The sequence below is a fragment of the Camellia sinensis genome, chromosome 15, assembly GCF_055761805.1.
Source record: "Camellia sinensis isolate YWXY chromosome 15, ASM5576180v1, whole genome shotgun sequence".
Taxonomy (NCBI): Eukaryota; Viridiplantae; Streptophyta; class Magnoliopsida; order Ericales; family Theaceae; genus Camellia; species Camellia sinensis.
The window spans coordinates 102940190-103001137 of record NC_138975.1 but is presented as its reverse complement, the minus strand read 5'-3'; the positions used below and the strand labels follow the sequence as shown (position 1 = coordinate 103001137).

At 35.3% G+C, this 60948-nt stretch overlaps 2 protein-coding genes and 2 long non-coding RNA genes across 9 annotated transcripts; 2 read left to right on the top strand and 2 right to left on the bottom strand.

Moving 5' to 3' along the window:
• Positions 1–11355: 11355 nt before the first annotated feature.
• LOC145812684 (uncharacterized) lies at positions 11356–11901 on the bottom strand. The gene is made up of 2 exons (XR_014356129.1): positions 11553–11901; positions 11356–11519 (listed from the first exon to the last, which is right to left on the bottom strand). It is a non-coding gene; the product is annotated as an uncharacterized LOC145812684 (long non-coding RNA).
• A 1403-nt stretch (positions 11902–13304) lies between these two features.
• On the top strand, positions 13305–15085 carry LOC114293025 (LOB domain-containing protein 27). The gene is made up of 2 exons (XM_028237041.2): positions 13305–14801; positions 14950–15085. The coding sequence occupies exons 1-2, from the start codon at positions 13882–13884 to the stop codon at positions 15050–15052; spliced, it is 1023 nt and encodes a 340-aa protein (XP_028092842.2). The 5' UTR covers positions 13305–13881; the 3' UTR covers positions 15053–15085.
• A 582-nt stretch (positions 15086–15667) lies between these two features.
• Positions 15668–42203, bottom strand: LOC114293024 (zinc finger protein BRUTUS-like At1g18910). 6 transcript variants are annotated; one of them, XR_014356126.1, is made up of 13 exons: positions 41696–42203; positions 33810–34028; positions 26033–26227; positions 25609–25958; positions 25258–25489; positions 23329–24998; positions 22826–22896; positions 22438–22575; positions 19569–19803; positions 19416–19475; positions 17508–17579; positions 17298–17411; positions 15668–15954 (listed from the first exon to the last, which is right to left on the bottom strand). XR_014356126.1 is itself a non-coding variant. In XM_028237038.2 (13 exons), exons 1-12 carry the CDS (start codon positions 41975–41977, stop codon positions 17310–17312), a joined length of 3774 nt encoding a protein of 1257 aa, XP_028092839.2. In that variant the 5' UTR covers positions 41978–42203; the 3' UTR covers positions 15668–15954; positions 17298–17309. The 6 variants fall into 6 exon arrangements, 4 of the variants coding, with proteins under 4 accessions (XP_028092839.2, XP_028092840.2, XP_082763796.1 ...); XM_028237038.2 differs by having other exon boundaries at positions 22678–22896; XR_014356127.1 differs by lacking the exon at positions 19416–19475.
• On the top strand, positions 35885–37413 carry LOC145812683 (uncharacterized). Its single transcript, XR_014356128.1, has 3 exons — positions 35885–36205; positions 36609–36693; positions 37201–37413. It is a non-coding gene; the product is annotated as an uncharacterized LOC145812683 (long non-coding RNA).
• Positions 42204–60948: the final 18745 nt, after the last annotated feature.

Sequence of the window (60948 nt, the reverse complement as noted above, 5' to 3'; positions counted from 1 at the left end):
CCAAATTTCAAGATGTGAATGATAATACATATCCAACTCCACTATCCTCATCAAAACCAATCCAATTTCATATTCCCAACACCAATTCCATAATTTATATAAAATCAGCATTTGACACAATTAGGGCAAAACCCTATTTTCTTCCAAAATCAATTCTACATATCAAAACCAACTATTTTATCATAACTCAATCTCATTTCCAACTCCACAACCATTTCTATGAAACCATCAGAAAACCCCTCTTGAGTTTTGACCAAAAACCCTAGGTTTGTTTCAAAAATTCCCAAAATCACAATATTGTTTAGAAATCGCAAATAACAAAGTCAAAACTCATAGAAAGTGCGAAGAATCCCTACCTCAAGCTTAGAAGACGAGAGAGAGAATGGAGATACTTCAAAGAAGTCGAAACCCAATTTTGTTCCGATCAAATGGAAGCCCACGGCGTGCTCTACCTTTTTAACAAAAGGACACGAGTGAAAAGATCGACGGATCTAGGTGTATTCGAGGAAAATATATGAGCTTTAGAGAGAGAGTGAGAAAAATTAAGGTTTTGAAATGTTTAGAGAGAGAGAAATAAAAAAGTGATTCAAAAGTGACTCCTCACGATCTGATATACGCATAGATCGCTCGAGCGCAAGAAGTGTCGCTTAAGCGACCAGACACAACAAGTTGCACCACTCGAGTGCAAGAAGCTTCACTTGAGCGAAGAATACCAACTCCCAAAAGTTTTACAAACAGAAGACCACCGCTCGAGCACAAGAAAGCTCGCTTGAGCAAACACCGCTCGAGCAAAAAATGCCAACTCCTAGTATCTCTACAGACCTGCAAAAGTACTGGAGGTTCATAAGGACCGCTCGAGCACAAGAAATGTCGCTCAAGCGAAGAAGCAAAATCCTAGACACTAACGCAACCAACACATCCCAATAACCAAACTCAAAGAGAAATAAGGGGAAACAAGACATGGACAACTGTATAAGACAATGAAACCTTGATCCAAAGAATTCAATGGGTTGGGTCTAAACCATAATCACTATACTGTTACTTATGTAGTATATTTGCTCAACCGCTTTCCAATCAAGAGATTATTAAACAAGACCCCTAAAGAATGGAGCTTGAGAAAGCCAAAAGCTGATCATTTAAGGATTTTTTGATGCACAACCTATGCAAAATTCTAAACGAGAAAAGAACGAAACTAGAAGATAAAGGCCAGAAATGTGTTTCATCGGCTATGGAGAAAAGTGAAGTTTTTTAAAAATTCAAGGAATTCAAATCCTTAGTTGAAAAACATAGTGGATATTTCATAAAGACAATGAGATCTGATTGTGGAAAAGAATATACCTCAAAGGAATTTGAAAGATTTTGCAAAGAAAATGGGATTATTCATTAACATACTATCCCATATACACCTCAACAAAATGGTGTCTCAGAAGGAAAGAATAGAACGATCCTAAATATGGTTCATTGCATGATTAAAGAAAGAGTTATGCCAAAAGAGCTCTGGGAAGAAGCTGTTGTTTGTGCAGTATATTTGCTCAACCGCTTTCCAACCAAGAGATTATTGAACAAGACCTTTGAAGAAGCATGGAGCTTAAGAAAGCCAAAAGCTAATCATTTGAGGATTTTTGGATGCATAGCCTATGAAAAAATTCTAGACGAGAAAAGAACGAAGCTAGAAGATAAAGGCCAGAAATTTGTTTTCATCGGCTATGGAGAGAGTGGATAAAAGCTTTATGATCTCATCACAAAGAAAGTATTCTATTCAAGAGATATTGAATTTGATGAAGCATCAAGCTGGAATTGGCAGAACCCAAGTTAAGAAATAGTTCTGATAATCAATAATGAAGATAATCTAGCCACTGGAATTGAAGTCTGTAGTCACCCACATTCACCTCAAGAGGGGGCAAGAACAAGAATGAGCACTCCACAACTTAGTACACAACAAGAAAATGCCAGCTCTTCATCAACAATAGAGAATATAGTAGGTAAGACTAGAACCATTCAAGATCTATATGATGTTACAAGAAGACTTGAAGATGATGAAGATTTCACAATGTTTTGTCTATTCTTTGGAAGTAATCTTATTCACTTTGAAACAGCACAAAAGGAAGACATATGAAGACAAGCCATGAATGCGAAAATCCAAGCCTTAGAAAGAAACAACACCTAGGAACTTACATCCTTACCAGAAGGACACAAAGTAATTGGTGTCAAATGGGTGTATAAGACAAAAAGAAACACTAAAGGAGATGTTGAAAAATACAAAGCAAGATTGGTCATGAAAGGCTACAAGCAACAATATGGTATAGACTATGATGAAGTTTTTTCTCCAGTAGCACGTCTTGAAACAGTACGACTTTTTTATCTCTTTAGCAGCCTAGAAAAAATGGAAGATATACCAAATGGATGTCAAATCAGCATTCTTAAATGGTTATCTTGAAGAAGAAGTGTACATTGAACAATCATTAGGCTATGTGAAACCAGATCAATAAGCTGAAGTATATAAGTTAAAACGAGCGCTTTATGGCTTGAAGGAAGAACCAAGGGCATTGTAACGACCCCAAAGTGCATATCGGAAATTATCTTTAACTAATTGTGAGCTAATGTACTTTAATTTAATGATATCTGTTCGAATTGAAGAATTATGTGTTGAGCTACGACTTTAAAACTGAAATTGACAACCTTTATGGGTTCAGGAATCGAAATTGGGTACATAGATATGTTAATGAGAATTTTTAGAGCTATTTGGGAAAATAAATTGGAAATTTTTTTCATCTGATTCGTTAAGGTACGTTGGGGTGGTTAACTTTGCACTACAAATTGAAGGCCTTAGAGGCTTCAGAAACTAGAACGGAGTACATAGTTATGATTAGAGTAATTTTTAGAATCATCTGTGAAGTTTAATTGAAAATCTATTTCGTCTGATTCGCTAAGTTAGGTTTGGTTGGCCATATAGGTATACAGACTTGTTTATATATATTTTGAGCCATATAGTTGCATAAAACTCAACCAAACACCAAAAAACATCTCCTGGAAAGAGAGAAAAGAGGAGAAAAGAGAGAGAATGAGAGAGCTCACCTTAAGCTTGTGGATTTGAGAAATTGGAAAGGGAAATCAAGAAGATAGCTTAAGTAAGTCCTAGATACTCTAAATCTTGTTTTAATTGGTTAGAATCAAACCTTAAAATGAAGTTTTCTAAGTGTATGGGAGTTAGGGTTTTGGGTTATGGTCTCAACTTAACCAATTTCATGAAATTGAAGAGATAGTCATTGGATTTGGCTAATTTAAGGGTTGATTCTTGTGTTTTGGGTTGTTTTGAGCTATATTTCTTTGGTTCTATACATTTTAAACTCACTCATACATATTAAAGTTTTAGAGGTATATTGTAATAAACCAAGCATGGTTGAAATATAAAGAATTTGAGATGTAATTATATGAATTTAAGAGGAGTGATTATGTTATGATTCATGTTCCTTGTGATAAAATACCATGATATTGAGCTAATTTACCCTATCTTGTATGTTACAATGGATTTGGTCAATTGAGTTTTTCTCTAGATTTTGGACTGCCAAAACAGAGCAAGCGACCGCACGTGTAAGGCCCATGGCCGCACGTGTGGGGCTCACAGCCGAACGTGCAGAAAACAGGGGAAAAGGGTTGATATGTACTGCTAAAAAGACATGTGCGGCTTGCACGTGCAACGCACCTGCTCGTACATACAGCGGGGACTCCCGCACGTGCGGTCCAAGTTTGAAAATTCTGTAATCTTCTTCCACCCTTCTCGACCCTCTAAATGTGTTGTTATGTCCGTTCAATGTTCTTGCAATGTATTTAATTATATGAAACGTAATGAATCAGATAATTGAGAAATAAGAAGAAACTAAGGAAAGATGATGTACTTACAAATCGTATGCCATGTGTAGGGCACATTCAGGAGGGGACTATCGTTTGCCGTATCACTGTGAGTAATAATAATATAATGATATACTTATTTCTGTAATTCTGAATATGAATTATAGTACTTACACTGTGCTTGGCATGGTCAAGTGGTTTATGTATTGTGATTGAGAATGGCATATTTTGGGGTAAGTGGTGCTATGATTCATGTATTTTAGCTTATGAGTGGCATGCGTTAAACAAATTATAAGTGAATGGAAATGATTGAGCAATGGTATAAGTATGAACAATGGCATATGAAATGGGCCTAAGGCCGTTTTGTTTATCCGTTCTGCTTAAGCTTTGGCATGATATGAATTAGTCGGTCTTTAAGACCTATTGACTTTGGTATGGAACAAAGTGTCGTACAGAAGTAAGTGTTACGGTGAGAGTCACCTCTAGAATCCGTACGAGACACCTCTTCGGTCCATACATATAGGATTGGGCCCGAGGCCGTTTTGATATATGATTGGGCCTGAGGCCGTTTAATAAATACTACTATGAATAATGTTGTGAATGACGTAAATATGGTAAAGTATGGCGTTATGCTTCTTTTGGACCTAGAGTATTTACTTGATTCATTTCACTTTATTATTACTCATTGAGCTTCGCTCAGTTCGTATTTTATCTGTGTGTAGGTGATCAATCCAGAGACCATCCTTAGGTCAACCTCAGGAGTTCTTTATGAACCTGCTAAGTCAAGCCACCCAGGATGCGCCTCTGTGTTGAGGCTTTAACCTTGTATTGTTAGAAATTTACATTTACTTAAGTATTATATATGTGTGTATAAGATGTATATATATATGTACATTAGTGTGCTTACATTGTTTTAATTAATTCAGTTATCATGCATGCACAAGCTCAATGGACATTACTATTTGATTTGTTTCCACTTTAAGCCCCGATGTCATTTAAATATTTTGAAGTTTTATCTTTGAGACCAAAGTACAGTCCGGTCATGGACCAAACTTTTAGGGACGGGTTTGGGTCGTGGCAAGCATGGAATGCAAGAATTGACAAATATTTTGTTGCAAATGGGTTTGATAAATGTCCTTATGAACATTCCCTATATCTCAAGACAAACAAGGGGAGAGATTTGTTATTTGTTTGTCTTTACGTCGATGATCTTATATTCACAGACAACAATCTCGACATGATCCGAGATTTCAAAGCATGCATGATACAAGAGTTTGAGATGACAGACATTGGACTCATGGCATATTTCTTGGGCATAGAAGTCAAACAAAGTAATGAAGGAATTTTAGTATCACAAGCTAAGTATGCCACATAAATCATAAAGAAGTTCGGCATGGAAAATTGTCAAGCCGTAGACACACCGACAGATGGAAGTAATAAGATGTCCAAGTTTGATAAAAGAGATACGGTTAATCCAACATATTTCAAAAGTCTAGTTGGAAGCCTAAGATATCTCACAGCCATGCTACCTGATATATTGTTCGCAGTAGGCTTAGTTAGTCGATATATGAAGGAACCAAAGACATCACATCTGAAAGCAGCCAAAAGAATCCTACGGTATGTAAAAGATACAATAGAGTACGGATTGTTTTACTCATCTACAAATGAATCTAAATTAGTAGGATACAGCAACAGTGACTGGGCAAGCAATATGGATGATTGTAAAAGTACAACCGGGTTTGTGTTTTATCTCAGAGATACTGCTTTTATGTGGTCCTCAAAGAAACAACCGATAGTAATTCTATCGACATGTGAAGCAGAGTATGTAACTATTGCTGTAGGAGCATTCATGCTACCTGGTTAAGAAATTTGCTAAAAGAACTTTAAGAACCACAACAAGAAGCCACAGAGATATACGTGGATAATAAGTCAGCAATCCAATTAGGAAAGAATCCAGTCTTGCATGATAGAAGCAAGCATATCAACACAAGATTTCATTTCATACGAGAATGCATATGAAAAGAAGAGATCCAGTTGATACACACGAAAAATGAAGATCAAGTTGCAGACATATTTATAAAGCCCCTCAAAACAACAACATTTGTGAAGCTACGAAAAATGTTCTGAGTTACCTTATTTGGTGATTCAAGTTTAAGGGGGGATGTTGGAGAATAAACTTGAACCTTCCACCCCTCTCCAAAAACTGCCTGAAGATGGAAGAAAAGAATGAAGAAAGTAGCCATAAAGCTTCCTTGAAGCTCACCAAGTCAGAAACTTAGAAGGTAAGAAACTGAATTCAAACCACAGCTGTGAATTCAATACACGTTTGATACACTGATTAGAAACCTATAAATAGATGGTTAGGTTGTTGTTATAGAAATCTATCGCACAATTAAAAAATCCGTAAGGGGTTTGAGAGATAGAGAGGTGGGAGACAAAAGCCACAGATTGTGATTGTTCCACAGATTGTAATTGTTCTTTTGTTTGAAAATAAATTCATTCAATTGTTTGTGTGTGAGACATCATAAATTCATACAAAATATATAGAAGCCCACCATCAAAGTTGGAAGTGTGAGAGGGTTAAAGAGAGGTTGGGGGTGTGGCTGGGGTTGAGGAGGAATGTGAAGGGTAATGAAGGGCTAGGAAGTGGCTGGAGGTTGTTATAGGTGGTGGCTAGGCGGGTCAGGATTAGGATTTAGGGTTTGAAAGATTATAAATGTGCTATGATTGAAAATTTATGATACAATAAAATAATAAAAAATTACGAATAAATGGAAGTTCAAAGAAGAAAGGTGATTACTATTAGCAGTACCATTTTTATCATATTTTGTTTATTATTTCATTTGTCAATATTGCTTTGGTAACAAATATAAGTGGTAAGATCTATTAAACTAATACCTTTTTGACGTATGAGATGATTGCTCACCAAAAGCAAATGAAATCAACAATTGATGTGGCAAGAGGTTTAAGTAGTATTTGCTTCATTAGAATAAAAATAGAATGGATTGATCATTCTATTAGAATATCTATTCTCATATCTGTTTCACTAAAAAAAATACATTATAAATAGAATCATTATTTATCATTATAAGGAAACAGTCGTAACAGGTTGTCGCACCATTTCAGGGATATAAAATCACCTAGAGCACTTCATCTTCTGTATTTGAGGGTTTCTTATTGTCTACTTCTTTCTTGTAAGAAATGGAGAATGTAACAAATGGGAAACATATTCTGCGAATGCATTTCTGTTCTTTTTTTAACATAAATTTTTTCATTCCATTAAAGGGAGATAGTATTATGGTTGTGAACCAGCCGAGTCAAACCAAGTAATAACTTGTTCAAGTTTGACTTGAAAACTTAACAAATTCAAAATGTATTTAAATTTGGTTTGTTTACATAATAAACCGATCTTGAACAAGTTTCTAACAAGCTACACATAAGTCGAGCTCGAGTAATTTGAATTTTTATAGTGTATATAAGTTTGAACCATGTAATAAGTTATTTAAACTTGGTTTGAAAACTTAACAAATTAAAATTGTATTCAAGCTTTAACTTGTTTAGGTAACAAATAGATCTTAAACGATTTTTTAACAAGTTAAATACAAGTCTAACTTAAGTAACTTTGTTCGTTTAATAACCAATCAAACAACCCATAATTTTAAACTCACAACTTTTGGGTGCCATGTAACCATCACATTACATATAATATGTTTAGTATCTTTTTCATTTGCCTTTGGGTGCCATGTAACCATCACATTAGATATAATATGTTTAGTATTTTTTTCATTTGCGCAAATTATGACGGTAATTTTTGTATTTTGGTTCTTATGTCATTTTGATTCCTCTAATTTCAATTAGCTTAATTTAGACCCTAAATTTATGATTTTGTCTCAATTTGATTCAATTGCTTCGGAGCCTCCATCGGAGAGATATCTCAGGCCTTCGGATGAGGGGTACTTGTCCCATCTTATTGCACCTATTCTTTGCAGATGATGCTATTCTTTTTCTTCAGGGCGAGCAAAGGGAATGCCAAGCTTTACTAGCCATTCTGCGAATCTACAGTGAGGCATCGGGACAAGTCTTGAATTTTGATAAATCTAGTATCATCTTCTCGGCAAATGCTAGCATAGAGGTGAGGGGGGCTATTTGTTTGACTTTAGGGATCTCTGAGGCAGACCCGAATGCAAAATATTTTTGTCTGCCTTCTCTTTGGGGCAGATCCAAGGCTGATGTGTTTGGGTTTTTGATTGAGAAGGTGCTATCCAAATTGCAAGGATGGAAGAGAAAGTTTCTTTCCCCTGCCGGGTGTGAAACTTTGATTAAGGCAATGGCACAGGCCATCCCTTCTTATGTCATGGCTTGTTTTTTTTTCCCTCAACGTTTCTGTAATAAGCTGAATGCCTACATTCGAAACTTTTGGTGGAAAGAAGACCCGGAGAGTAAAGGCATTCACTGGGCTCGTTGGGACTCCCTAACAACTTCCAAAGCTGATGAAGGTATAGGTTTTCGAGACTTTAAGGCTTTCAATCAAGCTATGTTGGCCCGCCAAGGATGGCGACTGCTTCAGAACCTTTCTTCCTATTGGGCCAGAATTTTCAAAGGTTTATATTTTCCTCAATCAAATTTCTTGACAACCACTAGAGGCACTCGGCCATCATGGGCATGGACAAGCTTGTTAAAAGGCAGAGACTTACTTCAGAGAGGCACCAGATGGCAAATTCACAATGGGCAATCTGTCAACTTTTGGGAGGATAAGTGGATTCTGTCGGCTCCTTGCTTCCAGATATCAACAATCAAACCCCTCCATACACCCATCAATGTTGTGGCAAATGCTATTGATCCAAATTGTAAGTGTTGGAAGATGGAGGTTCTACAATAGGTTGTTACCCCGGATGAAATACAAGCTATTTCTCATCCCTATTTCCATGGAAAACAAAAAGGACGTGGTGATGTGGTATCCATCCAAATCTGGTATTTTTTCAGTCAAATCGGGGTATGTTATGGCTCGTGCTTTACAGGACCCACAACAACAAAATCATCCTTCAACTTCCTTCCAACTCCCACACAATTTCTGTGTTAGAATTTACACTCACCTACTCCTCACCTACCACACACACTCACCTACCACACACACTCACCTACTCCCCAATCCTCTCCTATATAATGAGTACCTCACCATCTGTAATTTACACAACAATCAATCAATAATAATACATCAGTTATTTTACATGGTATCAAAGCAAGGTTAAGAACCTATTCATTCAGCTTCACCGGCGGGCGGCAGCCTCGCCTTGGCCGTCCGCCGGACCTCTACACATACCAGACTATAACTTCATCTTCCTCTCTCTTACCTCTCTCTTACCTCTCGGCTCTCATCAGTGCCCCTATGACATCCAAGAATTTCTTCCTATCAGGAGCGAGTTTCATGGCAACCGTAAAACTTGAGCTGGCTAGCCAGCCATGCCATTTCGTCAGTGTCTTTCCGTAAGAATCACTGCAAGCTTGTGACATAGTCCAGTCCTGATGCTCTAGTAAGTTGCGGAACAATTCCACAAGAAAGTCCATGGCCCTTGTTAACCAAAGAAGACCATTGGTGCAGCTAGATGAAGCTTTTGCTGTCTTTGCTTCAATCTCTGCTTGGACCATGCTGTACAAGTGATTGAATTCTGATGGGTTGGACAAATACTTGTTTCAGCATCATCAGGAGCAGCAATACATCTCTCCCGCCGATGGAGTTGTTCCGGTGCAGGTCATCAACAACCTCCTTCATTGGTGGAAGGTCTACCTTGCTACGACGTAGACTACTCTGGATCTAAGCCTTTTCTGTACAATTTCAACTCTCATCAGTCTCTCAGCCATCTACAGATCCACATCCGCAACTCCACCACCAACTTTCGTATGCATTCCAGGCTTTCTAGAGCAAATTAAGTTCCCTCTCGGTTGCTGAACAATTTCCATACACCTCACGTGGTGAACAATTTCCCAACACACCATTCACACACACACTGTTTAGAGAGAGCCCACTTAACTTTCTTTTTCTTTTTTTTTTTATTATTTTACTCTATCTTTTGAAAACCCACTTAACTTTCTTTTTCTTTTTTTATTATTTTACTTCCTCTTTTTGACATGCAACCGAAACACCATTGATTTGCACTTGTCTCCCCACTCCTTCTCTCTCCCACTACATGGGTATTCTCCTCCTTTGTCTACGACTCCAATTCCCCTTTCTTTTTTTTATTTTATTTTATTTCTTTCTTTATTTTATTTATTTATTAAAAAAAAAAAAAAGGCAGAAGACGAACTGCACACTAAACTCCTTTTATTCCTGTCGGGGCTCCCCCATCACCATTTTACACCAACAAACAAAAAAAAAAAAAAAAAAAAAAAAAAAAAAAAAAACAACATTCAACAACACACATCCACAGGCGGGATTTTTCTACTCTGCCGCCGGTCTCTTCTTCTTGCCTCCATCCTGGGCGGCCCTTGACGGTGTTGCCTCCGTGCTTCCTAGACCACCAAGCAAGTTGCCTCCTCCCTACTCCTCCACTGCAGCATATGGCGGCCCTCCAAATCGGAATATCACGGTGGCCTTCCGCTTCAGTTCCTTATTTTCTGCTTTCAACACACTTATCTCTGCTCGCGCATCCTTATACATGCGTTGGAGCAGAGCCAGTTGGCCGTTCAAATGCTGCACCTCATTTGTTCTACTCTGCAGCCGGTTCGACAAATTTGTAACCGCAGTCATGGTTTCCACACATGACTTCAGTGTATATTGATTGGCTTCAACATCTGACTGCCCTGCCATTCTTTGCTCCACAGCCCGCATCGGAAAGTTCAACGGAGCAAACTCCGGGGCGCTTGGTTGAGTTTCCAGTGCCACCGCACCAGTTCTCTCTCTCGTTGACTTGTTGAGGTCGGGAAAGAGGGTGAGCAGCCCGCGGGAAGACGATGAAGCCATTTTCTAGGCACTAGAGTGTTACACAGTATCTCTCTCAGAACTCTCTCTCAGAAAACAGAGTGTTACAGAATCTCTCTCCAAAATCTCTCTCAGAATTTCTCTCGCAGGTTTTTTGCCTCAGCCTCAGCCTCTGTCTTATAGCCGAGGCAGCCACGCGCATCGCGCGCCTCTTCCCACCAGCCGACAACACGGGCGCGCAAGCCAAGGCGCCCACGTGCCTCGCCATCATGTCCGGCACGTCTTTTGATGAATTGGGCACGCCTTTTGATGGCACGCCTTTTGACAAAATTAGGCACACCTTTTGAGGGTGCAACATTTTCAACGGTCCGACATGACCCCATAAACTGTCCCGACATTTGATTCCGGTTAGCTTTTCCAACGGTCCGACATGACCCCATAAACTGTCCCGACTTTTGATTCCGGTTAGCTTTTCCAACGGTCCGACAAGACCCCATAAACTGTCCCGACATTTGATTCCGGTTAGCTTTTCCAACGGTCCGACATGACCCCCATAAACTGTCCCGACATTTGATTCCGGTTAGCATCTCCACCGATCCGACATGACCCCATAAACTGTCCCGACATTTGATTCCGGTTAGCATCTCCAACGGTCCGACATGACCCCATAAACTGTCCCGACATTTGATTCCGGTTAGCATCTCCAACGGTCCGACATGACCCCATAAACTGTCCCGACATTGATTCCGGTTAGCTTACAGTGTCCTCTACAACGTTATGACACCACCATACAGTGTCCTCTACACCGTTATGACACCACCATCCAGTGTCCTCTACACCGTTATGGCACACCCATCTAGTGTCCTCTACCACGTTATGGCACCACCTTTCCGTATCTTCACCGACGGTCTGACACGACCATACAGTGTCTCCTATCTTTTTTTTATTTTTATGTATTTTCTTGTTTTGTTCCTCTCTTCAAACTCAAGTTGGTTAGTTTCTATCCTCCTTGAGTTTGCGGGGGGCTGTTAGAATTTACACTCACCTACTCCTCACCTACCACACACACTCACCTACCACACACACTCACCTACTCCCCAATCCTCTCCTATATAATGAGTACCTCACCATCTGTAATTTACACAACAATCAATCAATAATAATACATCAGTTATTTTACATTCTGGAAACAGATTTGGCATCTTGATGTACCTCCCAAGCTTAAACATTTTTGGTGGAAAGCTTGCGACAATTTTTTAGCTACCAAGGCCAACCTCCTCAAGCGCAAATGCTCTGCATCTGGGATGTGCCCAATCTGTCATTCAGATTTAGAAACAGTGAAACATTTGTTTTTTTACCGTCCTTGGACCCAAACGGTGTGGTTTGGAAATCAACTAAGCTTGCGCATTGGTAAGTGGTACAGTAAGCAACCTAATAGTTTGGCTGAGTCAACAGTTGGAATTATTTGCTTCCCCACCTAGTTGGCGCCTTTTTTTAAGTCAGTTCATCATGATTGCTTGGCAAATCTAGAAAACCCGAAATGCATTTGTCTTTACTCACACTCTAGTTAATCCAGTGGCAGCCATAGCTCGTGCGGCCCATGCTTGGCAGGAACATGTCCAGTTTCAGTAGAGGACTGTTCCTGAGCAAAATGGCTCTCCTTCTCAACAGATCAGGCCTAATAGTTGGCAACCTCCCCCACCTTGCTCTTTGAAAGCAAACTGTGATGTGGCCTTTTGCAAACAGTCCAACCAAGCTTCCTTAGCCGTCGTCTTCCGTGACTTAACAGGGCAAATTATTGATGGACACACTTTCAATTCCCATACTGCCTCACCCTTCCAAGCTGAAGCCCAAGCGATTCGACTGGCTTGCCTCATGGCCAAACAACAAAAATGGAGGAATGTGGTCATCGAGAGTGACAATTTACTAGCTATCAAGCTCTATGTTTCTGAAAATGTGCCCCCTTGGGACAGCATGGCAATCTTCTCTGACATTCGATGTATATCCCAGGCTTGGCCCTTATTTTTTTGCTAGACCAAGAGCAACTCTAACAAAGTGGCACACTGGGTTGCCCATGCAAGTGCAATGTCACAATTACCTGTAAATTGGGTTGCTTTACACACCCAGGAATTGAGTTGTTTGGCTCACCTAGATGTCTCTTCTTTTACTAATTAATATATAGTCCTTTTCTACTCAAAAAAAAGTAGCATGTCATATTTTAAAGAGCAAAATTATAAATTTACTCAGCTTAATTTAGTGATAATTTTTTTTTATCAAAAATACTAATGACATTATCAATTGGATCAAATTGACACAAAATTTAAAATTAAGAGTCAAAATTGAGCTAATTAAAACTGTGAAGACTAAAATGGTACAAGAAACAAATTATAAGGACTACCAATGTAAATTATCCTTTTCATTTTTCAATTTTTGTCTTGGAAAACAAAAATATATTCCGAAATATGTTCAAAAATGGTTTTGAATAAAAAAAAAATTATTTAAAAACTATCCACTTTTTACAAAACACAAAAAATTGCTTCAAATTTTCGAAAATTGTTATTATTATTATTGTTTTTTTGTCAATACAACCATATATGTGCCTATACATGTAAAAAGATAAATAAACTACTTCAAAAATATTATTATTATTATTAAAACTTATAAAAAGAACAAACCACATATTATTACGCGGGTTCAGTGAGACTTTGCTGTGACCACATAGTGTCCCAAAATCCAAGGACTCTCCTAAACTCGGAGAAAATGATTAGTTAGTCCAGGGACAGCCCCACCTCGTGCACCTACATCATTCCCATTGGCTAGCCCCCCTGCTGATGGCGTGTTTGGACAATGCCATCAATTTGTCAAACCACCAGCCAATCACAATGTTGTGGAACACCAGATGACCTTGGTCTTGATCCACCCAATAAGTTCTCCCTAAACTTCCAACATTTGTCCCCAACGGTCACACACTTCAAATAAACATACCCCCTCTAAACTCGGCTCTCTCTCTCTCTCTCTCTTCAATCTCTTCTTTTTACTTAGTCTTCTAATTCCCCCATCACTCCCCCAGCAAAATCCGCACATATCAGACCTGTTCACACATCAATGCTGCCCATATGGCCTTAACAACAATACTCTCTTCCCTCTCCTCACCTCTCTCTCTCTACCCACACTTCTCTCTCATCATCTTCATTACTGTCATCTTCCTTTCATTCTCAATATTCCCATTCTTGAATACACAATTGGGTAGTTTTAGAATGACCCTGAAGGGCGGCACGAGCCAAGCTTGCGCTGCGTGTAAGTACCAGAGGAGGAAGTGCTCCGGCGAGTGTCCACTTGCCCCGTACTTCCCTCCTGACCAACCTAAGATGTTCCAAAATGCACACCGACTGTTTGGCGTAAGCAATATCTTGAAAATACTAAAACAACTTGACCCGGCTCAGAAAATAGAAGCCATGAGGTCTATCATCTACCAAGCGAACATCCGTGATAGGTTCCCTGTCCATGGATGCTGTGGTGTGATTGGTCAACTCCAATACCAGATACGCCTAGCGGAGGAGGAATTCCATGCTGTTCAAGCGCAACTTGCACTTTATCGACAGAATGAGATTCAACAACACGAGATTTCGTGCAATCCCAATGACTGTTCGTCACAGTTACAACTGGGAATGGGCCTGCCACCAAGTAACAATGCCCTTTCCCTCTTCCATCAGGATGCTCCCCAACCTGTTGCAATGCCCATTTCATCATATCAATCCTACCCTAACTGCAATAATGTTATTTACAACTCGGGTTTCGTTGATAAAGAACATGTAGTCAATTCGTTCTGGGTTCAACATCAATATAGTAATGACAATAATAACAACAACAATAACAATAATTCAATGGCAATGGCAATGCAATCTCAGTTGGTGTCATCACAAGAACTAACTATCCAACAAGAACTTGCTCAAGAATATGATGAGATGCACCCGTTCTTTGACACAATTGATGACAGACAATCATACATCGATTCAAAAGAGGCTTATGATTCGAGGTACTTTCACAATTGCAATGTGATTATATATTAAATGCAGTTTAGAGTTACACCAAGAAAGATTGATGATGATAAGAAATACCCATTTGGCTAGTTCTATTATCATTTGTTATTGATTTCTGATTTGGTGATGTAAATTCATGTGCAGCTCGGATTCATCATTGAAAGATACGACACAGTCTATTGAACATGTCACTGACAATGAGTTAAAGAGTGCCGCAGCATGCTTCAGTCTTACCAGTGTCAACTGATCAAATCGCCAGAAAATAATAGTAAGGAGAGTAGCAGCAGACTGGCTTGACTTCTATTATGATTCCCCCCCCCCCCCCCCCCCCCTTACCTTTTTTTTGGCATACCGATTCATAGAGTAATCCACAATTTTGAGTTTCTTTTCTGTTTTAATCTATTAAGTTCTTTGTTTCTTTGATAAGTTAAAATTTCAATATTGATTCAATTGTAGATCATTTTCTTGTCTTGAACACCGTCAATATACAAATAAAAAAATTTGATTCTACTCCTGCAGTTTAATATGTGTGAAGTATGTTGAACATTCTATTATGCGAACTTGGAATCATTGTAACTTTCTTGAGTGGAAATTAAGAAGTATACACTCTTTACCTATAAAAATTCAGGTCTAATAGCCGTTACAGTCTATAACCCAAAATTTAATTATTTTACTTCTTGTCCAGATCGTCTTCATCTAGTTTCGCATACAAGTCCCATAAAGGGTACTAACTCCTATGGTACGATAAGGGTGGAAGTAACCTGGCATCAATTTTGAGAATTTAGGATAAAAGAATTTACGGAATCTCAGCCCAAATAGGCTCAAGGCTCCAACAACACATTCAAAGACCGAGGATAACATGTTATCTAAATTGTTCACCGTGAATTCCATACTTTCAAAATTATTTCTGTTTCGACATTTATAAGTTTTACTATTACAATTATTGTAAAACTCAAACAATATGTGTCTCTGAAAAATGAACACTTCTTATTTGGAGTACATAGCAAAGAGGGTCAGAGTACTACTCTATCTATATCTGCTTCACCAATCCTGAAAGAACGATTTTCTGGAAGTTCCTCTGTTTCAACCACATATGGAAAATAGGTTTCGAAGATTATGTCCCACAACCACAAATAAAGGTTGGCACACCTGTTTATTCCAAATAAACATCAAACTCCAGATTTGACAACAGTTTAAGAATATTTTGTAAATTAAGAAAATAAATAATGTATCATTATTGGAAAGCAAAAATATAAAGATTAGATCAAAGTAATCAACCTTAAATCATGTAATTATTAATGCATTTCATTTAAAAGTTCAGTTTATAACTTTGATAGGGTTTGTGTGGAGATCTAAGTTAAATGGAGCTTATCATGTGTGCTGTGTTCAGTCCATCAAGAATTTGTTCAGACTTTAGAGCAAAAGGAAAATTTTATTGCCTTGAATTACCAACTTGGCTGATAAGGGATATGATTGAAGGAAAGTTGGTCAGTATAAGGTGATGACATGGTCTTATAGAAATCGTATAAATTTTTTCCTTAAACTTAATAGGAACCCAATGACTGCACAACACTCTTGATGCACTCCTCCATTTCATCTATCCCACCCTAATTCTATGGTCACATCCTCCTTATTTTCTTTGTTTCTATATATTGAAGCTAATGTATTTCTCCTCCATTCAACAATCATTTTCTTAGAGTTCAAGAACTTGCTAAATAAATTAGTCACTCTCCCAAACACTTCCAAACTTCAACAGGATTCTAGTTGATCCTATCAATTTCCCCACCCTCATCTTCTTCATAGCCTCCTTTACTTCTACTACTGTAATCTTGCTAAAGAATTTACAATTAATTCTACTACAAGAGTTATTATGTTTTCCTAGACTCTAGGTTTCCAAGACATTTTCATTTAATATCTTTTCAAAATAACTCTCGCCTACCTTGTTCTTATCTCATATTCCTCTCCCTCACCTTCACCCTAATTTAGGCCTCTACATTTTCTTTCTATTTTTTTTTAAGAAAATTTATATATTTTTTGCATCCTAAAATCTAATAAAGATCATCATATACCCTCAACGTAACTTCCCTAATGGTTTTCTTAGCTTCGGTTTTAGCTACTTTATATCCTCAAAAGTTTTCATTATTCCCACATGTACACAAAGTTTTGTGACAATCTTTTTTTATTTTTATTTTTTTATAATTACTTTTTGAATCTTTTCAATCTACCACAAAATAAATTTGGTAGCCAACTTCCCTCAGAATTCTACAATAACGTAATGAATATGCCAAATTGATTTTGGTGCATCTCTTCCTCCACAATAACAAAACCCAAAAATTTGCTCTTCGTCACATCATATAATCCACATACCTTGCAATTCAAACTTACCGTCAAGCCAAGGCCTGCCCTCAAAATATAATTTCGTTCAGAGCTATATAAATATAAGATAATTTTGTATAGAAAGTAGCTTAAGATAATGAGCGTTTTAATCTCACTATGGATTCAGGTCATAGAAGCCTAGTGTTGTATGAACCACAATGACAGCATTTGTGATAGAGCCAATGGAATGAAGCAGGTCCTCTCTTCTCACAATCATTGCATAGTATTACCTGAAAATTGTCCCATAGTGAATGAAAATATGCCATCTTCTGACAATGCACACAATGAAAGATATTTAAGAATGACAAGAAAAGAAGATTATCAACCTGAGTCTGACCAGAATACTCATCAGGAATTTTCTCTTCTGCCAATAATGCATCTAACATACCAAAATACACCTGAAACATATCGTTTTAGCATTTAAAAATTGGCAACTCCCAAAGCACACACTGGGCGTGTTTGGAAAAGGCTTTTTTTGGTTTTTTGGGCTAAAATTCACAAAATGACAAAATAGGCTAAAATAGCCAATAAGATAACATGTCACATCAAACCCATAATCATTTCACTTTTTCTCTCACAAACATCACATACAACTACAAAAAAATCCAACTATCTTCCCAAATACAAAAATTTTAGTCTACTAAAATAACCAAAAACTAAGGCCTTGTTTGGCATATACTAAATAAGTTCATCTTTTTATCTTTTTTGGGTCAGATCAATCAACATCTCCTCTCTACTTTTCTACACATCTTTTTATAAAAAGTCAAAAAGTGCACTTATTTAGGACATCCCAAACCACCCTTAAAATAGCCTACTAAAATAGCAACTTCCCAAACACCCACACTATAGACTACTCAACTTGCTCAAGTAACTGAAGTAGGCAAACATGCAAATTAATTTTGGGGCATTTGGCCTGAGCATGATTTAACTAAGAATTGACAAAACTCATGTTTTTCCTTCCTTTTTATTTTTTATTTTTAATTGACACGCAGAATCAAGGAGGCAGAAATAGAGTGGTGACTGTGAAAATTATTTTGTAAAACCTTTTAGAATGATATCATTGAGAAGAGGAAAATAGGGCTTTGAGGGGGGTGATCTTTCGTGAAAGCGAAAATAGTTACTGGCAAGCTAGGATTTCAAATATCAACAAACAGGCAATATAGTTCAAATGAACATAAATGGCTTTAGCTCGTCCTTAAATCAGCATCTTCTTTTGTTGAATATTGATGCCTTCTGAAAAGGGAAAATACAGAACGCAGTAGTAGATACATTGAGTATTCTGATGTAGTGGGGATATCAGAACAACAAACATGAGATCAATAGAAAGGAAAAGGTGAAGCAGGGAAAAACCAAGTGAAGAAACTGATGGATTTAAGCAAGTTATTTATGAAAACAGGGTGCCCTCTAGAAAGTCTGAACCCTCAATTCATTAAGCACGAATAGAAAGAAGTCAATTGAGAGCAGGGAAGAGCTAAAGTAGTGACCATATATTTTATTACCAGTTAATATGATTGGTCTCAATACACCAGATTACAAGGCAACTCTCCATATAACAATTTGTTCTCACTAGGGCACAAACTTCAAAAGCCATAAAAGGCTATTAAAACAATTAATACTTGTTTTTCATCAGGCTTAGAGCTACCACTGAATTGGTCTGTATGGTCCAACTCAGAATGTATCGATGACTTACTTGAGACCTGATTGGATTTGTGCACTCCAAAAACGTCACAAATAAATTTCTCTCCAAAGCAATCCTAAAAGATTGGATCTGCGGCCTGTAGGGGAACAGTAATGAGGTCCCACCACAACACAACATACTTAATTGTTGGTGGACATATGCTGATTATGAATATCCAAAGAAGCCGTGCATTAAAAGATAATATGTTTTGAAGATTTCATCAAATTTAAGTTAATCTTGACAGATACTTAAAGAAAAGAGTAATAATTCCAATAGTTCATAGAAACATGTTTTACTTATTTCTCAAGTTCCAGAATTAAGTAGACCAATTAAACACCTATTGGCCCTATTAGTGCTGGAGTTTTAACACATGCAAAAATGTTTCAGCCTGTTCAGGCAACCCTGAGAAACTGTAACACATTGCACAATCGTGGGTAACAAATTAGATCTGCAGTGATGTATGCAAAAACATAGCATCCAATTTATATAGGTACTAACATGAATAGAAAAATAATGGTTAAGAAGAGAATATTGTGGAGAATATATTGTGACTGACCTGCATGTCCCCAAGTGACTTGCTACATATTGGGCAGGTGTAGTGAGTACAAGTGTAGTCCTAACAGAAGCATCAGAGAGCATCTGTAAATTACCCTCAACACTTCTATGGTCTTTAGGAAGAAAAGGGGAAAATCATACATGAACCAAATACCTGAAAGCATGCTGAGTGCATCAAATGTCCACATGGAAGGGCCTTAACTGGAGAGCTAGATGTGAAAATATATTCGTGGCATATCGGGCAGTTATCCTCAAAACACTTCTCTCTGCATATATGCACTGAAAGAGACCTTGACATGCAAGCATTGCAATTCATGCAGTGGAAATAGTCGATGCCCAGTCCTTTCCCAACTCGGCACAGGTTACAGTAAGGGCAGTGGTAGATATCCCTGTTCAACACACTCTATGTCAGAGATCTCTATAAAATGAGACATCCAATGATACCAAAAGCTAACGTAGGTCATTGCCATCTATTGAATATATATAACAAATGTTGGAAGTATTTAAGGCATTGTAGTACCACTGTGGTAGGAATACAAACAGAATCAAGATTGCCTTATTGTACACAACTGCTTGACTGTATGTGCCTCTTGGAGGATTTTCAGTAAATGTAGTTTGATCGGTAACCTACAGCTAAATATCAATACACTAAAAATTTGGAGGGAAGCAATTTAATGAACTTCAAATTTTCATACCAAAATCAATTTACTTAATAGAATTTTAAATATGTTCATAAGATGCACCCATGATAATTCATTAAGATTCTCTCGAAGAGTGACTGAGTGAAAAGAATATTGCTTAAACTAATGGCTTCCCCTTAACATTTTCACTTATAAGGGAGATGTGCTTTGGTAGGTCTACTCCCATATCTGTTAGGTGTTTTATCCTTTCTACCCTGCATCTTTAATCCTACAATATTTGTCGTCATCCTATCTTTCTGTACATTTTTCCTCAGCATAGGTTTCCATATATGCTAGATACGACCCATACTTGCACAAATGGTACAGTTCAACTCTTGTCTAAACACATGGTAAAATGCTGCATATATTTTCAAAATCAACACAAACAATTTAACTGTCAGTAGGCATCTTCCTCTGGAAGTGACAAAAGCTTTTGATTGAAGTGCTACGACAATGATCAGAATAATAAGCCTCCTTGGTTTCTATACTCTTGCATTCTTAGCGATTGACTTCATTTTTCTATCCCTTCTTCATCTCCACCTTTGCTTTGTCTAAAACAATATACACGAAGACAATCACGTACCATAAGCTTATTATCATGATCTACGTTATTGAAGAACATTAAACCTCAGGTTCATAGGCGAGGTTGTATGAAACTCATAGTAATTCAATAAAACTCTTGTAAAGCATTTATTCTTTTTCCCCTTTGAACATTCTTGGCAAACTCATTAACTAAGAAGAGCTAATGAAATAAGGGAGTCTCTCTAAAAGGTTGGGGTGTTACATTGCTAAAGGCACAGGTGCAAGGTGGTATCAGCTTGTAGCCTAGGAAAGAGGAAACAATAACCGTTCGAGCCCAAGATATACAAAACTTCAATTAAGACCTATGTATCCTCTAATGCAAATAGTGATGCCAAGCACCTTGAGCCTGTGGCGGAATGATGTCAAAGAAAATAGTTCAGCCTACATTGACAAGCTCATGTGATGGAGGATGTCAGATACTGTTACTTATTGGAATAAGATTGACAGTGTTTGATAATCGTTACTTCTCAAAATAAAAATCCTCTCATTACTAGTCTTCATTAATGTCATTAAAAGTTGTTCATATTAAGGATTATGGGATGTTTTGGTTTGGATTTGAATGGAAAATAGGCTTTACAAAGGGTCAACTGGGAAAAGACGAACCCGTGTAGTGTACCCCCAGCTGATTGGTCTTTTTGCGTTGAACTTGTTAAGCTAATTTAGAAGTGACCATCTAATCGAGAGAGTTACGACTGTAATGTATCAGTGCCGCATCTATCAATCCCCCATCCCTTGGGGAACTTTCTCCCTCATTTTGTTTTCACGTCTCTTTAAAATGATATTGTTTCTCATGTAAAAGAAGTGTTTGTGTTTTACTAGAAGCAATGCCTTTTCCTATAAACAGAAAGGATTTTATTGGTTTCAAGACTCATGTTTTTAGTTATAAGATTAACTTCAATATCCTTCCTGTTGATATTTAGATTGACTTGGAGATTTCAGATAATAACTTTTATGACAAGAATTCAATCTCACTCTTTCTGGAATTTGTTTTTGGAGTATTTTTAACAAAATCTCACTTCTGACCATTCACTTTCAATTGTGGCAATTAACTCTTACATTTTAAGTCTAATTGTAATGTCATCCTTCTATCTATTTATCAGTAGGAGGCTGACAGAAATCAAGAGTGGAAAAACTAAAGTGTTGTTTTAATAAAAGTGCAAGGTACTAATGAAGTGAGAAAAATATCACGTATAGTTCACATGACAAGTTTCATCAGCATTATTAACATTAGATGAACAGAAGTGTGACCAGGGGCGGAGCCAAAGAAGTCCCAGGGGGGTCACGTGCTCCTCCCTTAGTTTTGAATTTTTTTGGTTCTAGGAAGTCTTGGATTCAAGTCTCATGGCATGTATTTATTCCCCCCCATTATGTTTCTGCACTCTGTTTTGTATGTTCATCTGGTTACTTCTCTACATGTGATACGAGGTTGTACATGAGGAGTGTTAGATAGCTTGTGACACATTGTTGAACCAATTTCCTAATAGCTTAAGCTTTTGGGACGATCAGTGACTTAACAAGATTGACAAGACATTTTGTCCATTTTAGAATAAAAGAAAGTGATGTCAGTCAAATAGTACTAGCAAAATATGCTCAGGCATTTCTTTTAGAAAATCATGGCAATTAAATTCAAACTTCTCTCCAGGAAGATAGATATTCTTAAAACTAATGATAAAGGAGAACAATAAAATTATCTGAAGGTCAAAAACTGGCAATTTCCAATATAAAAAGAAAAAAAAAAAGTAGGTCAATCTGGGACATCACCTTTCGTCATCAAACAACTTGCAGATCCTGCAGTAGTATTTTGCCATGGATAAATTATTACAAGAAACAGTTGTGCATGTGGGACTTATTGGCTGAATCGTCAAGCATTTCATACACATCATCTTAGCAGTAGCTTTCCTGCATGCATATTTTAAAGCAGCAGAAAAATGTTAAGAACAAGAACTGAAAACTTCAAAACACACAAGTGTAGAAGTGGAAACCTAAACATGCTGTATATACCTATCCATCGAGTGATCAGCCACATCATCATGGCACCGTCGACATGTATAAAGCTGGTTGCAACAAGCGGCAACTAGCTTACAGTTCCTCTTGTAGTGTTTACAACCAAAAGTTAGTTTGAGTGGGTCCCGATAAGATGGACACTGACCTGGAACTTCTTCCTTGCCACTTGAGACAGGACCCTCTGAATGAGATTTCTGTTGCGTAATAATCCAGCGGCTGAAACACCAGAAAAGCTTTAGTCAGAATCAATATATAAATTTCACATACGTATATGCATTGCACAAAGAAGAAAAGGAAATTAAGGTCCATGCATAACAATGTCTATTAGCATCACAGATTCAACGGTGATGTATAGGAAGTAGGGATATATATTCACTAAATTTTGAAATCTTTGGTCAATTAAGTCACCTAAGTAGTTTTTTTTTTTAAAAATTGTCATCTTGTATTGCGTTTTGTTTGAGAGGATCATGAAGATTATAATATTTTGCAAGGGAAATTTTCTAGGTACCAAAGCACTTATGCACATGTTAAAAGGATGTCAACCTGTCATGCTGTTAATAGATCCATCCAATACTATTCTTTACACGGAACTCAAAATTTCCTCTTACGAAAGGAAATAGAAATAAAGACAAAGCATTTATGATTAACCTCATTAGAAGGTTCTGGATAATGTGTGATTTCTTTTGAGGGTCCAAAGTTGAGTCGCGAGATATTCTTCTAACTGTAGTCTCCAGTTCTTCTTGACTCATTATAGGAAGGTGCTCTTGATGTTGGAAGTCCTGACTGACCTGTACGTGTTGGCTAGGTTTATCATCTAGGATCGTGACATCTGCTAATTCCTTGCATTTCTTCTTGTTAACATCACTAGCAAATTCAGAAAAATCTGAACATTTGCGATTATTAAGGTTTCCACTGGAGATCTTTCCTTTATCATCCATATTGAGATTTCCAAACAGATCAATATCAGAACCAGAAGAATTGTTTTGTAGAAATTTAGCACCTTTTCCATGTAGTGTTAGATTTTGATCATCAAGGCCTTTGTTTGACAGATATGTAGAGAGAATTTTCAGTGGGTCCGCAGGCCAAGAAGGAGAAAGATTTGAGTCATCTTCCACCTTAGCTATATCGCACCTCTTCATACCTTCCCACCATTCTCCTAACCATTCATCAAACATTGTATTCTTGGCAGCCTTGCGCCATAAGGACATCATGGCCTGTTGCTCTTCTGGTGTCAAAGATGCCATGAGCCACGGTATCATCTCTTGTAGCATTTCAGCTCTTGTTCTTCCAAGCATGCATCCTATGATATTTTCTTGCTCTTGGATGGAGAAGCATTCTCTAAATAAGGGCCAAAGTTCAGTTTCTTCACGGTGGACATGGTCGCACAGTACTTTATGCATAGATTTGCACATGTCATGGAGCTTTAAACATAGCTGACGGTAGTTTAGCATTCTCTGATCCAGTACATCCATGTCAATACTACAAACTGAAACATGCAACCTTTTAATCTCATCTAGGATGAGGGAAATCTTACTGAAGAGTTCATCTTCCAGTTCATGATCAATGGTATAGGATTGGCTAATGTTTGTGGCCTTTCCCTTTGCCTCCAGAGCTGGAAAAGCAATCTCGTCCTCTGAATCACTATGAATTTGATATAGAAATCGTACAAGTTGGAAGCGCCTACAGAAATCCATGAGGTCCCCGGCATTTTCACCCAACTTAGCTGAAACATTGACAAGGTACTCCAAATCTTTCTTGAGAGCTTTGTGGAAGAAAAAGATGTGATCCACTGGTCTGGGTTCAAGATTGAAAATGGAACTAGCACCGCTACTCTCAGCAGGAAATTTTGGAAAAGGTGATAACATCTTTAATGTTCGAGGAGAGAATATATGTAAATTAATCCTACTAGAATATGATGTTGCAGAACTACTCAGAATGAAATCTTTAGAGCTGTTGCACGGTTTTATATGCAAAGGTAAGGAAAAAATTGCATAATCCTCCTTGACATGCTTGGTCAGAAAAGAGCTTCTGGTCTTGAACATCTCTTGCAAGTCTTTTCTGAATTTATCGACAGAGGTTTTACCTGAGTAACCCATGCGTACCCACTCATACAAGAGAAATGCTAAAGTGCTATTGTTAGCTAGAGGACCTCCCTGCTTTAAGCAATTCAGAATGGAGTCGCATTCATCCTCAGATAAATGAGCAGAGAACCAAGTAATCATACACTTCAGCAGCCCAAGTGGCATAATACGAAGGCTTGTGTATAGTAGCCACTGCTGAAATTGATGAGTGCAGTTCTTGCTAATGAAGGGGAAAATCTGATAGAAACCGGAAAATGTCAGATTACAACAATAAAGGTTAACTTGTATAGAAACAACAAGAGTTACTGAGGGTGTTGTGACAAATTTTTATAGGTTGCAAGTGGAAGTGAAACTAGCATCAAATTATTGATGGATTTGAATTACTATTGATTGCTTAAAAGTATTCTTAAGATTCAAGTTTGGAATGCTAATTTTCCCCTTCAACTTTTTCTTCTCAACCCCTTGCATTTACAGAACTCTGTAAAGAACAGTGTACCTCTGTTTCTAGCAAAGCTAAGTGTTTGCTTATTCCCATCACAAATAACTCCAACTCCCCACAAAGCTTCTCTACAAAGTTGAACAAAGGCAACCTGTTTTGATCCTTATGGTACAGCAATCTCTGTAAACCTTCAATTTGACTTTCGTCTTGGAATCTTTCTTGGAGATGAGATAGGTATCCATTGGCAAGTTCATTCAATACAGGGTTAAAGATTTTCTCCAATGCAGTGCTGCAAAATAGAAGCATTCCTTCAGGAAAAAATAAATAAATAGAAAGACTCACAGAAAGTAATAAAAATTAGTGAACATCTTCTGCTTGACACCTCAATCAAGCAACCATGGAAACTACCTGTAGAAGATAATGACATCTGCAAAAAATTTTAGCCGGGCAATTACTGGACCTAAAGTTGAAAATTCTTTTGTGCTTCTGATTTGATACAGGTCCTTCAAAATGTCTTTGAAATCTTTTCTGATGGCACCATGCCAAAGATGAAGACCATCAATGGGAGTACGTCTAAGAGTTGTCTTGCTAGATGCTGTCTTCCACCTCCATTTTTCTCCATAAAAGCTCTTAGATGCATTAGCTTTAAGTATAGCCTTTGAACTTGCTAGCATATCAGGTATCGCGGCTCCTTTTCCAATTTCACTGTTGGCCGCAGATGAAGATGGATTCGTGTTATGAAGCCAGGAAATTACCACCTTCAATGTAGAGTGGAACTCATTTCAATCAAATATTAATCTGAAATATAGCATTAAACCAGGTTAGGGTCTACCTCTTGCAGCAGTTTTTCCTTAGGTACAACTTCCTTGATACAATGCAAAAAGTCCTCTTGTTCATCTGGGGAAAGGAAAGAAGTCAACCATGGCAAAAAATCCTCCAATAGCATTATTGGAACGCTACACAAAAACTGCCAAATAAGTGAAGCCTGTTCTTTGGAAGAGAATTGTTGCATCAGCAAAGGGAAAACCTGCACAAGAATGTATACTGTTGAAATATACACCAGAACCAAAAGGCAGCATATAAGAATTTGATCTCTGGTTTGATTTCCCCGATATATCTTTCTGGTTCTCATATTAGATATTAACAAAATATTTCAATAATTCAAAATTTCTTTTAAAATCATGTGACAAATCATATTATAATCAATTGTAACCTTGTCCAACTCAAACCAACTAACAATGTAGCTGCTCTACTCATACAATCACAAGTAATGGAGCCTCGGATATTCAGATCTATTTTCAATGAGAAATGGTGTATGTCATCAATTTTTCTTCACCGTTTTATATCACCGCCTCCGTATTCACTCATGCTAAAGAACTAATTAAGGAAAATAATATCTTACTGTTGGCATATTATAATCACCGAAAGTCTTAGTATTTTATTAGCCGAAAGGCACTTGGGTCTGTAATCATTATGATGCCCTCAGGGATCATCTTGTAATTGTCTTGTTTGTAAACCCTAATCTTCATGTATAAATAAGGGGTGATATCTCATCATACCCTAAGCTGATTATTCAAAGCTTCATGGTATCAGAGCTGAACCTATAGGGTTTCGGCTCACCCTCGTTGGCAGACCTATTCACCAACAACACTCTAGGGTTCGAAGCTTACCTGGGTGGATCTGCCTTAGCCGTCTTCCTCAGTCGATCTTCCTCAGTCGATCTCCTCAACCGTCTTCCTCAGTCGATCTCCTCATCTCCTCAGCTCTCTCTCTCTGTCGCCATCGTCGCCCATCATCGACCATCGCTAGCTCATCGTCACCGTCGCCAGCTCATCGTCACCATCGTCGGCCGTCAACTCTCTCTCTCTGTTCGTCCTCAGCTCCTCTTCCTCAGCCGTCTTCCTCGTCGACCTCCTCTGTCGATCGTCACTCGACCGACAGCACCGCAGCTCGGCGACCTCCTCCAGCCATTTCGTCGCTCGTCTTCTTCGTCGTCCTCAGCCTCTGATCACTGTGGTCTATAACTATATATATATATATAACTATATATATATATCCGGCTCTATTTATATATATATATCAGGATATATAGTTATATATATATATAAAGACATGTATAAATAAATCAATTTAAAAAAAATAAATAAATAAATAAATAAATAAATAAATAAATAAATAAATAAAATAAAATAAAATAAAATAAAATAAAATAAAATAAAATAAAATAAAATAAAATAAAATAAAATAAAATAAAATAAAATAAAATAAAATAAAATAAAATAAAATAAAATAAAATAAAATAAAATAAAATAAAATAAAATAAAATAAAATAAAATAAAATAAAATAAAATAAAATAAAATAAAATAAAATAAAATAAAATAAAATAAAATAAAATAAAATAAAATAAAATAAAATAAAATAAAATAAAATAAAATAAAATAAAATAAAAAAAAAAAAAAATAAATAAAATAAAATATATATAGATATATATATTAAAAAAAAAAAAAAAAAAAAATCATTTCTTAATTTTTTTGTTATGTCTTTATAGTGGTCATTGTGCCTGTTATCTCACTACCACCTTCCGAGTTTGTGCTTTCTACTAGTTTGTTGTGGGTTTGGTAGTATTGTATCCATGACAGATTCCACTAGTGTGTCCTCTTCGTCTCAAACACCAAAGAGTGAGAGTCTCATTCTACCTACTACCATGACTGAGAATCCCAACCCTAGTCTGAAAATCACCACCTCTCTATTTAATGGTCAGAACTACCTAGCATGGTCTCAAAGTTTGACTTTGTTTTTGAAAAGCAGAGGAAAGATGGGATATGTTGATGGCAGGATACAGGCACCTAGTACCACTAACTCAGGTTATGACCAATGGGAGATTACTAACTCTTTGATTATGAGTTGGCTTATCCATTCGATGGTTCCAGAACTTGGTGAGGGCTACTTATCTATGGAGACTGCCCAGGACATTTGGGAGGCTGTGGCTGTTACCTATTCCCGCAAAGGAAATTTTTCACAGGCCTTTGAGTTGCGTCGCTCTATTGAAAGCACACTTCAGGGGGAGCAGACTGTTCTTCAGTACTTCACTTTCCTCACCAACGGCTGGAAACGCCTTGACCACCTGGAAGACTATAAGCCCGTTTGCCCTACTGATTCTGTCGGGTACAAGAAGTTCATTGCTCGGGAACGGGTCTTTAAATTTTTGGCCGGCCTAAATATGGAGTATGATCCAGTTAGGGGTCGAGTTCTGAGTATGGACACCCTTCCTTCACTACAGGAGGCATTTGCCTATGTACAAAATGAGGAAAGTCGTCGGTCAGCTATGATGTCCCTTGTCTCTACTGACCGTTCCGCATTACTGTCTACTCCTCGAGATGGCCTCAGCCTGCCTCCTCCGTCTGCTGCTAAGGAGTCTGTATTCTGTGATTATTGCAAGAAGCCGCGGCATACTCGTGAGACATGTTGGAAGCTTCATGGGACTCCATCTGGGGGTCGAGGTGATCGGTCAGGTTCTCGAGGAGGTCGGTCAGGCCACTCTCGAGGACGTGGTTCCTATTCCCGGGCTCATCAGTCTAGTGCCGTGGATACCCTTGATTCTAATTCCACTTCTGTTACCCAAGCTTCTGATACTGAGCTGGAGGATGCTTTGCGCCAATTGTTGGACCGCCGATCTTCTACTGCTCTCAGTACCGCTTCCTCGTCCTTTGCCCGCTCAGGTAACTTAGCATCTGTTCCTTGTGCTTTCCTGTGTCATACATCTTTGCCTTGGATTATTGATTCTGGTGCCTCAGATCATATGTCTGGCTCCCCTGATCTTTTTTCTGCCTATAAGCCCTCTTCAGGTCAGGACAAAGTTAGGATTGCCGATGGAACTGTTTCTTCCATTTCTGGAAAAGGTTTAGTCCAAGTCACTCCCACCATGCATCTATCTTCTGTTCTCCATGTTCCCAAGTTTTCTGTTAATCTGTTATCCTTAAGTCATCTTACCCAGGATTTAAATTGTTGTGTGACGTTTTTTCCTGATCATTGTCTTTTTCAGGACCTTGTCACGGGGAGGACGATTGGCAGTGGTAGTGCAGAAAATGGTCTCTACTTCCTAGATCAACCGGACAAACTTACTTATTCTTCCACCGCGTCTTCTACTACCCCCGCTGATGTATGGTTGTGGCATCGGCGTCTTGGGCATCCCTCATTTCATTTACTTAAGCATTTATTTCCTTCTAGTTTCGCAAATCATCATGTGTCTGACTTTCTTTGTGAGTCTTGTCAACTTGGAAAACAACATAGAGCTTCTTTTGCTCCCAGTTTGAATAAAAGCTTAGTTCCTTTTTCATTAATACATTCTGATGTTTGGGGTCCCTCTCGTGTTCTGTCTGTGAAAGGTCATCGCTGGTTTGTTACATTTATTGATGATTTTTCTCGTGCTACTTGGGTGTATCTCATGAAAGATAAGAGTGAAGTTTTCTCTGTGTTTCGCACTTTTCATAAGATGATTTGTACTCAGTTTGGGGCCACTATCAAAATATTTTGTTCTGATAATGGCGGGGAATACATAGATTCTGGGTTAGGAAACTATTTCTCTACTCATGGCATTATCCATCAGACCTCTTGCACCAATACCCCTCAACAAAATGGGGTGGCCGAACGCAAGAATCGGCATCTTCTTGACATGGCTCGGTGCATGTGTTTTTTTATGAACGTGCCTCAACCCTATTGGGGCGACGCTGTTCTCACCGCTGCCCATCTTATTAATCGTCTCCCTACCCAGGTCTTGGACAAACAGGCTCCGCTTCACGTCCTCCTCGGTTCTCAGTCCTTGTTTTCTATTCCTCCCAAAATATTTGGTTGTGTCTGTTTTGTCCATAATCACTCTCCCTCTCGTGGTAAGTTGGACCCTCGCTCCCTCAAGTGTGTTTTCCTTGGTTATTCTCCTACTCAAAAGGGGTATAAATGTTACCACCCTTCCTCCCGTAAGTGGTTTGTGTCCATGGATGTCACTTTCTTTGAATCCCAGTCCTATTTCTTGTCCTCTCCGGTGTCACCGTCCTCATTTCCGGGGGAGCCTTGGTGTGAAGTGAGTCCTGTGTCTCCTATGGTAGAAGTGAGTCCTGTGCCTCCTATGGTAGAACCAGTTATTCTTGCACCCCCCTCTTCTACTGGAACTATAGAACCCACTGTCACCAAACATAAGGATGGGCATGTTTATGTCCGGGACATCGACAGAAAACAAGTTAACTGGATACAAGGGACTGTTTCTGCTACTCCACTGCCATCTCCTGCTTCTGATGAGAGTCTAGGTAACTTTGAATCTCGTGAGTCCATTGATCTTGATGTTCCTATTGCCAAAAGGAAGGGTGTGAGATCTTGTACTCAACATCCTATCTCACAGTTTGTATCATACTCTCATTTGTCATCCTCATATAGAGCGTTTGTGTCCAATATTTCCTCTGTTAGCATTCCTAACCATTTTCAGGATGCTCTTGCTATCTCTGAGTGGAAACTAGCCATGATTGAGGAAATGAAAGCACTTAGAAAGAATGGCACTTGGGAATTGACTGAGTTACCTACGGGCAAACGACCTGTGGGCTGTAAATGGGTATATACTGTGAAACACAAAGCAGATGGGTCTATTGAGCGTTACAAGGCAAGACTTGTGGCAAAAGGGTTTACTCAGACATATGGCATTGATTATCAGGAGACCTTCGCACCCGTGGCTAAAATGAATTCAGTCAGAGTACTTCTCTCTCTCGCAGCTAATCTAGATTGGCCGCTTTATCAGTTTGATGTCAAGAATGCTTTTCTCCATGGTGACCTCGACGAAGAAGTATATATGGACATTCCTCCGGGTTTTGAGGATCATCAAACAGAAGGGAAAGTATGCAAACTTCGGAAGTCATTATATGGTCTCAAACAATCTCCAAGGGCTTGGTTTGAAAGATTCACTCAGGCTATGTTTAAATATGGTTTCAAACAAAGTCAGGCAGATCACACATTGTTTGTGAAACATTCCTCATGCGGTAAGACTACAGCGCTTATTGTTTATGTAGATGACATAGTTCTTACAGGCAATGATAGTGAGGAAATACCTCTGTTGAAGAAATACTTAGCCAAAGAATTTGAAATCAAAGACTTGGGAAGCTTGAAGTATTTTCTGGGAATTGAAGTTGCTCGCTCTAAGGATGGGATATTTATCTCACAGAGAAAATATGTGCTTGACCTGTTGAAGGAAACTGGGATGCTTGGCTGCAAGGCATGTGCCACCCCACTGGAACCCAATCAAAAATTGGGAGATGATGAAGGAGGAGAAGTTGTGGATAGGGGGAGCTATCAACGATTAGTGGGTAAGCTCATTTACCTATCTCACTCCCGTCCTGATATTGCTGTTGCTGTCAGTGTAGTTAGTCAGTTTATGCATGCTCCTCATCAGATTCACTTTGAGGCTGTCATGAGAATCTTGAGGTATCTGAAGTCTGCTCCTGGTAAGGGTCTGTATTTTTCAAAGTATGACCATCTTCGTGTAGAAGCCTATACAGATGCTGACTGGGCCGGGTCAGTAACTGATAGGAGATCAACGTCAGGGTATTGCACATTTGTCGGCGGCAACCTAGTTACTTGGAGGAGTAAGAAACAAAATGTGGTTGCCAGGTCAAGTGCAGAAGTTGAGTTTAGAGCTATGGCACAAGGTGTGTGTGAACTTTTATGGATCAAATTATTGTTGAGTGATCTAGGTATTGCTCAGACGGACTCCATGCGGTTATATTGTGATAATAAGGCCGCCATCAACATTGCTCACAATCCAGTTCAACATGACAGGACAAAACATGTTGAGATTGATCGCCACTTCATTAAGGAAAAACTCACTAGTGGTACCATTTGTACTCCTTTTGTTCAGTCTGGTGAACAACTTGCTGACATTCTCACCAAGGGAATTGGGAATAAACCGTTTCATGACATATTAGGCAAGCTGGGCATGAGAGATATCTTCGCACCAGCTTGAGGGGGAGTGTTGGCATATTATAATCACCGAAAGTCTTAGTATTTTATTAGCCGAAAGGCACTTGGGTCTGTAATCATTATGATGCCCTCAGGGATCATCTTGTAATTGTCTTGTTTGTAAACCCTAATCTTCATGTATAAATAAGGGGTGATATCTCATCATACCCTAAGCTGATTATTCAAAGCTTCACTTACCACGTACCCTCATGATATAAAATGGTAAAAATACACAGGCGGTATCTAACAGTCCTCATTTTCAATTGAGTTCGGGGCAACAAACCAGCTTAATAGTGTAGTGCACTCAGCAGTCTACAGAAGCTTTTTTGAAAATGATTGGTCTTCCCACCCTACCTCTTTTCTTTTCTTTTCTTCTTCTTTTTTTTTTTTTTGTTCATAACAATTCTTGGCCAAAATTTTGCGTCTAAAAGCCAGTTCATTAAATAATGTTTTGCTCTATATCTATCCTTCACCTGCTAACCAAGTAAAAGAGTAAAGACATTGACCACAAGATTGTAAGTTCTTTTTTTTTTTTTTTAATTCACCTCAGCTCTTCATACTCCATGATAAAGGCCCTTCTACCTCTCCTCAGCATGATAAAACCTTCAAACATAAACATCTCCAATCCAATTTTTAAAAAAGGGTTCTAGAGAATCCAGTTGAGTGCTACTTTGAGTTGCTCTATGTGGTTTATTTAGGGAAGAGAAATACAAAAAGTGATTTTCAAGAAAAAAATTTCCTATTATCAAAAGAGGTTACCCTAGATCCAAAAGTAAATGGAAATGTTCTTCCTGAGTGTTGTGGTAACATAGAACTACTATCTACTAAATAAAAGTGGAAGTTTCGGAAGAACCTGCAAACCACATGTTCAAAAGCATGTTCTGAGACTGAGTGGTGAGAAGGATGACCAGTAATACAATAATGGAACAAATATGAAAGGAATGCAATTGCAGATAAGTTAGAACTTAGTGGTGGCACCAATTTAAACGAGAGCAAGCTAAGAGCTTTTGCCATTCAATATAGACAAATTAAAATAAAAAGGACAAAAGCAAAACCAAAAAGAACAGAGATAAATATGTAAAAAGGACATGATTGTCTTAGATGGTTACCAAGATGTGGTTTTATGCAGACCTAGACTAGGTCATTGAGAAGAAAAATCTATGTAGTCACCCACAAGTAATTAAGATTAAGGTTAATTGGGTAGAATTGAGTTGAGTAAATGATGGAGCACATTTAGACAGAATGGATATGGTAGTTTCCAGTGGCTTTCAATCGAACGAGTTTGGAGATCCATATTCCTCTAGCAAAGCACACTCATCATCTACCCAATATTTCCATGCACTTCATGAAGATGTTGCCCTCGATGTGATAGGTTTTCAAAATGAATTTTGAATGATTATTCAGTAGGTAGCTCCAACACCTCTCACTTGAACGTACCATTAGTGACAAAAACAAGTTAAAATTTATTAACAACGCACTGCACATCATGTCCTTCTCCACACAACAGTACAAGGAACAAGACTCAAGTTAATAAAAAGTTACACAATTCCAAAAAGTGCGAGATAGTAACTCCAAATGAGCAACACCTTAGAATGAAAAAGAAGGTAGGTACCTGTTTTTCCTCTTTCAGCATATGCTGGCAAATGGCAGTCTGGATGGTGCCAATACAAAATACAAGTTCTTGAAATTGCTTTGAAGTACTTTCCTCTTTCTCCATTAAAACATTTAAGCAATCAGAAATAGAGTCGAATAGGTCATCTATGCTTTGATGCTCAAGTGTATATGTACAGCTCACATTTTTTATGTGGAAATCAAGTGCCAGAAAGATAATCTGCCAAAATAATGAGATCAAACTCTGAACCATAAATATGTACGGATTCAAATAACCTTCGTCTTATAAAAGATAGAGGATAAATTAAGTTTCTTCTTGCTAAAACTTATTTATGTAGTGGTGCAGTATATGTTGTAGTTCAGTATTTTCTTCCCCTTTCCCATTTTATGTTGTGATTTTATCCGTATCGATTCTATTATAGTTTCATGTATTTTCTACTTTGAAGAGAAAACATTTTCATTACCTTTTTTCATTTGGCATCTTTCAAGTACAAAAATAATTTCCTTATATATCTTTGCTTTTATATATTTTACTTTTTATCTCAAATAAGCCTTCTAAATTTATTAAAAAGAATCACAAAGGTGTCTTGAGACATGCCCAGACACAAGACACGCGTGTCTATGAAATGTCCCTAATGTATCCCAAAAAAATGATAATTAAAAAATTAACAACACAGTGTTGGACATGGCACCCATTTTGGATTGTTTGTGCTCCCTTACACAAGGATACTTGTATAAAAATATCTAAGTATATGATATACAAGCTTTCTAAGTTATCTCTATTTTCCTTCCCAATCCTACTCCAGGGATCGGTTGCTTAGGCTTGATTGAGCATGTCCTCTACCTAAACATGTCCGTGCTTGTTTATCTATATTGCCTCAAATCCCCCCTCCATGGCACCCTATTGCACTAAGCTACGCCAGATCTAGAGAAATGCTTGAAGACCCCCTTAATCTTATTGCTATGGTCATGGATTCCTTAGCCCTACGCTATGACCCATGCACCAGATCTCTAGGATCACGTGGCCCAATTAGCAAGGATTTTCACATTCTTAATAATACTGGAATGTTCATTTCTCGTCAATAGAAAACAAAAGGATAAATTACACTAACCTCCCTTGAGGTTTACAGAAAATATATAGAGTCCCACAACTTTGGCTTAATTACATTTAGCCCTTTTTTAGTAACTTGTTAGTTGTATAGATAGCAAATTGATATTGTCATATTTTTCACACTGAAATTTATATTTTACCTTGTTTATTCTTGATCTACACATCACTCTGTGTAGAAAATTTAATGTATAAAGAGAAATAGAGAATTGTATTATTGATTGATTGATATTATTTTACAAATGGTGAGGGGCTCCTTATATAGGAGATGTAGTGGAGTAGGTGGTAGTAGGTGGTAGTGGTAGGTGTGTAGTAGGTGGTGGTAGGTGTAGTAGGTGGAGTAGGTGATGGTAGATTTTAACAGCCCCCGCAAACTCAAGGGGGATAGGAACTAACCAACTTGAGTTTGGAGAGAGTAACAAAACAAGAAAATAATCTGAAAAATAAAAAATGGATAGGAGACACTGTATGGTCGTGTCAGACCGTTGTAGAAGACTGTATGGTTATGGCAGACCGATGTAGACGACAGTTTATGGGGTCATGTCGGACCGTTGTAGCAGACAATGTTGTGACAGTTGTTGTGACAGTTTACGGAGTCTTGCTGGACCCTTGTAGAAACTAACCGGAATCAATGTCGGGACAGTTTACAGAGTCTTGTCGGACCCATGAAGGAGCTAACCGGAATCAATGTCGGTAGGGCTGAGCAAGGAATCCGTAAAATCCGTAATTCGATCCGGTCCAGTCCAATCCGATAGGTTTGGATTGGTTTTTTGAATCCGTGGTTCGGTTCCGGATTGAAAATTTCAAAATCCGTAGACCACGGATCGGTTCCGGATTGAACCTCACGGTTCCGGATTGGAACCGATCCAGACCATCTAGAAATAACCTATATTTTTATACTATATGCCTTCCCACACCATATAATTTCTTATATGATATAAAAACTAAAATGTAACCTAAACCTAATCCAGCGGCCTCACTCATTCTCATTCATGCCTCTCACTCTCATCTTAGGTCTCTATATCGATGGTGTCTCTTTCTCTTCTCTTTCCCATCTCAGACTGAGTTCTCTCTCAGACTCTCACACTCTCATCCATCTCAGTTCAGATCGGTGTGCTACTGCTCGCCTCTCTCTCTCTCTCTCTCTCTCTCTCGGTGTTCTCATCTCTCATCTCTCTCTCACTTTCTCTCGGATCGGTGACTATTTTTGTTCATTTGTATGCTTGTGTGTTTTTATTAATTTGTTGCTTTGTGATATGGCTCATATCAGTGGTATTGTTGCTGCTCAGGTACATTTCTTGTTCTTGTTTTTATTTTATTTTTTTATTTTTATGAATCTGATTTGGTTTTGTTTTATTCAATTGTGTAGATCTGCATGTGGGATTTAAAAAATAAAAAATAAAAATAACTTTGAGCTTTTATGATGGTGCTCAGTGAGAGATTATTGGATCTGGATGTATTACTGAGTTTTTCATGTTCTTGATTTGCATTATTGGATCTGTATTAAAGTTGGGGCTTTAGAGTAGGTTAAATTGTGTAGTTTGGATCTGGGTTTTGTTGGTTCTTCTTTTTGTTCTTTTGTTACTTAGATATTGTTTGCTTGAATGAATTCTTAAGACTGTCATTTGGATCTTCTAAATTTCATTTCTTTAGTTCTCTGATTCCCTGTTGCTTTTGTTATATATTTTGCAGTTAAAGGTCAAGGTTTTGAAGTATTTTCAAATTTTAGAATATATAATTCTATTATATTTTGGAAGCTTCAACAGCAGAATGAAATGTAAGTTCTAAGCCACTTCTTTTCGAAAGATCTGTATGAAACAAGGTCAATTGGGTTCTTTATTTAGTTTATTATTATTATTTTTTCATATCCTTTTATAATAATGTTATACCTACTTTTATTCATTGTATAAATTCTATTTAAAATTTACTCTTTTTTTTTAATTATATATTATTGCTAATTCTAAGACTTATTTAGTGTTTAATTGATAGGATTTGATTTTATACTCTCTTTACATTTAGAGATTAATGATACGAGTATTGATTACCTTTATTGCATCCCAGTTTGTGTATTTTTGTTAGAATGTAATTCAATTTGGATAATATCTGTTTCAACCCAATAAACTTGGCTCTTTGTTCAGAAATCTGGACTAATGAATAGATGGTTAGCATTGGCCAAGTTCATATGTTCTTGACTCATTGTTTCATGTGAACTTCTTGTTGTTTTTATTAATTTGTATGCTTGTGTGTTTTTATTAATTTGTATGCTTGTGTGTTTTTATTCCAGGCTTTTGTCCATTGCAGAAGAGACTTTAACAAAGTTTCTTTCAAAGGCCACTGGAACCGCTGTAGAGTGGGTCCAAATGCCTGGAATGAAGGTATGGCTGTAACTTTGGAATAATATACGATCTTTTATTTGAAATACCTGCATTATTATTTTATTTTGTATTTCAAACAAATTAATCAGTATTGGTGAAATTGAGAGGTAAAAATAATTAAATTGATCTTTTCATGTCAAGTAAAGTACAAAACACAGTGATAACATTTGAGACACCTATAGCTGTTGGAAATGTTATCACTGTGTTGGAAATGATAACATTCGATAGCTATAGCTATTAGAATGAAAATGTAATGTCTATATTTTTTTTTGTTATTTAATTATTTAAATCCGTGGTCCTAAACCGATCCAATCCGTGTTTCAACGGATTGGTTCGGATTGGTTCCACAATTTAAACGGATTGGATTGGTTCCAATTTTTCAAAAACCGTAGATAGCGGATTGGTCCTGGTTTTCTCCCAATCCAGACCAATCCGGTCCATGCTCACCCCTAAATGTCGGGACAGTTTACAGAGTCTTGTCGGACCCATGAAGGAGCTAACCGGAATCAATGTCGGGACAGTTTACAAAGTCTTGTCGGACCCTTAAAAAGTCGCACCCTCAAAAGGTGTGCCCAATCTTTCAAAAGGCGTGCCATCAAAAGGCGTGCCCAATCCATAAAAAGGCGTGCCATCAAAAGGCGAGCCCAAGTCATAAAAAGATGTGCCGGACATGATGGCGAGGCGCGTCACCACATTGGCTTGCGCGCCCGTTTTGTCGTCTGGCGTCAAGTGGCGCGCGATGCGCGTGTCTGCCTTGGCTATTTAACCAAGACGAATGCTGAAGCTGAGGCAGAGGCTAAGACAAAAAACTGGCTAAAAACCTCTGAGAAACTCTTCGTTGTCTTAAGAGAGATACTCTGTAACACTCTGTAACCAACCCTTCTCTGAAACACTCAGCAACCCATAACATGGCCTCGTCTTCCCGTTCAGCTACCCAGAATATGGCCTCTTCGTCCCGTGGTCTGCTCACTCTCTTTCCCGACCTCAACGAGTCAACAAGAGAGATAACTGGTGCGGTGGCCAGTGAACCGCAACCAAGCGCCTCTGGTTTTGCTCCGTTGAACTTTCCGATGCGGTCGGTGGAGCAAAAAATGACGGTGCAAACGGATATTGAGGCCAATCAGTACACATTGAAGTCATGTGTAGAGACCATGACGGCAGTCACAAACTTGTCGCACCAGCTGCAGAGTAGGACAAATGAGGTGCAACAGTTAAACGCCCAACTGGCTCTGCTCCAACGCATGTATATGGATGCGCGAGCAGAGATAAGTGTGCTAAAGGCAGAAAACAAGGAGCTGAAGCGGAAAGCCACCGTGATGTTTCGATTTGGAGGTCCGCCATATGCTGCAGTGGAGGAGCAGGGTGGAGTGATCGTGCCCAGTGGAGTGGGAAACACGGAGGCAACACCGTCAAGGGCCGCCCAGGACGGAGGCAAGAAGAAAAGACCGGCGGAATAGGCAAAGAAGTGAGGTCGATGGGTGGTCGGCTGCAGAAAAGAAAACAAAGCTGTTGGTGTTGTTTTTTTTTTTTTTTTTTTTTGTGTAAAATTGTGATCGGGGTGGATCCCTGAGATGAATAAAATATGGTTTGGTGTGCAAAGCTATATGGTATGAAATGAATTGGAAAAAGATTAAAAATAATGTGAAAGAAAAATAAAGAAAAAATAATAAAAATATATTTGAAATCAAAAATGAAAGATGGGGGAAATAAGGAAAGTGGTTTGGAGAAAATAAATAAAAATAATGGAGTTGGAAATCAAACGGAGGAGAGCACCAATTAAGTTTTATAATAAAAAATAAAAAGGTCGGGAAAGTTAAAGTAAGAAAAAATAAATAAAAAAAGAAAAGGTGAGATTCAAATATCTATACAAGAAAAGGTGAGATTCAGAATATATATATATATATATATTTATTGGTATTTATTTTTATTTATTTATTTATTTTGTGTGTTTTGTTGTTTTATTTTATTTTATTTTATTTTTTTTGTTTGTTTTTTGTTTGGGGAAGTGAATGTGTGAAACCGTGTGAATGGTTCACATGGGGCTGTCTCCCTTGTGTGATAAAATAATAAAAAGAAAGTTGGGTGGTTTGGGGAAGTGAATGTGTGAAACCGTGTGAATGGTTCACATGGGGCTGTCTCCCTTGTGTGATAAAATAATAAAAAGAAAGTTGGGTGGTGTGGTGTGGATGGATGTCTCTTAAAATGGGTGTGTGTATGGCCCTCTCCCTCCCTAACCCGAGAGAGAGAGAGTGAGGTGGCAGTGTGTGTGTTTGCAAGTTCCAACTTCTGCAATGCTCTGTGAGAGATAGAGAGAGAGGTTGATGCCGAGAGAGTAAAAGAAATTGAGAGAGAGAGTAGATGTGCCAAGAGAGAGCCAGCCTCCCCTCATGCACACCACCGAGGAGAGGAGGTTACTTGACGAAGGGCTGAAACTCTTCCCGTCATTTTTCAAATTATGGTTGATGCTTGGGCAGCTGGAGGAACGGCTTGGTAACTTGGAACAGGCTAAGGAAGCCTATGAGTCAGGTTTGAAGCACTGCTGCAGTTGTATTCCCCTTTGGCTTTCGCTTGCTAACCTTGAGGAGAAGATGAATGGATTGAGTAAAGCTCGAGCAGTTCTCACCATGGCCAGGAAGAAGAATGCTCAGAACCCTGAACTCTGGCTTGCTGCAGTCAAACTTGAATTTGAGAACCATGAACCTGAGAGGGCAAGAATGCTTCTTGCTAAAGCTCGAGAAAGAGGAGGTACAGAAAGGGTATGGATGAAATCTGCCATTGTTGAGAGAGAAGAAAATTCCAGCGGGCAGCAGAGGCAAAGTTGCCGGCCGACTGCCCGCCGGTGAGAAAAAAATACAGGTTTAAATCTTATAGCTCTGATACCATGTAGAAAATTTAATGTATAAAGAGAAATAGAGAATTGTATTATTGATTGATTGATATTATTTTACAAATGGTGAGGGGCTCCTTGTATAGGAGATGTAGTGGAGTAGGTGGTAGTAGGTGGTAGTGGTAGGTGTGTAGTAGATGGTAGTAGGTGGTGGTAGGTGTAGTAGGTGGAGTAGGTGATGGTAGATTTTAACACTCTGGTCACTTTAGTTTTACTAAAGAGTAGCTAGTGTAATTATCTCAAATTTGTGAGACATTGGCTGCGTTTGAATCATGGATTTAGGTAGAGATTTGAAAAGAGAAAAGGAAAAGGTGAGGGAAACATGACTGATCTACACCATGTTATTGTTTTTTCTAAACTTCAAGGGTGGTCAGTGTAATTTACCCAAAACAAAATGTCCTCAAATATCCAAACTGCTACTTCGAGAGCATCTCCAACCCAACACTCTTAATTAGAGGATGAAAACACTTTTTGTTATTCAAAAAGTGAATATAAAGTATCGCACTATTCACTCAAACTCCAACCATAAATCATCATTTTCTTCTCTAAAGATTTCTCTCAAAAATATTTTCATCAAAAAGTAAATAATTTTTGTTCATTAAAAAATATTTAATTTTGAAATTTTTGTAAAATATAATTAATATTATACTCATTTTAAAGGTATGATTTCACCCTTTTTAATGATGCCAATTTTATAAAAATTAAATTTACATATTAAAAGTTATTTGTAATATAATAAAAAATATAGGATGAATAGTATTTTAGATGGATCCACTATTTTTCATCCTCTCTCCAAATATGGAGGATCAACCCATCCTCCTTCCAAATAGAGATGGATTTAGAGGAGTTGGAAAAGCAAATCCTTCAAATATGAAGTTATAGAGGGTGGGTTGGAGATGCTCTGAAGAGTAAAAATGTGCAGTTGATCAATGAACCAAACGAACTGAACTGTTAACTGTTCAAACTCGGTTTGAAAACTTTAAGAAGCTTCAAAATTTATTGAAACTTGGTTCGTTAAACTTTTGAGCCAATTTCAAACAAGTTTTTGTCAAGCTAAGCTCAAGTAACTGAACGAGCAATTGACTGTTCAAGCTTGGTTTGAAAACTTTAAGGAACTCCAAAATATTTTCAATCTCGAACAAGTTTTCTACGAGTCAAACTCGAGCTATTTGGTTCGTTTATCACACCTAGCAATAGCCACAATTCAACTAGGAAAGGGGGGGGGGGGGGGGGGGGGAAGAATTTAAAAATAAATAAATAAATAAATCCATACATTATAGCAAGTCAACTTAGGTTATTCTTGGTTCATACACACCTGCAAGCTCTGAAGTTAACTAAATTATACTTCTTGTGAGCATTAACATAAATTGTGCTACTCTTCATAACCAAATAATTTCATCGCCAAGAGAACCACGAATCAATTTTTACTCAAAAGAAGGGAAAACCAGAGACAAAGAAGGCAAAATTCACAACACATTTGACAAAAATTTGAACAAATTGATCATAGTCAGACTCACCTCATCCTCTGCAGCGCAGTGATACTTGTAAACAAACTTCAAGAACTCAAATCTCCCACGGAGTTCGACGATCAAGTCGCGGCCGCCGCCGGAGCTCCTCTCCGACGCCTCCACCGCCAGGCGGCGGAGCTCAGCCAGCTCCGCCTGCAGGCCCTTGTGGAAGAACAACAGTAACAGAATCGGAGCATCGCGGCAGGAAACAAGCTCCACCGTCGTGAGCGGCGGCGCCGGTTTCTCTTCGTAGTTGTTTTCTGGCACGCATTTTGGTTCGCGGCCGCCCATTCAAAGCTGCGCAAACACTCACCACCACCATCAATGGAAGATGAGGAAAAGAGGAAGAGCTTCGAAATCGAAATGGCTATGAATATAACGACGACTTTGTTTTTGGTGCTCTCAGACTGTTGTGTGTCCAAATTTTTTAATTTCAGTTTAGGTAACATTAATATTAAAATAAGGTAATTTACAGTAAACTCTCCAAATTATGATTCATTTACACTACACGGTCCGCAGGATTCGGTCGGATTGAGAGGTTATTTAAATTCGGCTCAAGTTGTGTTGAAATCTATTTAAATCTATCTAAACTCGAATTGTAATTTAAAATTGTCTGTCCAAGTCCGATCCGAGTTAAATCTGAATTGTCCGAATTGTAAATGAATTTCATTTTCTTTTTCCAGCTATATCATTAGATTATTAAAATTTGACTCTATTTATAATTTATTTTTTTATTTATAGAAAATCATTAATATCATCAAAACAGATAATTTATATAATGTAAGAGAGATGCTACTATAGTAGTCCTTACAGCTTATGAGTGAAAAAAAAAAAAGAAAAAAAAAGATTTATGTTATTTGTATATATAATATATATCCAATATGATTTAATAATATAAATTATTTTAATATCATGTAATGGCTAATAATTTATATGTATATTTAATTTTATATATCTATATATGTATAATTCGGATTTTTGATTGCTCGAATTATTTGATGTCTTTACTCAAATCCGTCCAAATTTATTTCGGACTTCTGAATTTTTGTCCAAGACTGTACTGAATTTAAAAATATTTTGTCCAAGCCCTAAAAAAATTCAGGCTAGGCTTTGGGTTGCTCGAATTAAGCCCGTACAAGTTGCACCCCCACCGCTACCGCCATCGAATTAGTACGTCCGAGTCTCTTCTTGAGAAGAGGCTTATTTGAGCCAATTCAGACTAAATAAATTTGATAGATAAATCATTAATTTATAAATAAAAGTTATACTATATAATTTAATATATATTTTCACAAAAAAAAGGTTATAAGTAACTGAGGTAAGTTATACCAAACACCCTTAATATTATATTTATTTAGTGATCTCATTTCATTTTATCTTTCAAAGTGCAAACGAGATCATTAAATCATAAAAGTGTAAATAGATTGGATTGATCCGTTATTAGAGTAAATCAAAAATTGAATTATTTTTTACAATTTCAAAAAAATTAGAACCGTAACTGAAACGTCAACTTGTATAACTAAATCAGAACCGAATCATAAAAACTGGTTGGTTCGATTCAGTTTACGATTTTAGAAATTTTATATAACAATAAATATGATATGAATTTTATGTTAGTAAACAAATTAATAATAATTAGTTTAGTTAAGTTGGTTAGAATTTATCAATTTTACAACGACGGTTATGATTCAAATCTTATAAAAAACATTTTATATTTTAATTTTTTTATATAAAAACATAAAAAATAATAAACAAATATGTTGCGGCCCAGTTCAGTTCAGAACCGTAACTAAAGCTTTGAAACCGGAAATTAGATCAATTTGAATGGTTCCACAATTTTCAAAATCAAAATCAGAATCAGAATCAGAATCAGAATCATAACTAAAAAAACAAACCAAACTGATAGTTTGGATAGGATTTGATCAGTTTATCAATTTTATCGATTTTTTTGAATACCCCTACTAAATCAGGATATTATTGTTTTAAAAATTCAATAAATGTGTTATATATTTTATACATAATCTGATTTTATTTTAAATTTTTTTTTAATATAAAATATTAACTGTAACAAAATAATACTTGGGTAAATTATATTGATACCCCTGATGTTTATGTTTATTACAGTTCTCCTCTTCACCTTTTGGAAATTACAACTCCCTCATTGAGGTTTAAAGTTTCATTACAGATTCTCCATTAGCAATTTAATTTTTTTAAATACCAATTTTCTTTACTAGGTAAATTATATTGACACCCCTCACATTTTAAAAATTACAATCCTCCCCCTAAGATTTAAATTAGCATTACCAATTGTCCCCTCAGTTAGTATTAGTTGGAAAAAATATTCATTAAAAAAAAATTAATTGGAAAAAAAATTATTTGAAAAAAATAATTGTTAGTAAAATTTTTAAATTTCTATTTAAAAACCAATGTAAACTTATTTTTTGAATTTATATTTTTTTCTCAAATTTACAAACTGAGACAACCATTTATGAACCAAAAAAATTATCAAACAAGTTTTTATGACAGTTTTTAAAATTTTTGTAAATATAAATTAAAAACTGAAAACGAAATAGTTACCAAACAAGCTTCAGATGGTAAAAATATCGTAAAATTAACAAATAGTTAAATAAGTTATTAACGTAAGAAATAACTTATCAAAAGATTCTTAGGCTATACATGGTTTAATTTTTAGAAGAAAAAAAAAATTGCAAATTAAAAATTAATTTGGTTAAAAAATAAAAATAATAAATAATTATAATTTTTATATAATTTTTATCTTTCGAGTGGTTATAAATAATTTTTTACAAATTAAATTGAAACAGCCATACGTATGTATATAACCTGCCCAAAAATTAAAATGATAATTATTTTTTACCCTTAAATGATAATTATTTTTATTTTTTATTTCTTAACCAAATTAAATTTTTATTTCTAAAAAAAATTCTAAAAATCAAACCATACATAGTCTAAAAAATTTCTTATGTTGGTAACTTATTTAATTATTTGTTAATTTTACGACATTTTTACCATCCGAGACATGTTTGGTAACCATTTCGTTTTCAATTTTCAATTTATATTTACAAAAATTTTAAAAACTGTCATAAAAACTTATTTGATAATTTTTTTGATTTATAAATTGTTGTCTCGGTTTGTAAATTTGATAAAAAAACGTAAATTCAAAAAATGAGTTTACATTAGTTTTTAAAAAGAAATTTAAAAATTTTACTAATAAAATTTTTTTCCAATTAATTTTTTTTTCAATGATTTTTTTTTTCCAACAAATACTAACTGAGGGGACAATTGGTAATACTACTTTAAACCTTAGGGAGGGAATTGTAATTTTTAAAATGTGAGGGGTGTCAACATAATTTATCCAGTGAGAACAAAATTGGTATTTAAAAAAATTAAATTGCTGAGGAGGAATCTGTAATGAAATTTTAAACCTTAGGAGGGGGATGTAATTTCCAAAAGATAAGGGAGACTGTAATAAATATAAACCTCAGGAAATGTCAGTGTAATTTACCCATAATACTTTAATGTGGTTAATTGTTTAATTTTGAAATTTAAGAGGCGAAAATGTAAGGGAAATATTTGGCAGTCTGAATTTTTATGGTTTGAATGGCTTGAATGTATCAAAATAATATCATTTTGAGTGTTTCGAACCATTCGAATCATGATTTTTCGCACCACCTAACATCGTTGAAAATGCAAATAGAACATAATTAAAAGAGATTTATTATAATTCACTTTTAAAATAAATATAAAATTGATTTGCTGTTTCGTTGTCGAGGTGGCTGATTGGGACGTTATACCTAACGGACAAGAGAGTGTAGCGTTTTTGTTTGTTTCTCCTTTGGTGACTCGATTCTGAGCGTCAACGACACGAATAAAAGTTCGCCACGTGTTTGAAATGTCAGACCAGCGTAGGTAACCGTGAAGGTGTGTGCGCTTGATAATTACTCTGTAAAATAGTTATCGCAAGCGCTTTGAAGCGCGTGAAAACATATACGAAAAATCAAAATTTAATTATTATAACGTAAAAAATGTTAAAACAACTGCAGTTAGGGTGATTTAGAATGACCTAAATAAGTATATTTTTTAACTTTTTATGAAATATGAGTTGGATATGGTTGGGTATGGGTTGAGTTTGAAGTGATGTGATAAAGAAGTAATGTGATTTAAATAAGATAATGCGACTTAAATAAGATAGTAACTTTTTAACTTTTTAAATTTTTTAGAGTATTCCAAACAAGGCTTTAGCCTACGTTATGTAAACTAATTTAGTTTTTTGGTTAAAATTAGTTATAAAAAGATAAAATAGATGAAAAAATTAATAAGATAAAATATTATATTTAAGAGAATGGTTTTCCTCTAGTCCAATCGTGAATTAGAGGGTACTGTTGAGCCCATGGAGACCCACCATGGGTCCTGCTTCAATAATCCGAACCGTTGAATGTGTAGAACTCGTCGAGTACTATGTGCTTGTAAAATATCACGTTGATCGGATATCGATAGCTATGTGATCAAAGCAGTTTGGTATGAAAAAAATGGACGGTGAAAAATAAATGACTTACAAAAATCTGATTTGATCACATAGTTATCGATATCCGATCAACGTGATTTTTTACAAGCATATAGTACTTAACGAGTTTTACACATTAACGGTTCAGATTGTGGGCTCCCGCGAGCTCAACAGTACTCTCCAGTCTAATCACGGACTGGAGGGAAGCCATTCCCTATATTTAAATTATAATCATTTTACTTTTTTTCTCTCAAAAGTTAAAAAAGTCAAAAAAACTCAACCCAAACGAATCTTTTAGCTCAAGGCTAAAATAGCTCAAAAACCAAAAATCCAATTCACTTTCCAAACAAAGCCTTAGTAGGATTGTGCAAAATATCGTCCAATCCACTAAAATCGTATTGATTCGCACAAATTCGTACCGTTTTATCCTCTAACTACAGATTAAATTTTAAAATTTATAATTTACCTTCGAAAACTACTCCGCTATAGTTAATACATATATATATATATAATTTATAATGAAATATCAAAATAAAAATGATTATGAGAGAGATTTAAAATGTGAAATTTGTTATAAATTAGTAGTTATATATATGAAAAATATTATGCAAATTAGCATTATATAATACATAAATGCTTGATAATTGCTTAAGATTGTTATTCAATCCGTCAATTCGTTTCAAACCGCGATTTGATTATTTGTCAATCCACAATTTGATTTATAATTTTATTTTCAAATCGTCTAAACTGTACTGCGTACCCCCATAGCGGTTAGTGTTCAAAAATATGTAAAAATATATTAAAATATATAAATTATTTTAAAAGATAGAATTATTAATATTTTGACATTGTGTATGTATTATTGACAGTCTTAAGGATTGTTATTAACATGACATTCATAACATTATTGTTGAAAAATATAATCAGTCAAACAAGTGTTTTCGCCTAAGTCTATCTTTAAATGGAGGGGTAAAAAATTAAGAATGATAATTTGGTATTGCCCCGCTTGGAAACAGACTATTTTAGTAATTTTTTTTAATTTTTTATGAAAAAATATGTAAAAAAGTAGAGAGAATGATATGACAACTCATAGTAACTTTTTAGATAAAATTAAAAGTTGTCAAACAATTGTAAAATTATTATGTTAATGTTATTCAAATGTTTGATTTAATTTGAATTTTTTTGTGAAAAAATAATTAAAATTTGAGAAAATTTGTGAAAATCTACTCTAGCAATTATATCGATCCGGGTTTAGACCCGACCTATTTATTGCTGTTAGGTTTTATTTATTGGCAATCCCGTTTGACAAAACTCCTTTCAGTTGTATTTTTTTTCGCACTTTTATTTCAGTGAGGATATGAGTGTTTAGATGCGAATCCAACCCAAATTGTGCCTTTCAGAGAAGTTTATGATGCTAAAGCTTCCAAGATTGCCACTTCGCTGATTATGACGGGGATCGAGCTGCCCGGTCAGCTCGCGGGGGTCCAGGGGGCAGCGCCCCTTGGCGGGTCCGGGGCAGCGCCACGGCGGGGTTGAGGGGCAGCGCCCCCAAAGCAAAATGCAAAAATGCATTCAAAGTTGCCTGTTCGATCATGTTATATTTTTCCAGTTTTTCCAGTTTTGGCCTGTCCGCTCGAGCGGGGCATCGGGCGCTCGAGCGTGGATTGGAAGCTCTCAGCATCTCTGCAGTCGCCTGTAAAAATACTGGAAGGTGTGATTTTACGCTCGAGCGGATACTCCTACGCTCGAGCGCATCTCAGTTTGTTCGCACGCAGTTTTTGGTCAGTCCGCTCGAGCGGGCTGTGTTGAGCTCGAGCGGAGATCGCGGGACAGATTCTATAAATTCGCGTGTTGGGTCAGATTTTAGTATAACTTCTCCAGGTCTTCTTTTTGGTTTCTAGGGTTTATATCTGGGGATACTTTGGGAGTTTTCTTTGATGTTTTATTGAGTATTCAACTCATGTTCTAAAGAGAGTACATCAAAGGTTGTGTTTTGTTCTACAAAAGAGAGTGTTGTTCTTCAGTTGTGTATTCTGAAGAATTCGAGCCTGAAGCTGTGGTGGAATCCAGAGTGGCTCATCAGAAAGACAATTCCATGGTGAAGATGGGGTTGGAAGAGGCACATAGAGGTTGGTTCAATTAGGCGTTGTGGATTCGCTAGGTAATTGAGAGTATACCTGTGTAATTCCTTTAATTCTTCTTAGTGGATTGTTCTTGTGGCTGTTGCCCGTGGTTTTTTGATCACAGTTGGAGGTGTCCAATTGTGGTTTTTTCCACGTTAAATCGCTGTGTCTCTTTGTCTTGATTGTTTGATTGTTTGATTGGGATTGTTATATTCTGCTTAAAATTGATACATAATCACAAATCAACATCTAGGGGATTTCTAGATTTTTCAATTGCCTTTGAATCTAGGAACCATATCCATAGTGGTCGTCCTTCCCTCTTCTCTTGTTAGATTTTGACTCGAGGGTCGACACCATCTTTGGTAATGTCGACACTGTCTTATTTCTTGTGTTTTGTTCGGCTCTTAGGGTCAACACCAGCTTTAGTGGTGTCGACACCACCTCGCTGTTGTGCCCTTAGGGTGGCTACTAAAATTTAGGGTCAACGCCAGCCTTAGAGATGTCGACACTTGCCCCGTTATTGACTTTTGGAGTCGACCCTTCCATCGTTACTTTATCCTGGGTTACATACTGAAATATAAGGTCGACACTACTGTCTCCTAGAGTTGACCTGCGTTTTTGACTTGTTCTTTTCACTTGACTTTGGAGCTATTATTCTATTAATACCTAGCCACTAGGCAATGTTTGGGAAGGGTTAAAGTGGCTATTTTAGCCACAAAAGACAAAATAGGTTATTTTAGCCACAAAATACAAAATAGGCTATTTTAGCCACAAAAAACAAAACATCACATCCAACCCATAATCATTACACTCTTCTCTCACAAAAAAAAAGTCAAAAAGCCAAAAAGCCTTTCCTAAACCAAGTTTTTTAGCCCAGGCTAAAATAGCCAAAAAAGTCAAAAAGTCAAAAAATCTTTCCCAAATCAAATTTTTTAGCCCAAGATAAAATAGTCAAAAAGCCAAAAAACTAACCCACTTTCCAAATGGAGGCTAAATAGACCCAAAGACACTTCTCTCTCATTAGTTGTTTCACTTGTTCCTCTCTCACCAGTGACTCTCTTTTTCTCTCAAAACTCACTTTTTCTCAATTAGATCTTCAAATATACTCACCTAAAAGTATCTTCTCATCTTGGTCCTTTGAGATAGGTTGCAGATCGGGTCAAGAGCTTCATTTTGATCTAAGTGGTTTATGACTTCGTTGACATTGGGTTTTTTCAAGATCTTTACTTCCACCATTCTAAGCTTGAGGTGGGAATTCTCTGCACTTTCTTATAAGTTTTAACTTAGCTATTTGTTTTTATAAAATCACTTGTGAAAGAAATGAATTTTTGAACAATCTAGGGTTTTGGTTCGAAATCAAAATGAGAGGTTTTCAAATAGTTTATTGGGAATGGTTGTGGTTAGATGTGTATAAATCAGATATAATGAAATGATGGGTTTTTATCTAGAATTTTACATTTAATTTAAAAATTTTAAGATATATATATATATATATTTAAAATTTATTCCATCCAAAATTATACACATCCATCTCTTTCTTCCCCAACAAAGTCTGTATATTTTCTTTTGTTGCTCAACTAAAATAGAACTTCTTTTAGAGTGGTGCTATTAGCACCCCATAAATTATTTTAGATCCCCTATTTTTTTGGACTCCCACTTATAAATTTTGAAACCCTTAAAATTTATTTTTTCCTTCCAAATAGTACCAAAAATTATCCTTGTGAAAACATTTCATTCATTAAATATACACCCCCTACACCCCACACCCCAAAAAAACCTCACTACTAAAAAAACCCTAACAAAGCACATGAAGAAGAAGAAGAAGAGGCAATGTGATTACTATCTCTGTTGGCTCATCCACCATTGTCACAGTTGATATGCTCTCTCTCTCTCTCTCTCTATATATATATATATATACACACATAATTTCTTAGTTTTCTCATAATAATATCTTCTCTTGCAGAAAAAAATTTCTAATAATTGGTTTTGTTTTCTCAGTAAAACAGGTCCGAACCTATGAATAATGTTCGGTTACCTGTTTCCGAACAAATAATAAATATTCGGTTATCGATTCCCGAACAAATAAACAATGTTTGGGTTTGTGTTCTCAAATTTCAGTCATATGTTCAGGAGTTCAGTCCAAAAAAAATTACGAACAAATTTTATTATTTTTGCCATTTTTTTTAAGAAACTTATCCTCACAAAGCCAATCTCCTTTGAGCTAAGAATAACATCAAAGCTATGAACCTCTTCTAAATTTTTATTGTTGTACTCTTCACAATTTTATGGAGTTGTGATTACCAGAAAATTTTCACTCATTGTCATTGCCGGAGAAGTGTAGGTAATCAAATGGCTGCCACCGTTATCGCCGGAATATTGCCGTCAAAGGATTTTCAAGGTTTTGAGGGTGGGTAAATTTTGAAAGTGGGATTTGGGAAAGATGGATGGATGGTAATGGAGATGAGTGCTCTCATAAATCCTAAAATTAATTGTGATAGATGGTGATGGAGGTAAGTCTAATTGTGAGATAAGGTGTCTCAAAATTAATGATTTGAAGTTATTATTATAATAAAAAAAAACTACAAATTGGGGGTTCTAAAATAATATATGGAGTCCTAATAGCCGCACTCCTTTCATTACTTATTGGCTCATTTGTGATATTAAAATAAGGAGATTTTGTTAATCAATTAATTAGTTATTTGAATTATTATGTTAAATTTATTTTCCTATTCATTTTTCAAAGAAACTAGAATATGGACATAAATTCACTTCCTATCTGTTGCTCAAAGCAATTTAAGAAAGTATGTTCTTTCATTACATCTTTTTTATTTCCATTTTTCATTTTTATTTGGTACTCTAATTGTTTGAGATTTCTCTACACTTAAATGCTAATAAATGATTTATTGTTATGATATGTATGATATGTATGATATTAAATAATTAACAATAATGACAATTAATTTTTTGGATTTTTTTTTTAAGGTCCCTGGTATTTTGATTTTATAGCATAAAGGACACCAAATATTTTCATAATGTCTAAGATCCATCAACAATATTTTCATAATGTCTAAGGTCCCTCAACTTTGATCCAGAGAAATTTCAGTCCAGAGAAAATTGGTCCAGAGAAATTTCAGTCTAGAGAAAATTGGTCAGATAAATTCTGGCCCAGAGAAATTTCTCTGGACCAAATTTCTCTGGATGAGTTTCTCTACTTTTATTCTCATTTCCCCTAATTTCTCTCATTTTTAGCAATCCAATATTCTTTTCTTCTGAAATCACCCAATCCATGTAAAAGATACACGATACACGACCATTTGGGGGGGATAAAAAACAAAACCAGTATAATAATGGATAAGTTGAGCCAATCGAGCCAATAATGGTCGATCAAAACTGATTTAAGAATTAAAAAGCATGAAATAGGTATTTCATTGATGAATAGAGTTGCAATGAAAGATTAGATAAGAGCATTACTTGAAGCATACATTGTTACACAAATAGCAAAGACTATGATAGTGTATTATTCTCAGAATTTCTCTGGCCCAATTCTTCCCAGAATTTCTCAACATTTCTCTAATGCATTGGCTGAGTCCAGAGAAATTTTGAATTTCTCTGGTCCAATTCTTCTCAGAATTTTTCTAGCCCAATCCTTCCTAGAATTTCTCTGATGCATTGACTGACTGATGGAGTGGTTGATGGAGAAAATTCAATCCAGAGAATTTCTCTAGATTCTCTGTTTGTGTTTTAACCAAATTTCTCTGGACTTCAGAATTTTTCTCTAGAGAAATTCTTATACCAAGGGTAATTTGATACTAAAATCATGACTGTAGTTAAAGAAATGGTCTTTTACTTACATCCAAGGCTTCTAGATCTCAACAGTTGAACCAAAAGGTACAGAGAAGAAAAAAAAAAATCCTTAGTTTCCAGAGAAATGTTACATGCATGTCAATCAAGCAGGTTCCCTTAATTTCCAATATTACACAATCAAGCAATCATCGAAATATCAACAACAAATATTTATCAACTTACCAGACAGGGACAGCATTCCCAACTGATATCTCTTGAAAACTAAGTCCAAGTATACTATCAAACTTAGCAGCCAAGAATGTGATGCCAGGCTCCCTAGTTGCCTCAATAAAATCCTAATGAGCAGCAAAAATCTATATAAATACTAAACCGAAGATATCACTATCTACTCATTCTCTTCAAATTTACTTGATCCTTTATAACAAGATATATTTGTCCTTATCCTTGAGAACCACGTCGATGGTGAAGCCGTCGCAGGCTGAGATGGATCGAGTTGGGCCAGTCAGCAAAGCGATTTGGCCCGAGCTAATGGATTCGTAATGATCTCTTGATCGGTTGTGGATGGATTGAGAACTCTGTCTGTCGGTGACTGTGATTGTGCCGTAGAGCTTCTCTCCGTCGATCAAGCTCCGCGAGAACCTCTCTAAACCTTTCCACCGACACATCTTCCGGATCGCGTAACAGTGGAAAGAGAAGTGAGATCGGGAGCGGACTCAACATTCACCGGCTTCATCTTCGGCTTCGTTACGATTTCGAGACAGCCTTTGGGATATAAATGTAGAGACGGTAAACCTCAATCTGTGTCGGTGGTTTGGAAGCGAAGCAGAGGTGGTGGGAACAGGAATGGAAAATGGAAATGGTGATCAGAATGGCGGTGGTTGTGGGTAAGAATGGCGGTGGGTTTGACTGAAATTTGTCTGATATATGTTTAGGACCTTAGACATCAAAAAATAATTTTATGGATCTCTTCCATTACGAAAAGTGGAAGAGGGACCCTAGACCGATTTTTCCTTAATTTTTTACCAAATCAAATGTGTCCCAATTTTACTCAGTCCAATAATTTGTATTAGAAAAAAGTCTATAAATACAAAGAACACAACCCTCATTTATAGGTGAGTCTCTCATATGTGGTGAGTTTTACAATTTTGTAAGTCTCGCGCTTATTTGAGAGGATTGTATCTAATTTTATGATTAGTTTATGTCCAAACAAAGAATAGTTTTATTATCTTCTCACGTAAAATTTTAAGCTGCCATTGCCTTTGCTCTAAAAAATTAAAGCTATTGAGTTTGGCAATTGTTTTTAAATATTTTAAATATTTTTTTCATTTTTAGTAATATATTTTTTTAATTTCGAAAATATTTTTCATGTTTAGGTTCTATTAAACTAGACAATGTTGAAAAATTTAAAAATAAATTGAAAATTTTGAAAGAAGTCCAATAAGTTAAAAAAAAAATAACTTTTTGAATTTTAAAACATTCTTTTCATATATTTTTTGGTAGAGAAATTTTTTATATTTTTTTAAAATAAATTTATTTTTGAATATATATAAACTAGATTAATTTGAAAAGTAAAATATTTTGAAATAAATTTTAAAAATTTATTAAAAATAAAAATTCAAGATTTGGTTTCCATTGTAGAATCAATTTTCTAAAGATTTTCTAAAAAATAAAAATTAATTTAACAAAAATAAATAAATATCAAATAAATATTTATAAAAATTTAAAATAATTTCCTCCCCTAAGAAATATTAAACCATATAAAAATAATTTGTTTTTTTAATTTATCACTCCACTAAACTAGTTTTAATTTTTAATTTTTATTATTTTTTTAATTCGAATAATCTTTGTACACGAGCGAGTGGGCAATGAATGGTTGGTAAGGACTAAGCAAGTGGTCATGCCGGCCCGAGTTTCTGTCATCATCATTAGGATTGTCGGTGGGTTTGCTAGTTTTTTTTAGAATAATCACCGGTAAATTTTATTTATTGAATTTATTTATATATAAATTTTGAGTATATATACGTGTCTCTTATTTTGATAATGAAAATTTTTTAAAATTTTTAAAATTTTTTATGTGTCTTGTATTTGTAGGATAATTATTTGATATTATTAATAAGGGTTTGGCTTTGGTCCAGTCCGCCATCGGACTGGACCGTGCTGTTGGGCTCATGGGGATCCATCACGGGTCCCGTTTTGAAAATATGAACCGTTCAATGTGTAGAAATCGTCGAGTATTATATGCTTGTAAAAATCACGTTGATCGGATATCGATAGCTATGTGATCAAATCAGTTTTGTATAAAAAAATGGACGGTGAATAAATTAACGGTTGATAAAAAACTGTTTTGATCACATAGCTATTGATATCCGATCAACGTGATTTTTCACAGGCATATAATACTCGACGAGTTCTACATATTGAACGGTTCAGATTTTCAAAACGAGACCCGTGGTGAGCCCCCACAAGCCCAACAACACGGTCCAGTCCAATGGCGGACTGGACCAAAGCCAAACCCTTATTAATAATACTGATAAATTTATCAGCCATATAATTATAACATTTTAACTTCTATACAAAATCATATGAATAAATCTTCATTGAATATCTTGATTAAATGGATCATTCCTTTGTGAATTTCTATACGAAGCTGTTGTAGTTGTAGATGTGCCTCCGAGTATTTCTTGCTCATTTCCTCCTAGAGGAGTTCCTTGAGTTTTGATTAATGTATGAGTGTCTATCAAAAAAAAAAAAAAAAAAAAAGGATTAATGTATAAAGTGTATGTAGTTGAATTTTTTTATAAATTATTTTTATAGTGATAAATTTATAATTAGAAATTAGGATAAAATTTTTTAAGGATAAATTACACTTTGTCCCTTTATATTTAGTTATTTTGTCACTTTGATTCTTTAAAGTTTCTTTTTTACCACTTTGACACATCATGAAATTTACTTCAAAAATTAATTTATGTCCAAAATTAGATCGAAAATATCACATTGACAGCAATGTGACATAAAAATATTTTATTATTTATATTTTATACCTCTGACACAAATTTAAATCTTAATATAATAATATAATTTTACGTCATGTGACAACTAACATGAGATTTTTTATTTAATTTTGAACATAAACTAATTTTAAGAATAAATTAAAAAAAAATTTGAGTGAGAAAAAAAATTAAAGGCCAAAGTGAAAAAAATGACGAAATTAAAGTGCACAAAGTGTAATTTAACGATTTTGAAAAATAAGGTCTTGTTTGGAAAGTAAAAATTTTAGCTAAAAAGTTAAAATTATTATAAGTTGTTAAATTATTTTATATATATATATATATATATATTTGTAAAAAATAAAAATAAAAAGGTCAGTTCCCACTTCCAGTCTGATTTACAGACTGACTTGTAACTATTGTGTTTTTCCAAAAATGTTAAGATATTAAATAATCTATTAAATTTTCTATTAAGCTTCTTATATGGGGTGGAACTCATACAAATTCATATGTATAACACTAGTGGTAACCCGTGCGATGCACGGAAAAATAGTTAAGTTAGCTAACGGGTGCGTGTTAACAATAATTAGCACACAAAATTTCACAATAAAATTTAATATACATAAAAAATTATTAATTATAAAAGTTGTTGAGAATAATAGTATCACAATCAGTTTATAACAAAATATGAGTAAATCAAAATAAAGATTTAGATATATATGTCTTTGATAGATATATAGATTAACAAATCATATCTTTATCTAAATTTTATTATTTTAATTTTTTGTAAATCAATTATTTAATCTTTATCTTTATCTATAGGCCATGAAATTAATCTTTATAAATTATTTAACAATTTTATATGTTTATTTATCTATAAGTCATGAAATTAATTTTTTTTAATAATTTTTTTAATTTTTATCTTTCTCTATAGGTCATGAAATAATTTTTATTATTTATGAATTCTTAAAGTACAAAATGAAGGGAAAAAAAAGAGTAATTTCATTTTTTTTAAATCAATTATTTAATTTTTATCTTTATTTGTAGGTCATGAAATTAATTTTTATAAGTTAATTATCTAGAATTTATGAAATTAATTTTTTTAAAATTAATTGTTTAATTTTTATCTTTATCTATAGACTATAAAATTAATTTTCAGTTTTTATATGTTTAGCTATATTGATGAATTTTGAAATTCAAATCTTTATCCATAAGCGATGAAATTAATTTTAATTTTAATTAATCAAACAAATAGAAAATGAAGAAAAATAGAAAACATGAATGGCAATCAAAGAAGGTTGCCACGTAGGAAAGAAAGAGTTTTAAAATTATGAGAATTTAGGAACAAATATTTGAAGTCTTTTGACAAAATAACTACATTTGATTATATATATAGTATAGATAGATATAGATACGATAGAGTGTGTAAAGAGATAAAGTAATAATTAATTTTCAGTTTTTATATGTTTAGCTATATTGTTGAATTTTGAAAGAGATAAAGTAGTAATTAATTTTCTGTTTTTATATATTTAGCTATATTGTTGAATTTTAAAATTCAAATCTTTATCCATAAGCGATGAAATTAATTTAATTCTAATTAATCAAACAAATAGAAAATGAAGAAAAATAAAAAATATGAAAAACAATCAAAAAAGGTTACCACGTAAAAAAGAGAGAGTTTTAAAATTATGAAAATTTAAGAATAAATATTTAAAGTCTTTTGACAAAATAATTACATTTGATTATATATATAGAGTATAGATGTGAGACGTTTGACACAAAAATTATTTAGAATTTTTAACCTAACTCGTGGTTTTTTTTGGGTGTCGTGACACGTGCGCGTGTGAAGCTTATGCCTTGCACGTGCTTTGCTCTTTCCTCCACGTGGCCGTCTGGCGTCTGTCATGGCTCTTGCCTCTTTCTCTCTCAGGTCATGTGTCCGAGGGAGGCATGAATCACGCTAACAAAAATACAGATAATAAAAAACGAAAATTTGAATTTTTAAATTTATTCAGATGAGGTAAGATAGACGGGTTCTATATAATTGATTACATGACAAATTAAAAGTTGATGTGTCATGTAATATTTTTGTGAATCAAATTATGAAAAATTTTGTATGGATCTTAAATATTTTTCAAGAAAAAATTCTATTTTAATTGGATTTTTAAATTTTTTTAAAAAAATATATAGAAAAATAAAAAGTGATATGATTCAGTATTTTGATTTTTTATTTATTTTAGCTAAAAAAAATCAACCCCCGAACGAGGCTGCTATTTAGGAATTAATTATTTTAAGGATAAATTATTAATAAGTCCTAATAACTGGATTTAATTCTCATCAAGTCTTATTAAAAATAAGTATTAATAAAATCGTCGCTAAAAATAATTTTGTGACAATTTTTTACATAAGTCGTTAAAAATCGACAATTAGTGACTTTTTTTTGTTACAGTTTTTATAAATTATAGCTAAAACTTATAATTAGAGACTTGTTTTGTAACAATTTTTTTAAACTATCACTAAATGTTGTAAATTAGTGACTTTTTGTGATAATTTTTTTAAAATTATCGCTAAAATTTATAATTAGTTACTTTTTTGTAACATTTTTAAGCTATCACTAAAAATTAACAATTAGTGATTAATAGTGCTTAATGAAAAATGTCATCAATTATTATAGGATTTATTGGACAATAAGCTCACTTATTAGAACCTACACATAAGTCTCCCTTATTTTAATTAGTATTTTAATTTTTTACAACAAATACGTAATTACTTGTAATTATTTTTTAAATTTTTAACTAACCAAAACGATATCCCCAAATGGGTCAATATAATGATTTTTTTTTTTAAAGCAAAAACATTTGAGATAATTCAATGACTCTGTTTATTTTCTTTTTTATTTTTTTTGTTGATTTTTTTTTATATTTTTTATAATAAAAATAATTTGATGAAAATAAATGCAATTATTCCGCTTGGTTTTTAAATCAAACTTTGTGTTTTAGTTTTCTGTATTTTTTTATTTTTAGTAAATTTAGATTAGTATTTTTAAATTCAGTTAATCTAAAAAGGTAATATATTTGTGAAGAAATTTTAAAAAATACAAAAGTAAATTTTCATATTTTTTTTTGTATTCAGTATTTATTTATTTATAAATATTTTAATTTGTAAATATATCTAAATTAGGTGCATTTAAAAAGTTTTAAAAAAATGATTAAAGATGAATTTTTTTTACTAAAGATGAAAATCCACCAAAATAAATAAATAAATAAATAAACCATATAGAGTGATTTTTCAAATTAATTTATCTATCTAAAAAAATCATATAAAAATGGGTACTTGGGCCAAAAGTCCAAATTTTATTTTTGTTTGACCAAAGGTTCAGTCGTTAAAATATTTTGTCCAAAATGACAAATTCAAACAAAATGACTAGTATACCCTTCTTTACATATATATATATATATATACAGTCTCTAAACTCTCTCAAATCGCGCTTTCTCTCTCTCACTCTCTCTCTCTCTCTCCTCTTTACTTGTTGGCAGCGGCACCTCTGTCCTTCGCTAGTGCACAGCAAAATCCTACTCGTCAAGCTCCCAACACGATCTCTACATCGTTGCATCGATAACCTTAGATTTGAATTTACCCCCTCTTGTGTTGCCTTTGGGTAGTAGTAGTGGTGATGATGATGATTATGACTATGACGATAAAAATCAAACATATAATTTTTTATTTTTGTGTTGAATAGATAAGAATGAGAGAGAATAAAGATTTGAACAGATAATAAAATAATTAAAAATTTGAACATATAAAAAAATTTGAACAGATAAAAAATTGAATAGATTATTGAAAAAAATTGACAGATAATTAAATTTGGATAGATATTTGAACAGATAGGGGAAAAATTTGAACATATAGGAAAAACTTTGAACATATAGGGAAAAAAATCAAACAGATAGTCAATGAACGTCAATAGATAAAAAAAAGTCACAGATAAATTAAGCAGTAAAATTAGAAACGAAATGTCCTTCAAAACTAACAGAAAGACCTCTCACCAAACTATTTTACAAAAGGTGGACTTTTCACCAATAAAAAATATTCACTACAGTTAATGCTTTATACCCTCTTTAAATTAGACTTTATAACAATTTTCTCTATAAAAATTACTTTATTCATCAAATTAGTTTAAAAAAATATAAAATAAAAAATTTGAAAACAAAACCAAACAAAATGAATTATATGACTAGAAATATATCATATTGGACACTCATTTGTCCAATAAAATCCAATAATAATATTTAAGCCCCAAGGCAATTCACTTGTAAAGGGTATTACACTGAAGAACTGGAACAATTAAAATTGAGAATGAATGCTACTCAACCACATAAATATCTGTCAATAATAAGTATTATTTTTATTACATCCTTCTTTTTTTTTTGATATATCAAATTTGCATAGTTATTTTAAAGAATTTTTAAAATTGGGAAGAAAAAAAATAGCCAAATTTAGGCTAAAAATCACAAAAAGACAAAATAGGCTAAAATAGCTAATAAGACAAAATATCACATCAAATCCATAATCATTTCACTTTTTCTCTCACAAACATCACATCCAACCACAAAAAAATCCAATTATATTTCCAAACACAAAAATTTTAGCCTACTTAAAATAGCCAAAAACTAAAATAGCATACTAAAATAGCCACTTCCCAAACGAGGCCAATGTATTAACCAACTAATTTGCTAAACTATATGGTTGATTACTTGAAATCACCAGGTGATATTTTTTTAGCACGTTGAGCCTCCGTTTGGGAAGTGGGTTGACTTTTTGGCTTTTTTGGCTATTTTAACTTGGGCTAAAAAACTTGGTTTAGGAAAGACTTTTTGACTTTTTAATTTTTTTGACTTTTCTGTGAGAAAAGAGTGTAATGATTATGAATTAGATGTGATATTTTATTTTTTGTGACTAAAATAACCTATTTTATTTTTTATAATTAAAATAATCAAAAAAATTTGAAAAAGCTCCTCCCAAACGGACCTGAAAGTCATCGTCTAGAAAAGTCTTGTTCTTTAACTGTTTGATCTCCAAGTAAAATATAAGGAGTCTAACCAATTAAATTAAGGGCAAATTACATATACACCCCTCGAGGTTTGGCTAAATTACAGATGCCCCCCTGAGGTTTGAGAAATTACGAATTCCCCCCTGAATGCTATATTTGCATAAGAAATTAGGGGGTAATTTGTTATGAAATATAAACCTCAGGGGGCAAATTGTTATGAAAATACAAACCTCAGGGGGCGGGATGTAATTTCTGAAACCTCAGAGGGGTATCTGTAATTTAGCCAAACCTCGAGGGGTGTATATGTAATTTGCCCTTAAATTAAACTAACCTCAGTTCCTTACCAAATGAATATTCATGTATTAAAAAAAATGAGACATGTAGTCAATGGTAAATCTGACAGTGCAGTGGGTCTAGTGACCCACAGATAGGGCTAAAGTTAAAGGTATATAATTCGAATTGATGGTATATTTTAATTTATTAATCTACTAACCCCTTATTTTTTGCTTTGAGAAAAAAAAAGAAAAAGAAATGATATATGGTAAAATCATAGAGTCCGGATTCTCGGCCGTCCTTTCCTGTAACCCCCAAAACGACGTCGTTTTGGAGACAAATTTTCAAAAAAAAAAAACGCAGTGGAAAAGGGAGGAAGGAGAGGAAGAGGGAGGAAGGAGGAGGAGGAGGAAGGGAAGGGCCGGACTGGAGGGAGTCATAATCATAGGGGGGGAGGAGGAGGAGGAGGAGGAGGAGGCGGAGGCGGGGCAGGAGGCGGAGGC

What these genes read in the sequence shown, in the direction of transcription:
- LOC114293025 (XM_028237041.2), top strand. Translation starts at nt 13,882, where the DNA reads ATGGCCTTAACAACAATACTCTCTTCCCTCTCCTCACCTCTCTCTCTC. An exon ending in AAAGAGGCTTATGATTCGAG is followed by an intron (nt 14,802 to 14,949) that starts GTACTTTCACAA and finishes ATTCATGTGCAG; the next exon opens with CTCGGATTCATCATTGAAAG.
- LOC114293024 (XM_028237038.2), bottom strand. Translation starts at nt 41,977, where the DNA reads ATGGGCGGCCGCGAACCAAAATGCGTGCCAGAAAACAACTACGAAGAG. An exon ending in TGCTGAAAGAGGAAAAACAG is followed by an intron (nt 26,228 to 33,809) that starts GTACCTACCTTC and finishes ATTCTTGTGCAG; the next exon opens with GTTTTCCCTTTGCTGATGCA. An exon ending in AAGTTGTTTGATGACGAAAG is followed by an intron (nt 19,804 to 22,437) that starts GTGATGTCCCAG and finishes TGTGTTGAACAG; the next exon opens with GGATATCTACCACTGCCCTT.